A 72,089-nucleotide genomic window follows, 5' to 3' on the forward strand; every position below is an offset into this window, starting at 1 on the left:
AGCAAGAGAGAAAAATCACTACCAGAGCTGATTTCAATCCACAAGGATGAAAACCTACTAAGCATGGAATATAGTGCCAAATGCATGTCCCTGACCTCCAGAATTCATTCTATCTGGAATGAGAGGATAATTAAAAATCCAGGGGACCATATAAATGCTAAAGGCTGCAAGTTAGTCCACTGAAGGGAAGCCTGGTTAGTCAAGGTAGTTTTTCTGGGGAAGACGAGATATGAAATGGGCTTTTAAGGATAAGCAGAATTCTATGGAGTGGGGAGAAAGGAATGCCAATCTACATATGAGAAGCAGTGAGAGCCAAGTCACATGCTGGGGAGCTAAGAAGAGGTTGGAAAGTTAGAAGAGTAGTTGGAGTCCAATCTGGAAACCTTGAATGTGTCTGAGGAGTTAGGACAGAGATATGTGCTGGCTAAATCAACAGGCCAGATAAGTCCAAACAGAGTCATCATCTGCATCTCTGTAAAAAATTCTGTCCATGCACTGATAATTTGATAACATTTCCAGGGAAAGCTAAGTGGCTTCAGGGAACTATCAGGTTCCCTGGCCTTCAAGAGAACAAAGAAGTGCAGCCCCCAGAGTAACAGGCAACCCAGTCCTCTTCTTAAGGATTTCAGGAGAGATGGCATCTACTGTGTAAAGCAGGCAAGGAAATTGATAAATGTGTATTTATAGAAATAAGCTGGTATAAACTTATCTTTGAACCAAACGTAGAAAAAATGATCCTAAGAAAGGAGTGTGGGGGGGGGGGGGGGAAGTGAGACATGACATTCTGGGTGAAAGTCTCCCTGACAATGGGACATGAGTCCCAGAGTTGAGCCTGGCCCTGGTATCCTGGGATAAATAATACCTTCCAGACTAAAAGGAGGAAAAGAAGTATAACAAAATAGGGTTTCAGTGGCTAAGAGAGTTCAAATGGAGTTGAGAGGCTATTCTGGAGGCTACTCTTAGGCAAACTTCAGCTAGATAGTGCTAATTGTCATGGTTTACTAAACCCCAACTAACATCACCCCTGTCAACCCTAAAGAACATCTAGGGCTCCATCTGCAATTCTACAAAATTTTCATGTACTGGGTTTACTTTCCTGAAAACTATAACCTCCAGAGGGTTCCAAGGTTAGATAAATCCTGAAACCCAGAAGGGCCAGCCTCTCCAGCAATATCAATTAATTCCGTCTCCCTGTCCTATATTATTGAAATCCTTTTTCAACATGAAAAAGTTAGAGTGGGCACAGCCCAAAGAGCTCTATAGATTGAGAGTAGAATTAAACAAACAAGTATGATGCTGAATGACTACAATATTTCTTTTAGCTTTTAGTGTTTCGAAGCAGCTAGAAGGAAAAACCTAAAAATGTGTAATCATAACCCATACCAAACTTTGAACTCTGTTCTGTTAGTACTTGTTAATATGTACTTCGAAAATTATTGCTTTTTTTTCTTTTCTGGATATATGTTATATTTCATAATTTAAAATGTTTTTTTTTGAAAAAAAGGAACCCTGTGTCTATAAGAAATAAGACATTTCAGCAGACACCTATTGCTTAAAGACAAAAAAAGAAAACTATAACCACAATTGGATAAACACTGAAATAGACCAAAAGGGAAGTGCCATCATTTTCAAGAAATTAAGCATTAGAGGGTGAGGGAAAGTATAATTCAGTTTCTGTTTCATCCTCTTGGCTTTAGCTAGATTGTACCTGGCTATCTCCATCAGTGGATGAAAAAAATTAATGACAAATAAAATACTTTACTGCTTCCAGGCCCCTTGTAATCTGAGGCCTCTGAATAATACATAGAAGCCGGAGACCCTTCTGGCTCATTGAAATTCATGATACTTTATTGTGCTCATGATGTACTATAATATCATGGGAAAGGGCTATTATGCCTAAACTTAGCTCAAAGGAATATATGCAGCCAGCATTGATAGCTTATGTTCTTGCCCCACTTAACAATACCTTCGCCATTGTTCTTGATCCACATACTTCTTCCATCATAGCAACCTCCCTATCCCATAATAAACCATTAGAGACATTTTCCAAAGCTAGAAAGTGGACACAAAAGAAATTTTATTTCCTGACAGTTGTTTCATATAATGTTTACATCTTCTTACACCATTTTTTCAAACAGTCATCGTCTGCATTGGTCTCCAAATACCAGTCTGTTAGAGCAGTGCTGATGTGGCTTCAGAAGAATCACCCGAGGGGCTGATTAAATATGCAGACCCCTGGAAATTTAACTGAAAAGCCTGGAGTGGAACCTATAACCTTCAACAGCAAGATAAAATAGATGGAGCTTGAGCTCTGAAGCTTTGGAATCCCTCAGCATATCTCTGTGGAAGTTCTGCTCATGGAAAGATGGTTGGGAATGAGAAGTGGAGAAGTGAGCAAGGCAAATGTGTTCAACCTCCCAAACCATACTCTCTCCCTTCCTGAACCACCAGATGCTTATGGAGAGAGAGGAAGGTATATTCGGTCATGGATCCTGGGACCCAGTGCTGAGCCAAGAGAAAAACATAGAGCCAGGAGGGACACAGGCAACACCCGTGGATGGTCTCATAAGGGGGACCAAAGAGATGTGCTGATTTGAAACTATTATATACCCTGAAAGGTCTATGTTCTTTTAACCCAATCTTGTGGGGGCAGACCTATTGTTGGGTGGGAAATTTTGACTAGGTTATTTCATGGAGGTGAGACCCCACCCATTCAGAGGTGGGTCATAATCAAATCTTGCCAGGCCCTGATGAAACTCCATTGTCACACCCTGTGAACCTAAACCTTTAAAAGCCGCTCCCATGGTATGCTCTCCCTCTCTTGTGTGGAACACTGAGTTCCATTCCCAACCGGCCACCATCAGGAAGCCTCTTCTCCTGTTCCTAAGCCCTTAATTAAACTCATGGCTAACTTCATGCCAGGCGTGTTCTTTGGTCTTGGGACTAAGTTGGGTTGGAACAGAGACCCACAGATTGAAGAAACCATTACTCAAAAGGGCTAGGCAGAAAGGCAAAGCCAGGCTCCAGAAATAAAGAATGTCAAGGAAGAGCAAGCATATTCAAGAGTGTGGCAATGTATACTCCTAAAAGAATTCACAGGGAGCCCTGGGAAGTAGAGGCAGGCACCTTTCATAAGGTGGGAGAGAGGTTGTTAAATCACTGAGCCATTTTTGACGGTGTTGACCATTTTCAAGGAGCAGGAGGTGGTGCTAGGATGGAGCCCTGACACACTGGTAGTCAAACAGTCTCCTTTGATAATCCCACCTAAAGAAAATATGTTTGGGAAGAAAAGTGGGAATCAAAATGGAGGAAAATTTAGGGAAGAAATTTTCATCATTAAGGTTCTGATTATACCTAGATACACAGTTGGAATAATTGTTCTGTCATACTAACCACATTCTTAAAAGAAAACATATGTGTTTGAATGTCTATGTATCTGAGTCTCCCCTGAAATCTACTGCTATACATTGCTTGACACCTTCATTCCACTTTTTAAAATGTAGTTGATAAATATTTCATGTATTTATTCTGAACTTACTAAATGCCAATCAAATGGTTTTTGCCTGGAAAGCACATGGGATAGAGGGTACTTGAAAACTGGAAGTAATCACACAGTACTATTTTAGCCAAGAGTTTAACAACTGAAAATTAACATTTCACTCACCAGCTTAAAGAACCACTCTGAGCCCACGCTCTGAGCCTCCAAAAGACATGTTCTTTCCATATGCAAATACATTCATTCCATCACAATATGCCAAAAGCCTTAAATCCTTTCAGTAAGAATACTAAGTACAAAATCTCATTAAAATTGAGTATAGGTGTAGTCTGTCCTGGGGCGCAGTTCCCCTCTGGCTGTTAACCTATGAAACCGAGAGAATGAGTTATCTGCTTCCAATATACAAAGGATGAGCAGTCATAAGATATACCTACCCACTCCCACAGGGAGAAATTGGAAGGAAAATAGGAATCACAATTCCCAAACAATTCTGATACCCTGCAGGGCATACTCCATTAGATTTCAAGGTCTGAGAGTCATCTATGGAAAGATGTTTTGTCCTCTGGGCCTAATGAAGCAACAACCCCACCCTTTCCAAGGGCTTATGCAGTGACCATGCTCCCCCCAAACACTAAGAGAAAGCTCCAACATCTTTAAGCATTGGGATGATAGCAAAACTCTTGTCACCACCCTCATCAAACCCTGGGGCAGCAGGCAAATTCACTGCAATCCCCAGGCATCTGAGAACACTGGGGTAGTAATACCTTCCTGAACAGCTGAAAGCCTATTCACTTCGCGTGTTGGGGCATATGCACCATTTCCACACAAATGGGTGGGCTTGCCCTTTTGGTCCAAGAAGATGTATTTGGTCCAGACCTCAGCTTCCCTGGCCCTTCCCTTGAAGTAATTTTTCCTTCATTCTGTCCCTTTTGGGTCCCTTTTAGTCCAAACTGGCAGTGCTTCCATTCATACAGATCTCACAAAAAACTCAGTTTCACATATGGTGGGTACATAGGGGTCCAAACCAACAGACAAAAGATCTTTTCACAAATCCTTTCTGGATAGCTGCATTTCCGATCCTGACTTGCACTAAAATGGCTGACTACTTCCATGTTCAGTAAACCCTCACATGGAATACCATTCTCTGTGGACTCCTTTTCCAGAAGCTCAGATTTTCCCAAACCATCAGTTTCTGGTTTCTTTGTGCCCAAAGCTCAGTTCTCAGCTTTTCTCCTTCCTCTCACATTTTACTATGAACTGCAAGGAGAAAACAGGGAGCATTTTCCACATTTATTTTGGAAATCTCCTCAGCTACTTACATAAGCTGCTCACTTTTAATTTCTGCCTTCCATCTGACATCAGGACTCAATTTTGCCACTTTAAAACAAGGGTCACCTTTCTTCCCATTTGCAATGATACATTCATCATTTTTGCCTAAGTCTTCATCAGAAGTACCTTTAGCAACCATATTTCTACCAACTGTCTCTTCAGAGCAGTCTAGATCTTTTCTATTTAGTGCCTCACAATTTTTCCCACCTTTATTCATTACCCAATTACAACACCTTTCTAATATGTTGGTATTTGTAAAAGCAGCATACCACTTCTGGTACCAAAATTCTGTCTTAGTTTGTTAAGCTTCTCAAAACATACCATAAAAACGCATTGTCTTTAAGAATGGGAATTTATTAGCTTACAAACTTACAGTTTTTAGGCTGAGAAAAATGTCCAAATCAAGGCTTCAGCCAATGCTTTATTCCTAAAGACTGGCTGTTGGTGGTCCTTGACTCCTCTGTCATATAGCCAGGCATACAGCAGCATCTGCTGTTCTTTCTCTTCTCTTCTGAATTTCCTTGTTTTCAGCTTCTTACTTCCCTGGCATATTCTCTCCGCTCCCCCCCCCCCCCCCCCCCCCCCCCCGTGTGTCTCTCACTCTCTTTCTCTTCATCCTGATATAAAAGACTCTAGTAAGAGGACAACCTGCACCATGCCTTAACTGAAATAACCTAATCAAAAGGCCCTACTTACAATAGGTTTACATCCACAGGAATGGATTAGCTTTAAGAATATCATTTTCTGGAGTATGTACAGTTTCAAACCACACAGCCTCTCTCTAGAAGTGACCTGGCAGTGTTGGTTGGACAAACTGGAAGAAGAGAGAAACTGTAAGTGGTATATCACTGTTCTGATTTGAAAGTATTATGTAACCCAGAAAAGTCATGTTTTAGTCTTCATCCAATCTTGTACAAGCAGTCATTTTTTTTAATCCTGATTCAATACTGTAGGTTGGAAACTTTCAATTAGATTACCTCCAGGGAGATATAACTCCACCCATTCCAGGTGAGTTTTGATTAGATTACTGAACTCCTTTAAAAGAGGAAATGTTTTAGAGAGCTCCAGAAATGATAGAAGCCTCAGAGCCGATAGAAACTTCACAGCAGAGCTGAAACCAATGTGGACACATGGAGACAGAGTCATGGATGTTTAGAAGTGCCTGGAGCCCAGCAGACATTGCCATGAGATTTCAAGCAAGTCAGAGAAGAGCCAAGAGAAGCCAAGAGATGACAGCCAGTCCTGGAGAACTAAAAGTGAGGAACCCCGCAGGAACAGAGGCTGAAAGCAATGGAGCCCAGGAGTAAGGGACCAACAGATGCCAGTGACGTGACTTTCCAGATGACAGAGCTGTTCTAGATAAGTATTAGCTTTTCTTGAGTGAAGGTAACCTCTTGTTGGTGCCTTAATTTGCAAACTTTCACGTCCTTAAAACTGTAAACTTGTAACTTATTAAATTTCCCTTTGTAAAAACCATTCCAGTTCTGGTATATTGCATTCCAGCAGCTAGCAAATTAACCCAACCATTAAGATGTTTATGCTTCCTTCACTCCCTTTACAGCACTGACACAAAAGCAAGAAAAAGTCCATTTCAGGGAGTTTGGCAGATAAAATACCTTAAATGACACTCTCAAGGAAAACAACAGAAATTAATTTTAGAAACACATTACTAATCTGGAATGATATAAGAAAAAGAATGCAGGGATATAACAAGATATGTAAGCACCAAAGTCATCTTTTGTTCTTACTGTCTTTGCCAAACTATAGAGCCTTTGAGCTTCTGCTTTAAGGAACATGGAGGGCAGTAGGAATAGAATATAAAAACTTAGAGCCTATTTGAGGAAGTAGCTTAATGGGAGAGCTTGATAAAAGTCATATTTACAAAGGATTACATGCTGAGTGTAAAGGTGAAGGAGCAATTAACTTGCAATGCAAATACTTGGGAACAGCAAGGAAACTTGCCTGTCTTGAATCTAGCCCTATAGATAAGGGGGAAAAATTTCACTTGAGAATTTGTAAACAATGGTGTCAATGCCTTTCCATCCAAATTCGTGTTTTATATGTGAGTCAAAAACCTCTAGTGTAAACTATAATTTAAAGTTGTCCTGGGAGAGTCAGGAAAATGTCTGTGTCAGATGCAATTACTCTCCTGAGAAATGACCTTTAACTCCGGCCTCAAAAGTCATCCCAAGGTAAAATTCTAAGGAAAATAAATGTCTTCTAGTTAAAACAAACAAGGACATGTGACACTGGATAGAGATCCAGCAAAAAAAGAAAAAAGAAAAAAATAACCAATTGTATCAGACTAGTAAAAATGCCAGACTGGGATTACTAGACACAGAATATAAAACAATTGTATTTGATACATTTAAGGAAATTAGATGGTACTTTAAAAATATGAGCCACAAACAAAGACTGTGTAGAACAACCAGGGAGATTTGAAAAGGAACCAAAAATCACAAGAAATAGAATTATAATAGCATGTTACTAAATACCCAACAGATAGATTAATCTAAGATTATACACAGCTAAAGAAGGAATTGAAGAGCTGGGATGGAGATTAAAAAATAATGTATAAGAGAGAGAAAATAAGATGGAAAATATGGAGATACATAAAATATCGAGTGAAAAAGTCGGTCAAAAGTTCAACTGGATCTTACAAAGAAGCTAATTTAAAGGACGTGGTAAAAGGCAACATTCAAAGAGATAATGACCAGAATTATTCAAGGACGTGAATACTTAGATCCAGCAAGTCCAAATTTCCTTAACATTTTAAATCAGCATTTAAATATTTATAATACCAGAAAAGAAGATTTGTAAAAAAAATACCCAGAGAGAAAAGATATATTATCTCAAAACAGTGACAATTAGACTTATTAAAGTTCCCAACTGCAATAATAAGTAATAGCTTCAAAGTTCTGAAAGAAAATAACTACTAACCTAGATTTACATTCCCACAACGTTGATCTTCCAGGAATGAGTACAAAATTAAGTCATTTAGACATAGAAAAACAGAGACAATTTATAATTAATATACTCCCAATAAAATAAATGCAAAAGGATGTTTCTAGCAAAAAGAAAACTATCCTAGGCGGAAGGTATGTGATACAAGAAAGAATGATGAGTAAATGATTGGTAAATAAGTGGGAAATCTTAACAATTAATAATATCTAATCTGAAACTTGATAAAATAAGGGCAGAACTGAAATAGGAACAGTAAAAGCAAGTATGTTGAGAGGAAGTGATCATCATGAAAATGTCTTATTTCCCACAAGCAAGATACTGATTAACTTTAGACTTTAATTATGCATGTTAAAACAGCTAGAATTGACTACTAAAAGAAAAAAAAAACATAGAATGCCAAACTTCAAAATTAGGAAGGGGGAAAATATAATAAGAAAAAGAAACAAAACTCAATCAATCCAAAGGAAGGCAAAAAAGGAGAATGAAAGTAGGGGAGACAGAAAAAGTGGTATAAATAGAACCCATATAATAAGTTGATATATATATATATCCACACATACCAGTACTCATATTAATTGTAAAGGGACTAAGTTCTCAAGTTGTCAAAGACTGTTAGAATATATGAAAAATAAAAACAAATTCAACTATAAGAAACAAAAGCATAAGGACAGAAAAAATTTGAAAGTAAAGAATGGAAGAAGTTATATTATTGTAACCTTTAAAAAGCTGGAGATCTATTGTCTTTAAAATGAGAAACATTATCAGTGATATAATCAGTAACTTCAAAGCAAAAAAAAATACACCTCCCTTTCTGCAAATCAGGCCATTCCCAAAGCAAGATTTCCAGGCTAAAGATTATTGAATATCTCATAACTTAACTGAATCAATTACTTGGGTTTATGTTGGCATAAACTCTACAATTTTTCCAAAACTGAACTGACTGCTTTTACCAGAAATTTCCATATAATCTTAATGCAAATGGAAAAGTGCTATTCTATTAGACAAACCAAGCTTTACTTAATTTTCCCCACTAACCTTCTATCTTAAAGAAGCTAAAAACTGCTTTCAGACAAAAAGTATTTTACCCTTGGAGCTACTGCCTAATTGTGATACAACAGAATTAGCATTTCAAGCTGATATTTGCAGTCAGAAAATAAATGCATTGCATAGATATAAAATGTTATTAACAGTTCTGTGGATTTTTACAAGCAGATATGAAAAGATAAGACACCATCTAATTTACCAAACCCCAAGAGAAATATTAGATCAAGAGAAATCAATACAGTACAATTTTCTTTTCTACAGCTTCTTTCACACATACTACATTGCAAAGGGTTTTACCAAATTAAAATCTCCAAAATAGATGATGGTATTTGGTACAAATTACAAAAAACACTGATGTAATGGAAAGACATTTCATGATAACTAAATTAAACCAATCAATCACGGAGGTTGATAATAAAGACAGAGAGGCAGAGCAGGGAGGCAGATGGTCCAAAGGCAGTTCGAAGAGACCTGAAATGAAGGGTACTGCCAAGTAGCTCTGGCTGGAGAAAGTTTCAGAGGAGCAGGCCCATTCATCAGTGTCCTCAGGGCTTCCAGACAAGCTCCAGCATACACACATTACAGAATTTTCAGTGCAGCCTGGATTTGGCAGAATGGGATTATTTTCAACAGACATGATTCCTTAAACATATACCTAAACATGATTTCATTTTTACATCTTGGTGAGCCTTTTCATTAAAAAGAATAAAACATAAATCCAAAAAGTAAAATAAATGAGAGCTGGCAGACCACAGTATTCATATTTTATTTTGTAAAATACACCCATTTTAAATCATAGTGAACAGTACTGGTGACGCATTGGAAAATCTAGAACCTTGGGTCACATGCAATGTTACTGTAGAAATGCAACCACTGTTTCGTTGCTGCAGCACAGAAAGTGGAAGTTGCAAGATTCGGCCACATTTACTCTGATTCCCATCTGGATCATAAAAGGCACCTAAGAGTCAATCCTTTTTTTAAATAATTTCCTCCCTCCAAAAAGTATTAGTTTGAATACTTTAGAAGCGTAGTAGAATTTTAAAACTCTCACTGATAGGAGAGTCTCCTTAGGTTTAACCTAAATCCTTAACTCTCTAATAATGGTGGAAAGCACTGGGCTGAACAGACCCTGGTTTGCCAATCTCTAGCCAAAAGACCTGGACTACCCTAAGCCTGTTTTCTTCTAAGTTATAAAGAAGAATAATAGTATTTGCACAATGCAAGAGCTGCTAAGAGAACTGAAATGCAGCATGCATTTGAGATATCCAGCACCATTCCTAGAACACAATAATTACTTAATACCCGTCACCATTCTCACCACCTCGGCCCTGCAGCAGTGGTTCCCAGCTGGCTCCTGTCCTATACATCAAGCCCTCCAGCCTTACCAAGTTTCCCTCAGTCTTTTCTTCTGCAAACTGGATAATAACACCTCTCAACTGTTCTTGAAGACCTTAGCTTCTCTGTTTATTGTGTTGCACATACTTTTTAGAGATAAAAATAACAATAAAGTTTTCTTATTCTTAGCATCTAGCCAAAGCCAAGTTTTTGTCTTCCTTTAAGTTTTATTTCAAGGCCAACTTTGATCCATAATTCCAACTGAGTCATAAATAAAACATTTTGCATGGTTATATGCTTCATTTTAGATGATTTTAGATAATTTCCTACAAATATGTGTTCAAGTTATTTACTTTCCAAATAGTATCATATTTTCAGTATAATGAGAAAGGTGGTATTTAATGTAGCATAAGGTGAATTATTTGGAAAGTAAAGCTTTTATGTTCAATGTGATCATTCAATCCCTAATCTGTCTGTTTTAGAAAACTGAATTTTGCTTTTGTCATGTTTGCTTAAAGCATGATCACTCTGTAGATTCTGTAAGTTATTTATAGGTTATACACAGGTGATAAGGAAAAATAACTTTGAATATTTACCTCAATGCCTTTTTTATCCCTTCTTAAGTTGTGTGAATATATAGGTCTCTTATCTTTGACCAGTAGGCTTCTAGGAAGATGAACAAAACTGGTCTTTCAGATACTAAGCCTGCAATGGAAATTGGTTTAACAGATGATTCAAAAAGCTTAGGCTTTATCTCTGTTGATAAAAGCCAAGCTTTGAGAGCGAAGTACCTGAAACTGTTTAACCATGTTCCAGTGGCCTTGATTCTTGAGGATGATTGTATAACCAAATAACTTTTACAATGCGACCATATGATTGTGAAAACCTTGTGTCTAACGTTCCTTCTGTCCAAGGTATGGACAGATGAGTGAAAATATATAGATGAAAGAATAAATAAATAATAGGAGAGACAAAGTATAAAATAAATTGGGTAGATAAAAAATACTATTGGTCAATGAGTGGGAGGGGTAGGGTATATGGTATGTATGAGTTTTTGTTTTTTTTTTTTTTACTTTTTCTGGAATAATGTAAATGTAAAAATGATCATGAGCCACTATGTGAATGATATTGCAAGACATTGTATCACATGGTTGGTTTATATGTATGTGCAGATTTCTCAATAAAAATATTCAAAAAATAAATAAAAGTTGGGATAAACATTTAAAAAAAACCAAGCTTTGAGAGAATTCTATTTCAGTGTTTAAAACACATTTCTTGGTGAAGGCCAGTACTACAATTGTTTAAGAGTGTGATGATTATGCTATTTCCATCTGTTTTACAAAAACCTGCATAATTCATTCAAGTGGCCCTAACCCCACATATGTAACCATCAGTGCAATTGATTAGGGAAATGTATCCCAACCCTGTACTCTGGACACCATACACATAAAATGTATAACAGTGCTTGAAATCAATCAGTTTAATTACCTCCCAGATTATATGAGACAAAGACAAACTGGTTGAGATGATCTTCTACTCCTCAACACCAAAGTGTCAATATAAATAATTCAGGACTCAAGAGGAGGCTGCTCTGACCAGAGGTATCAGGACTTTGAGGGCATGTCAAATACAGCATCAGATTGGGAGTGTATGTGTTGGAGATAAAGGAAAGAAAGTCACTAGTTTAAATCATGGTAAGGTGGTGAGTAAGTTGAGGTGCAAAGTTCAGTAGTTCTACAGCCTCAAGAATGTACAACCTCCAACCAACAATGGAACCTACCTCACACTAATTTCTGATTCTGTGCCAAGCATTTTGTGAAGCATTGGGTCTGCATTATTTCTCACCTTAATCCTCACACCACCACCTCCAAGATAGGCACTATCATCTCCATGGCACAAAGTAGCAAAACAAGGCTCCGAAACTCTAGCTTGCCCAATCCCAGGCCAATCACCTCACCATGCTGCCCTTCCGAGGACACCTGGGCTTTCCTTAGCTGTGATATCTCCAGGGGCAGGAGAGCCATCCTGCTAATGAGCCTGGATAATTCCATTAAAATGTCATGTCTTAACTTCCCCAAGTTGAATTCTTGATATTCTCACAAGCAGTGTGGACAACCAAAGCTATAGGCTGAGCCCCCAGTCTTGGGGTTTGTTCATATGAAACTTAACCCCACAGGGGATAGGTCAAGTTTATTTAAAATTAGACCTAAGAGTCATCCCCAAGAGAACCTCTTTTGTTGCTCAGATGTGGCCTCTCTCTCCAGCCAACACAACAAGCAAACTCACCACCCTCCCCCTGTCTATGTGGGACATGACTCCCAGGGGTGTGGACCTTCCTGGCAGCGTGGGACAGAAATCCCAGAATGAGCTGAGATTCAACATCAAGGGATTGAGAAAAACTCTAGAATGAGCTGAGACCCAGCATCAAGGGATTGAGAAAACCTTCTTGACCAAAAGGCTTGACCAAAAGGGGGAAGAATGAAATGAGACAAAGTGTCAATGGCTGAGAGATTCCAAACAGAGTGGAGAGGCTATCCTGGAGGTTATTCTTATGCATTAAGTGGATATCACCTTGCTATCCAAGATGTAATGGAGAGGCTGGAGGAAACTGCCTGAAAATGTAGAGCTGTGTTCCAGTAGCCATGTTTCTTGATGATGATTGTATAATGATATAGCTTTCACAATGTGACTGTGTGATTGTGAAAACCTTGTGTTTGATGCTCCTTTTATCTACCTTGTCAACAGACAAAAGGAACATATGGAATAAAAATAAATAATAGGGGAAACAAATGTTAAAATAGATTTAGTTTGAAATGCTAGTGATCAATGAAAGGGATTAGTAAGGGGTATGACCTGTAAAATTTGTTTTTTCTGTTTGTCATATTTTTCTGTTGTCTTTTTATTTCTTTTTCTGAATTGGTGCTAATGTTCTGGGAAATGATCATGATGATGAATATGCAACTATGTGATGATATTGTGAATTGCTGAGTGTATGTGTTGGGAATGTTTGTATTTCTTGTAATTTTTTTTAATTAATAAAAAATTAAATTAAAAAAAAGAAAAAAAATGTCATGTCTTCATCTTTTCTTTTCCTGAGATGCTGTCTATGCAAGGGCAGGGACTTTGGGCTGTCATAGATACCACTGCAGTCCCAACTCCCAGAACATGCCCTGGGCATCAGCAGCCCTCCATACCAATGTGCTCAAAGAATGAATGATGCTCCATTACCTTTGGATGCCCCATGCTGAATATAAGGGGAGTAACTAAGTGTCTGTGGGAGGAGATTCCAGCCCTCTCAAGTGTCTGAGAAGGAGGCACAAGCCTGGGGTGGATGTGAATATGACACCCCACCCTCCATGATCCTAGAATCCCAGAAGTGACAGTGCTGGAGTTAGTGATTGTGGTGCTTTCACAACACAGTTTCCCAAGGCTGTGACTCAGGAAACTTTGAGTAAGCTGGCAGCTATCATGACCCTCCCTGCACTGCACTTAAATGGGACTTCCTCAGACCCTCAAATACTTTCAGAATACACATTCCTGGTTTCTAGTTTTCTAAGAATTTACAGTATAAGATAACATATGTTAGACATAAAAGACATAGAGATATATCATTTCAAACAGCTTTTTTATCGCCCTCTTCCTTGTCTCTCTTTGTGGAGATGGGAAAATAAATAAATAATAAACAAATAAGTAAACAAATAAATAAGTGCGCAAGTCAGCCTTATGGGAAACTGACTCACTAGAACTTATCATGGATATCAGTGGTAAGAAACAAGGCTTTCCTGGCTCAACTTTGGCTGTTCATGCAGCCATGCCTTTCATTTTTCTGGAATGACTTTACCACCCCTTTCACCTGCTGCCTCATCAACTAGTCAACTAGTCATTCATCTTTCAAGTAATCCTACAGGTCAAAGATAGATAATGCAGACACAATGCTTTGCAAAGTGCTTGGCACAGAATCAGAAATTAGTATGGGTTAGGGTCCATTATTAGGCTGATCTGAGGTTGCACATCCTTGAGACTGTGGAAATATTGACCTTTGCACCTCAACTTAGTCACCCCCTTACCATTATTTAAGCTAGTGACCTTCTCTCCTTTATCTCCTTACTCAGAGTCCTCCCTTTCTGAGCCAGCTACCCGAGTCTGTGTTCTTCCTCTGCCATCAACTGTGTCACGCTGCACTGGTGTCTTTGGTTTGCTCGTCTGTCTCGTTCCCTCATCTGTGAGATCCTACAGCGCAGCCCAGAGTCTTACTCATCTTTGTATCCATAGGTTCTATCACAGTCCCTGATACATAATCACACTCAATAATGTTGAACTGAACTGACCCTACATAGAATCGATGGAAAAGCTTTAAGCTCAAGGAGCCATGGGTATGTTTGGGCAGCCTGCAGTATATTAGGTAAGTACTTTCTGCTCCTCCCTTCCCCAAAGCAGGCCACTCCAAGATCCAAGTGCCCAGGCTAAGGACCTACCTTCCTCACTGGGCAGGCAAATCCAGTATATATCTTCCATGCACAAGCAGGATACGATTGAGAAGGTCAAGAGAAGGAATACGGACAATGAAAGATGTGCAAAGCCAACAGATCTTTTAATCCACTAAAAAAGAAATCTGAAAGGAGATTGGGAAATATGCAGGCACCCATGGAGTGCTGTGCTAGTTTTAGAAGTTCCCCAAAGAAGAAGCCATGAGCCATGAATCCATTTAAAGTGGGAGAGTGCGAAAATTAAGGGCTTGAGGAGAGAGTTGCCAGATTTAGCAAATAGAAATACAGCATGCTTAGTTAAATTGCTGTGTTAGATAAATGATGAATATTTTTTGAGTAAAATATGTCCCACTGGGCATAACTGGGTGTCCTGTATTTTATCTGGAAACTCTACTGGGAAGAGAACTTCTGGGGATGAGTCATTTATCCAGAATAAGTTAACAGTAAGGAGTTGGCCATCAATTCCAGGTCCCTTGTGAACGAGGAGATCAATATTGTTCTCCATATCTAAAGTTGAGTTGTGAACAAAGAGAAAGGGAATCAAATCAAAGCAGAGTCCATTTGGATATTTATTAAATACTTATGTTCCAGCACCGTTATAAAAATTATCTCTAGTACTCGCTAACATACCACAATGTACAAATCATTGAATCATTTAATGTTGAAGCAGCTGATGCTCAAAAAGTTAAGTAACCTGCCAAAGACTCTTCAGCTAAAAGATGGCTGAGGCAAGAATCTCAAGCTGTTTTGTCTGGTTCCAGAGCTATTCTTGGTCCACCATTAACCCATGCACTCCCCTCTGTCTTCACATCTCTATAAATTTCCAACAGACCGAGATCTGTGCTCTTGTTTAGAAGAACACTGAGCTTTTATTCAGAAGTAATTTGTTTCAGGGGAAAAGAAAAAGCCCTGAGATGTATTTTATAAAATGGTCCAACAGGGTTTGGTGTCAGGTAGGACTAGGAGGGGATTCCTATACCAACATGCTTCTTACTGCAACTAATAACATGCCTACTTAAAAGAAAAGAAAAATTGGGAATATTTTACACTTTCCTTATAGTTTCAAAATTACTTGAGAAAAATAAAATTTATGCTCCCATGAATAATTTAACATATTTCAAAGGGTGTAAATGAGGCCTACTAAGAAAGAAGTCGTCCACACGAGTGATTTTGTGCTTCCCGTGAGTTTTCTTCCTAATCTCCTGCTCACAAAAGTGCCTCCCCACCACCTCCAGAAGGAGAGGGAGCCTGGCTGACTTGTCTTTGAATTCCTGAAGTCCAGCACAGCTCCTGGCACACTGCTGATGTTCCCTAAATATTGGTGGAAATGAATTGTCTCAATGTCTAGATGCCAGAAATTCCATCCATTTTTTTGACTTTGGATTTTATGGAAAGAACAAAAATCACTTACATGTCGATCTGAATGCACTGTCGGCTCTTTTCCAGGAGGCAGAAAGCTGGGAGAACACTCATGCCCTGGGTCCTTTAAGAGTGAGGAGAGTGCCTTACAGATGCATGTGGCGGAGGGTTGAGGAGGGTGGGTTCAGGGGCCTGACTGTTGGGAGGACAGCCTCAGCCCACCATTTGTGAGGCCACATTTTCTTCACCTGTAAAAGGGCTCAGTTAATCATACTGCCCTACAGGCTGATTTTGAGAATTAAGTGACATCATCTTAGAACAGTTCTTGGCATGTAAGTTCTCAAATAAAGGCACTTACATTTTTTCTCAGAGGACAAATTGAAGCCATCTTCAAAAAGCATTCTCAATCTTGAATGAAGTCAACGTTTTGCTCTTCTAATGCCCCTTTAACCATTTAAAGGAGGGAGATGTTTGTGCCAGTACAGGGGGCCTCCCCATCCGTGGCGTCCCGAGATGGGCTTTTGCACCTGAATCCATCAGAGACTCATCATTAGACAGGGAGGATGGAGTCAGGGTTCTCACTCCTGCACTCTGCGGGCTTCTGAAGGCTTGACCCATTTTCTTTGTGTTTCCAGTGCTGGGGATGCAGCCACTAAATAGACTCAACAAGTATTTCATTTACTCATTCAGTCAACAATTTTTAAAGTGTTTTTATTGTGAAATATACATACAAAAAAGGCAATTTTCAAAGTACATGCCAACAAGCAGCTACAGGAAAAAATTCATAGTTTGGTATGGGTTACCATCCCACAGTTCCAGGCTTTTCCTTCTAGCTGCTTCAAAACACCAACAGTTAAGAGAAGTATCAATACAGTGATTCAGCAGTCACACTCGCTTGTTAAATCATGTCTTCTCTGTTATAACTCCTCCTCCTCTTTTGATCCTTCTCCCACTCTATAAGGATCTTTGGACTATGCCCTTTCTAACCTTCTCATGTTGAAAAAGGGTGTCAATAATATAGGAAAGGGGGATGGAATTGGTTGATATTCTTGGGGAGGCTGGCCCCTCTGGGTTTCAGGGCTTATCTAGCCTAGGAACCCTCTGGAGGTAATGGGTTTCGGTAAAGTAAACTTAGTGCATGAAACTTCCATGGAGTCTCCCTCAGAGCCCTAGGTGTTCTTCAGGGTTCACAGGCATGATGCTGGTTGGGGGTTGGCAATCCTTGGCAATTAGTAATACCTGGTGAAGCTTACATAAGCGCAGCCTCTAGAACAGCCTCTCAACTCTATTTGAACTCTCTTAGCCACTGATATCTCGTTTGTTACCTTCCTTTTCCCCCTGTTGATCTGGATGGCATTATCGACCCCACGGTTCCAGGACCAGACTCATCCCTGGGAGTCATGTCCCATGTCCTCAGGGAGACTTTCTTCTCTGAAGGTCACGTCTCATGATTTTCCCCACAGAGTTGGGCTTAGAGAGAACGAGGCCACATCTGAGCAACTAAAGAGGTTCCTGGAAGTAACTCTTAGGCATCACTCTAGGTAGTCTTAGCTTCTCCACTACAGAAATAAGTTTCGTGAGGGCAAGCCTCAAAATCAAGGGCTTGGCCTATTTTCTTGGGAGTGTCTAACGTTTGAGAAAGCACCAGGGATTTCCTGATAAAAAGTTCAAGAGTTTCATATCTTTTCTCCAGTCCCTTAAAGGAATCTACCAACTCATTCGATACTTTTTTAAACTTTACTTATTTTATTAGTATATGAAATACAAAATTTCCCATCTTAACCATTTTTGTTTGTTTTTTTAGATTTTTCTTGTATCAGAGCTGTTATAGGTTTACATAAATATCATGTAGAAAATATAGAGTTCCCATATCTACCCCCTCAGAGTTTTCCCTGTTAACATTTTCATTAATGAGCAACTTTACTACAAACAATGAGCCAATATGATGATTATTACATGAATTATATAGCCCATAGTTTGCATTAGGGTTCACTCTTTGTGTTATACAGTTTTTTTTTTTCATTTTTATTTATTAATTTAAAAAATTAACAACAAACAAATAAAAACATTAACATACCACTCCATTCTACATATATAATCAGTAATTCTTAATATCATCACATAGTTGCATATTCATCATTTCTTAGAACATTTGCATCGATTTAGAAAAAGAAATAAAAAGACAACAGAAAAAGAAATAAAACGGTAACAGAAAAAAAAAGATTGTACATACCATACCCCTTACCCCTTGCTTTCATTTATCACTAGCATTTCAAACTAAATTTATTTTAACATTTGTTCCCCCTATTATTTATTTTTATTCCATTTGTTCTACTCATCTGTTGATATGGTAGATAAAAGGAGCATCAGACACAAGGTTTTCACAATCACAGAGTCACAACTCTTTGTGTTATACAGTTTTATATTTTTTTATTTTTATTGTGCTAGCATACATACAACAAAAATTTCCCATTTTAACCAGTTTCGGTGGTGTTAGTTATATTCACAATGTTGTTCCACTATCATCACCATCCATTAGCAAAACATTTTCATCCCAAACAGAAACTTTATACCTATTAATAATTCTCCATTTCCCCCTTCCTCTGGCCCCTGGTTATTGCTAATCTACCCTGTCTGTTAATTTGCTCATACAACATAAACCAAGTGTCCATCAATCAATAAATGGATAAACAAATTGTGGCATATCCATACAATGGAATATTAGTCAGCCATAAAAGGATGAAGTTCTGGTATATGCTATAATATGATGAACCACGAAGTGAAATAAGCCAGGTGCAAAAGGACCAATATTGTATGTGTCTAAACATAAAAAAGCTAAACTATCCCACAGATGATGGATCAGGCCCCAGGCTCGGACCTGGGCATTAACTAATGAGCACCTGCACACAACTACACTCAGAAAAGGCACCTCAGAGGGCAGGAAGTAAAGGCAGAAGCCTTCCCTCCGCTTTCAGAGCTTGGGTATCATAGCATGCACACTGGCACCCAGGCCACCTTCCAGAACCTTCATTCCTTAATGCCAGGGGAAATAAGAATGCATATTGAGTGGATTTGTGTGTGCCTGGCTTTCCGACTGCACATATCTGGACAGTGTAAGACGGGTTTTGAGAGAGGCAGTTTAGAGTGCGTCCGCAGCACCTTCCTCCAGCGAAGCCGGGTGGGCCGCAGCCAGTAAACGCAGGTTCAACCCTGTCCCCGCGGCGCCTGGCACCAACCACGTGCTGAGGATCTCAGCGCTGAGGACGTGGGACACTGGCCTCACACGCCCGCCGCCGCGAGAGCGCAGGCACGGCCCCGGGAGCGCAGGCACGGCCCCGGGAGCGCACGCACGGCCCCGGGAGCGCACGCACGGCCGCCGGACGGGACATGGCAGCTGGAGCCGAGCGCTGTGCCCTCGCATCACTGCTGCAGCCGGTGCGGTTCTCCTGCAGGCAAGGAGATTCTGCAATCACCGGCCTCACGCCGCGCCAAGTCCCCGTGTAGCCCCTCTCCAAGAGGAATAGAACAATTCGGTAAAAGAATATGAGATAAAAGAAGATTCTAATTCCCTTTCACCCCTACATGTCCTTAAAGTTGTATGATTGCTTCTACCTAAGCAGTCAAGAGAACTTGATTTAGGAAGCATCTATTAACATCCAAAGTAAGAAAGTGGCAGTGCTTTATATACTATGAAGCGAGGGATCCTGATTATTGTTACAATTGGCCGTCCCCTCACCTGTTCCCACGCCCCATACAGCCCCCCTCTATGTCCTAAAAGCCATTTTCTTTTTTGTCTGGAAGAAGCCATATACCCTGAACTTCACAATCCTGTGACTCATTTCCCTCTTCAAAAACTCTCCCCTCTTCATCATCCTCTCAAGGGACCCAGTGAAGGAGAAGCGGAGCCTGGAGCTCGGGTTAAAGTTTCGGTTGTTAAAAAGACCTAGCCTCCATGGCGCTGTTGCCACTCTGCGCCTGCGCTGTCCTCCCGTCTCCAGACCGTGCTGTCACTACACGACGAATTCCATAACCTTATAAGGCAGAAAGTTAGCTTAAAAAACGGTTTCACATCCAGCTCCTTTTAAAGGCCTGCACAGGATGGAGCCTCCGAAATGTCCAGCGGCCTGGGGGATGGGAGGAGAAGAGAGGGTTCAAGGAAATGGGCGTCAGAACACTGCCCAAGCCCAGAGCTGCAAACTCTTTCTTCCCTGGAACTCTGTGACCTCTGGCTCCATGGGCAAGAGGGGCAGCCGTTGTTTCTCACTTTAGCCTTTGTGCCCTCAGTCAAGACAGAGAGAAAACCTAGGAGGAGGAGGCGGCTCAGGCCAGAGTGCCAGGCCATGCCCGCCCTCCCCCGCGTGGCAGGTACCTACCCAGAAAGAAGATCCCAATGACCTTTGGGCTGTCACACCATCCCTGGCTTGAACCACTTCCCCAGGGATTAAAACAACCACTCTGTTCCCTCTTCCCGGTGCCCAGGAGGGCATCCTTCTGCCTTCTACTCTATTTCCATTCCTAGGGATGAATATTCAACCCCAAAACTTCAAGGGTTTTGTGAATGGAAAGCCCCACAGGGTCCTCTGCTGAGCTCCCCCAGGCACGGCGGTTGGCATGTCCTGCTCAGCCCTGAGCCAGCAGCCCGCTGGGGTCTGGTCCCATCTGCAGCATCCCCGTCCATCCCCACCCTGGTCTGGCTGGCGCAAGTCCGGGTCACTGCTTGATCCATGTGATGTCCTCTACTCTCCATTGCCAATATTTTACCTAGGAGCTTAGGACCCTCCTCCTGAGCCGGAAACTCATTCCTTCATTGGAATTTTCCTCTGGAAGCCACCTGCCGAGGGATGTTTGGGCTGTGGTCGGAATTCAGAGTATCTAGGAACTTACCTTTGTGCCTTCAACAGAAGACACCTCCTTGTGTGTACTTAAAGTCTGATGCACTGGGGAGAGCCCTGGATTTGGAGTCAGGAAACCCATAGCCATTTGAATCCAGACGTGTAGTAAATGTTAATCGAACCAAAACCTTTCTCCTTGGTAAGCAACAGCCGCCCTCTGGAGTGTGCAGTTGGAGAATCTTCAGATTGGACAATGGAGCCTCTAATGATCTTGGCAAGCTCCCTACTATCACCAGTTTGCACACATTAGGCTTTGAGCAGGTTCATAAATTCCCTGGAACTTCATGTTCCAGTGTTTCTTCATTATTCTCCTTTATTGTACGTAATCTTACCTATTTAATGGAAAATGAGTTGATGTAAAATTTTATTAAATATATTTTATTGTGACCCAAATAAGAAACATCACATGTAGGAAGGAACAGTTTTATTGGAACCTTCATGATTTTAGTTTCAAACATTAATAACAGTCTTTTTACATGTTATTATGGGCACCTTTCCTTTACATAGAAAGATGTTCCCCGTGGTAATGGGTCTTTTCCTTGATTACCCATTTGCCTAACATATGCCCATGAATACAGACATATTTTCATCTCTGTGTTTACAATATGTCTGTGATCCTTTTGTTTGAGATAAAAGTTATGTCTTGCAAATGGTGAGAGCCTGACTGCCTTATGCAGTTGCCTCATAACACTCATGGGAAGAGAGAGGACTGCAGGCCTGTGCCCATTGCTCCAGGTGGCTCCCTCCTAAGCCTGCAGTCTGCAGTCTTCTGCTCAAACTGGGCTTAGGCTGCAGCATGGCATCCCCGAATTATCTGCACCCTCCACTTGGAGACTTAGCATTGGCCCTTTTGCTGCATGGTTACATTTGAAATCAATAAAATGCAATGGAAATGGCCTGGATGGCTAAACTGTGGGAGATGTCCAAGATCGCCAGGTGAGTTTGGCTGCTTTGGGTGAGGTGAGGATGAGGTGACCCTTGGAGTGGAGTTGGGGACTGTATTAGTTTGTTAAGCTGCTGGACTGCAACATACCAGAATTGGAATGGCTTTTATAAAGGGGATTAAATGTTATAAGTTTACAATTCTAAGCCTATGAAAATGTCCAAACTAAGGCAGCCAGGGAAAGATATCTTAATTTAAGAAAGTATAATGGGTCTGGAGCACCTCTGTCAGCTGGGAAGTCATGTGGCTGGCATCTGCTGGTCCCTTGCTCCTGAGCTCTGTTGCTTTCAGCCTCTGTTTCCTTTGGGGGTTCCTCGCTTTGCTTCTCTGAGACTGGCTTTCATCTCTTGGCTTTCTCCAGGTTCTGGCTTGCTTAACATCTCATGATAAGTCACACAGCAATGTCTGCTGGGTTCCAAGCATCTCCAAACATCTATGTCTCTGTTATCTGAAGCAACTATTCTCCAACTATCTACACTCCCTCTTTCAGCTCTCCTCTGTCAGCTCTGACCCCTCTCCAAAATGTTCCCCCTTTTAAAGGACTCCAGTAAACTAATAAAGACCCACCTGGAATGGGTGGAGTCACATCTCCATCAAATCAAAAGGTCACACCCACAATTGGATGTGTCACATCTCCATGAAGCTAATGTCATCAAAAGTTTCTGCCCTACAGTATTGAGTTACAATTAAAAGAAACAGCTGACCCCTACAAGATTGAATCAGGATTAAAACATGGCTTTTCTGGGGTACATAATACTTTCAAACCAGCACAGGGACCAGCTTCTGGGTTTCTCCCAATCCAGAGCCCTTGCAGGGAAGCCTTTTCACAGAGGAGGAGTTCAAGGTGGGATTTAAAATATCTGTAGGATTTTGAGGACCTGAAGGCAGCCAGTCGATACTGTAGATTAAGGTTTTGAAAATACTATGTGATAGTTCAGTGTTTAATGACTAGTTCATATGTTCAGCTTAACTGCCCAAGATCACGGCATAAAATTCTTAAGGACATAATCTGCCTCACCTGTCTTCTCTGCCCACTAAAACATCTACCTCAGTGCTGGACACACAGCAAGTTTCAAATAAACTTTACTAATTATTGCCCTGAATTTCACTGGGTAGGACTTATATGCAGCAGGTTGCTGGAATTTTGTGATTAGCCACAAAGAGTGTTTATTTGTTATGTAAAACAAATAATGTGAACACCACTGAAACATAAGCAGGCAAATTATGCCCTAAGCACTACCCATTCTCAAATGGAAAGCCAGCAAAAGAAGAGATAACTCATCTGAAATCCACAATCAAAGGGACAGTGTTTCTTCATTTTTAAAGCCCCATTGAGGAATTTTAGTCTAGAGTGGGTGTTATGGTTTGCTAAATCTGCCAAAATGCAATATAGCAGAAATGGGTTGGCTTTTTTGGGAGGGGTGGGGGGGTGGGGGTGGCTTTTACAATGGGGATTTATTAAATTACAATTTATAGTTCTGAGACCATGAAAATGTCCAACTCAAGGCATCAACAGGATAATACCTGGAACCTAGTGATAGGCTGCTAGCATCCAAGATACCTCAACCACATGGCAAGGCACATGGCACACCTGCTGGTCCTTCTCTCCTGGGTGTCACTGCTTCCAGCTTCTGGCTTCAGTGGCTTCCTCTCTCACCTTCTGTGGGTGTGTCCTTGTCTCTCAGCTTCTCTGAGCTCTCTGGGCTTTTTCAGTGTGTCCTTTGTCCTTTTCTAAAGGACTCCAGTAAGGGGATTAAGACTCACCTTGAATGGGTGGGTCACATCCCAGTTGAAATAACCTAATCAAAAGGTCCTACCCACAATAGGTCTACACCCACGGGAATGGATTAACTGAAGAACATACCTTTCCATAGTATGTTCATACAGAAAGCCTCCAAACCATCACAATGGGCAACATACTCAATCCCATCTGGCCAAAATTGGAGAACAGAGGCCACCAAAATTGAGACTGGTAAACTGTATCTTGAAGAGTCTTTCTGCTTTTTGTGGTGTTCCTGTCCTTAAGAATGGGGAGTCTTTCTATGGAAGTAAGGATATACCCAGACGACCTAATACCATCAGATTTCAGGCCTTCCCTGGAACACAACTTCCCTAGTCTCCTTACAAGGAATAAATTTTTAATACACCCTACAAATAAATAGCAATATCTAGCCTTCGTTGACTATTTCACTACGTGCCTATAGTGATCTTAAGCATTGTGTGTCATGGCAGGTAAGCTTGCCAACCAGGCCTCTGACACAGATGTGATTAGACCCAGTTTGCAGATCCAGGAACTGAGGCTTGAGAAGGTAGGTAATTTGCGCAGTTTGTCCCTGGACAGTCTGTCTCCATGGCCAGTGTATGCAACTGCTAAACTCACTGCTCTGCACTGACTGTGACATAGAAGGAAGCCTGAAGGAAATTCAGAAGTGACCTTAAAGTTTAATCTCCTTTCTTTCTCTAAAGCTTTCTTTTTCATGAGAATCCATTCAGGAAATAGCAGGGATTAAAGAATTAAACCTGAGTCTACACCCCCCACCCAAGAACAGTTAAACTGATCAGATACCTTTAAACTTTCCACGTTCTTTACAGGGAAAGGCCTAAGTAGCTATGGTCTAGCTCAGTGGTTCTCAAAGTGTGGTCCCCAGACCAGTACTGTCAGTAACATCTGGCGCTTGATACAAAGACATGCTTTCAGACCCTACCCCAGACCTACTGAATCTGAAACTCCAGGGGCTGAGCCCAGCAATCTGGATTTTTAAAGCCCTGCAGGTGATTCTGGTGCTCACCAAACATTGAGAACACCTGGTTTAGTGGCTTAAGCAGACCTAGAAAGGAATTAGCACCAAAGCCAGTGACAGGAGGCTGAAATTTCAAATCCAGTCTTTTCTAGTTCATATTTAGAATCACAACATCCCTACCCTTGAAAGTTGAAAGAAAATTTGGAGGTCAAACTTGAGCTACTCATTTCACACTTGGGAAAAGTAAAGAGGTAAAGCAAGTTGTTCCTTGTCGCATAGTGAGTTTGTGACAGGGTCTTACACCAGAAATCAGGCTTCATTGCTCCCAGTTCTAAGTCATCTCCTGCAATCCAACTTCCCTTCCAATTTCCAGATATACCCTCAACAACTCTGATTTCTCCTATGTCTGTACTTAGAGATTGTCTAAGAGTCAATGGGCGGAAAAAAATATTTCCATTCAAGAATCGACATCATTCTATTTTCAATCTTCAATGTGAATTTACAATTGTTCTAAAGAACCCAGAACTATGTCTCTTTATCTGTCTGGGAGAGAATCATCTCAGATTACTCTGATCACGGTGTACCCAGCACACCATCTGTCTGACTCTGCTGATCCCTGCGAAGCCATCTTTCTAAAACTGTTCCTCTTCTTAGCCAAATCTCCTTTTTCCCGCTCTCATAAAGAAAAACCAAATGGCCAAACAAAAATTTAGTCTAAGTTATTGACTTGTGGAAGTAGCTAGATAATTGGCATTCAAGGTAGCAGGTAGTTGTCCAAATATGTGAAATCCCATAAGTAGATTGTTTGCTGTGTTGTTTTTATTATACTTAATATTCTTATTTCTGTATTTCTTGCCAAACGTTTCATAAACCAGCCTGTTCAAAGGTAATCCCTCATTTAATGCCAAAGAAGCTCTGGTACATACACTGGGCACCTCCCTAGGCAGGTAGGAGGAGATGTCTTGGCTCCTCCTTCAGTAAAGTCATTCAAACTCTATCTTCACAGAAGCCACTAACTTTTATTTTCCACCTACTCCAAATTTTCTTCATTTTAATAAAGCAATTATGTATTTGCTATGATTTTTTAAGTGGAGTTCAGGAAATTAAAATGTTAAATAAAGTCATGAGTCCATGCTGTAGGAACTTGCAGTATAAAACTAACAGCAAGAATAGGGACATCAGTAGCATCAGGGAGAAGAAACTGGTGTGTAAAACAAGAAGGCATTGTGCTGTTTTGCAAAGCAGACAGTGGCCTGGTTCCTATCAAAGCAAATCACCCTTGCTTTAGAAAAATAACCTGACTGAGCACCTTTCAGGATGAAAAGGTCAGTCGCCCCCTAGACCATGAACTGGAAGAAGCAAGGAGGAGGAACGAAACTACTCTGCTTGAGACTATTTGGAGTTTCATGGTCATTTGTGCACAGCTGAAGACTTTTGGTGACATAGAAGACAGGTCTTGGAGATGGCAGGGGGGAAAGGGAGGCCCAAGTACATGGAGCACCAGCCAGAAATCCCCATTGCCCTGTCCTGTGATACTCGAGGGATAAAATGCAGTGTGGGGCAAAGAGGGGTAATAAAAGAGAATGGCCTCAAACGTTCTTTTACCAAAGCAAGGTTTCCACTCTTGTTCCTGGGCCCAGGGTGTTTTGTTTGTTTGGTTGTTCTTTTGAAATTTAATTCTCATGAATTCTCAGAGCAGGTAAGAACAGAGAAAAAATTCCTAGGAGCAGTTCGATTGATGTTATGATTAAAAACAATCTTATTCCTTCTGAAAGTCCTAAAATGATATGCCAGTGTAAAACGAGTGATTCTAAACCCTGTTTTTCCCAAGAAACCCTAGGGAACTTTTAAAAATACAAATTTCTGCACACTACCACACATGAACTTCCCTAGGCCAGGTCTGATAACAAGAATAGGTTTTATAGACATGCCACAAGAGATTCTCATGCTCATCCAGTGGTCTGTTTAACTAACTTGAAATATATATGCAAACTCTGGAAATAATTATTGAGGTACTGTGTCCAAAACAGTGGCAAATTCTGATATCCCCTGCCCGGTTGACTGTATCCTTCTCTATCCAGGCTTCTCAAACAGTTTCCATCTACTGATTAATTCAGAGGAAGAAAAGTACTGTGGTGCAACCTCCACACACTCTCCAAATTGTTGCTGAAAAAAGAAAAGAAAAATTATATCACCAGAATACAAGGAAAACTGCCCTTCATTTCAGTGAAGCACGAATGAAGGAGCCGGGTGAATTATTAACAGCCCACTTAGAAGACAAAACTCCACCTCATAAGGGGACCCTGCTGTGACCACCAGTGATTCCATGTTCCCCCCAAGAACACTGCCCCAGAGACCAAGCCATGAATCAAATCTATCCATGTACCTTACCAAACACACAGGGAATGTCAGAGCAAATGCGCCATCCATGCCTATTGCCGAAAAAGGGCCCTGTCTGCCCATTAGCCTGAGTCTGACTCATATCCCACATACTGGGTGGCTTGAGAATTGGGGTTTGAGAAGTGAGTCAACAGGCTCCAGATGTCCACATATTATTATCATTGTGAGATGGACACTCATCATTAGACCATCTGCTAAAGAGCTATGTTGACCAGTTGTTCATTGCAGTACATATGATCTAAATCACAATCATTTTTAGAAAGTGTATAAGCTGCCTATTAAAACGTCAACCTCCAAAGTCATAATAGATTTAAGACTTCCAGTGCCAAAGAGGTGCTCAGAAAATCTAACACAAAAGCAAATGAAATGGAAAAAAAAAATTTCGATTACCCTAGGCGTCTTTGATTCAAGTACTGCTTCAATATGACACTGAAAAGAGTGAGATTTCCTTTCTTCGAAGAAGACAACAGATGTCAGAAAGAGCAGGCAGAAGGAAAAAACAATCTCAGCAGGTCACAAAATTATTGGGCAAATTAATTATATACCATTGTCAGTGAAAATTGATTAAATAGTCACAGTTTGATAAGCACAGTATGAGGAACTGTTCGCTTTTATTTCTTAGCCCCTCTGTGACTGGGCCTGAGGTCCTTAACTGTTTATGTCTTTCTACTACCAAAGAAATGCTCTTTAAATGCAACTCTGGCCACCTCCCTCTAGCTCTAAGCCCCTCATTGACTCTCCCTTGCCAACTAAATTCTTTACCCTGTTATGTAAACTTCCTTTGTAACTGAGCACCACTTTGCTTCATTCACCCTAGTTCTAGCTTCCCTGAAATATTCACTTGCACAAACCCCAACATTTCCCCTTGACCCTTTGCTTATTCAGTTTCCTAAACCTAGAATCCCTCTTGACCCAGCCCCTACAAACTTTACCACTACTTTCTTCACTCCGTCTTTCTTTTCTCCCCACTCTTCCCACATGGTCTACACACTAAATATCCACGTTGTTCTTTGTCTTTGCGTGGGATGACACATCCTTTTCCAGTATATTATTTTTTTCCTGTTTTACTTGCTAGACAATGACCTTCATGGGGCTGGTTCTGTCGACTGATCTTTGTGCCTCAGTGTTTTCTCCAGTTCCTAGACCATAGTGGGTGTTCAATATACATTTGCAGCTAGAAAGAAGGGAAGAAGAAATGAAAGGAATAAGGGAAGAAAAGAAGGAAGCATGGTAAGATAGCATGAAGGGAGAAAAAGAAGGGGAAGGGAGAGGAAGGAATTCAGTTTGCCTTATTTGATTTGACTTTTGGTAATATGTTGAGATATGTGGGTATGTTCTTTTAGGAAAGTTTTGCATGTGTCTTGAATTTCCTACGTTTACTTTCTCACATCCTATTTACTCTTCATTCACTTGCATCTGAACTTTGCTCCTACCCCTCTATAAAATACACTTGCTAAGGTCATTTCCTAATTGTCAAATCTGGTACTACTACTTGCTCCATCTTACCTAACTAGCTTGCATCATTTAACACAACCCTTACTCTTTTCTTGAAAAGTGTTACATTTGATTTCCATAATACCTTCTTTCTCATTTTTCCTTATATCTTTCACTCTTGCACCCTTGTTCACTGCATTGCACCTATTTCCTCTGCCATCCTTTAAATATGGGTGATTTCAGCACTCTTCATCTTCTCTTTCTTCTTTTCAGGCTACACACTCTTTGGTTAAACATATCCATTCCCAAGGTTTCAAATTATATTTTGATGACTCCAATCTATACTTCCTGGCCTTCTCCACTCCTGAGCTCTGTCCAAAACTATGTGGCCAACCACGGACCAGATATCTCCACTCAGTAGCTACTTTTTCAGCCAACAAACTCGACATGTTTAAAACAGAACATTCCATGGTTCCCCAACAGGCTTACTCTACTTCCTGTATTTTTATGGCTATCAATGATAATCCATCCCTAACCAGCCCGCAAAGCTAGACACAAGAGGCCATTTCTAAATTTTCCCTTCCCCCTTCCACTTACCACATCCAATCAGCCACGAACGTTACCTCATATTTTCCCAATCTCCATAATACTTTCTTCCTTGGTGCAGAATATGATTACTTCATATCCAGGTTACCACAAAAGCTCCCCAAAGGTTTCCCTGTCTTTAATCTCTCACCTATGTCATCTACACTGCCAATAAAACTACCTTCCTACTTTCACACCCTCACAATCCTTGAACAGTACACCATTGTCTTCAGGATAAAACTGAAACTCTTTAGCATCTTGTATATAAGTCATTTATTCACTCTCTTCCCTGCTTGTCCATGCAGTGACCAATATCCATGGGGAGTCATACATAATCCACCTCCAGGGAGTGGGGTGAGGAGGCAATGATCCTCTTAGCCCGTCAGAACTCCTACACACAAAACCTGACTGGGTTCTTATTGTCTCTTTGCTGAGCATTTTTGGTTTTCTTGGTCTTTCTCAGATCGACTGCATGGAGGAATACAATGAAGGAAAATAAAGTGCTTTTATTAAAGGGTCAAGGAGTTTTCATGAGATGAATATAGAGTATAAAAAGCAGATATTGCATTTTCTTACTAGACCATACACTTTGCCATAAAAAAGAACAAGACGAAAAAGGCCAATGAGATTTAAGCACCCCAAAGGCTCTTCTTCTCTGCCGATCTTTCCTTCTCTCCCTATTCCCACCTCCTTTCCCTGACAACTCTTTTAAGTGACCCAACCCCATCTCTCTCTCAGGAAGCTTTATTACTCCCCAAAGGATGAACACATTTCAACCCTCAACCTCTCTTTTTGTGATCAAGGAATGGGACTTCAGCCTGTTGTGAACAGAGACTCTTCTGCACGGACACAGCACCTCCAGGGAGGGCGGGATGGGCCCAGTCGATGGTGTGGACATGGGGACTTCCTACCCTTCTTTGGCACCTCCACCAATGGGAATTAGGGTTGAGTACCTCATCACTTACCTGGGGACAAGCTATGCAGCATAAACTACTTAGAGTCATACTGAGAAAGAATATTCTTCCTGTGAGTATGAGTCTAAGACCACCCCTTCTTGTTTCTATTTCTTGGGTTTTTGGTGCAAAGATTTGAGCTCACTGTCTCCCCCAGTTTCTTCCCCCTATTAAACAGTAACTCCTGATATGTTGTTCTAGGGAGCTTGCAACTTTTCCTGAGCCTGACCTAAGTTACAAGAGTCGTCTCATCAGCTGTAAATGTCTCTTTCCGAGCCACCTAACCCCACATTGGTTCCCTGCAAAGTTCCCCTTTCAACTTCACATTAAACAGAGGGAAGGCTTTCATTCCCCTACTACAACTGTGCGTTTTCAGAATCCGGCATTCCTCTGGTTCTCTCGCCTCACATTGCACCACTCCGTGCTGTAAGCCCTGTGAATCAGAATACTACGTTACTTGCAGTTTTCCCAAAATATGGCCTGTTCTCTAACGCATCTATACATGTTATTTTCAGTTTGGAGACTCTTCTACACTTTTATCACTGCCGTTACTGCTCCCCTGTATCTCCGGGACTGATCTCCATCAATCCCCGCTCCCCTGATATCTCACACTCATTAACTAAAATCTTGGAATCTTTCACAGATTATATTCCTCTTTGGATTGGCTGAATATCACCTGAGTTGTCGTAACTGAACCCGTTCCCTCATAGCCCTCACACACTGCATTGCCTGTGTGATCGCTTGTCTATCTTATCCATAGGACAGTAAGTCTATTGATCCTGAGGATAATTTTTTGTGTTTCTTTGTAGCCCCAGGATTTTAGCAGGGTTCCCAATCCAGAGCATTACTCATCAGCCTTTCCTGATGAACGATGATAGCTAGACAGGTAGATAAATAGAGATAGCTAAATGGATAGATGAGAGAGTTACATGACGGGGATAACAGATAACTAATAGAGAGTGATAGAGAGACAGGTGATGATATAGGTGATAAATAGGTGGAAAAGGTCCATTAAAGAGACTTTCAATGGACACACTGAATTTTTTCACAGAGATTCTTATTGGAGAAGTTATAGGTTTACGGAAAACCCATGCAGAAAATCTAGAGTACCCACGTAATCCCCCTGTTTCATACATGCAGTTTCCCCTATTATTAACACTTTGCGTTAACATGGTAGCTTTGTAAAATTGATGAAAAATTATAATTATACTCTTAAACATGTCCATAGTTTATATTAGAGTTCAATTTGTTGTATAGTCCTATGATTTTTTTTTAATTTTTTAAAATTTTCTATCCTAGTATCATTTATACAACCTAAAATTTCCCCTTTCAACCACATTCAAATACATAATTCAGTAGCGTTCATTATATTCACAGTGTTGTGCTATCATTACCACCACGCACTACCGAAACATTTCCATCCCTGAAAACACAAACCCTGTACCCATTAAGCATTAAATCCCCATTCCCTAACTCCATCCAGTCCCTGGTAAATTGTATTCTTGTTTGTGACTCTATGAATTTGGCTTATTCTAGTTAGGTTATATCACTGCGATCACACAATATTTTCCTTTTATTTCTGACTTATTTCACTCCCCGTGATGGCTTCAGAGTTCATTTGTGTGGTCACATGTATCAGAACTTCATTCCTTTTTGAGTGTGAACAATATTCCATTCTATGTTTGTACCACCTTTTGTTCATCCATTCATAGCTGATGGGCAGTTGGGTTGCTTTCATTTTTTGGTAACTGTAAATAATCTCATTATAAACAACAGGGTACAAATACTGTTTGAGTTCCTGCTTTCAAGTCTTTTGGGTATACGTAGAAGTGAGATTGATAGGGTAAATGGTAGATTTATACCTAATTTTCTGAGGCACTACCAAACTGTTTTCCAGAGCAGCGGCATCATTTTACATTTCCACCAAGAACAAACCAGTGTTCTTATTTATCCACAATACTCTCCAGTACTTGATATTTTCTGTGTTTTTAATGGTAGCTATTCCAGTGGGTAGGAAATGGTATCTCACTTTGGTTTTGATTTGCATTTATTTCCCTGATGGCTAATGATGTTGAGCATCTTTTCATTTGCTTTGTGGTCATTTATATATCTTCTTTGAGGAAATATCTATTCAACTTCTTTGCCCATTTTTTAATTGGGTTGTAATTCTATTTGTCATCCAGTTGTAGGAATTCTTTATATATTCTTGGTATTAAACACTGATTGGATACATGGTTCCCAAATATTTTCTCCCTTTCAGTAGGTTGTCTTTTTTTTATTTTCATGATGAAGTCCTTTGATATGCAAATTTTTTTAGTTTTCATAAGGTCACATTTATCTCTTTTTCCTTTTGTTGCTTGAGCTTTTGGTTTAAAGTATAAGTGAACTAACACAAGGCCCTTAAGTTGTTTCTGTTTTCTTCTAGTATTTTATAGTTCTGGTTTTTATATTTTAAGTCTTTGATCCATGTTGAGTGATTTTAGGTGAGATTGTGGTCCACCTTCAATCTTTGCACATTAATATCCAGAATTCCCAGCATCATTTGTTGAAGAGACTATTCTCTTTCCAGTGAGTAGACTTGGCACCTTTATGAAAAAACATAGATGTGAGGTTTTATTTCTATACTCTTGGTTCAATTCCATTGGTCTATACCTCTGTCCTTTTTGCCAGGACCATTATGTTTGATTACTGTAGATTTGTAATAAATTTTGATATTGAGACATTGGAGTCCTCCAAATTTCTTTTTCTTTTCTGAGATGGTTTTAGCTATTCAGAGACCTTTTCTCTTTCAAGTATATTTGATGATTGACTTTTCCATTTCTGCAAAGGCTGTTGTAAGTTTGAATGGGATTACATTAACTTTTAAATTGCTTTGGGGATTAGGATCATGACATTGGCAAATAGGGAATTTTTACTTCTTCCTTTCCAATTGGGATGCCTTTCTTTTCCTTGCTTAGTTGTTGGATTAGAAATTCCAGTAAAATGTTGAATAACAGTGGTAATGCTGGGCATCCTTGTCTTGTTCCTGATGTTAGAGGGAATACTTACAGTCCTTAACCATCGTGTATGATGTTAGAAGTGGGTTTTTCATATATACTTTTTATGATGTTGAGGAAGTTTTATTCTATGCCTAGTTTACTAAGGGTTTTTACCAACAAGGCATTCTGGATTTTTTCAAATGCCTTTTCTGCATCAGTTGAGATGTTCATGTGGTTATCCTTCATTCTATTATTGTGGTGTATTACATTAATTTATTTTCTTATATCCAATCATCCTTGCATACTTGATATAAATCTCACTTGGTCATGGTATGTACTTCTTTCAGTGTGCTGTTGGATTCTGTTTGCTAATACTTCGTTGAAGATTTTTGCATCTATGTTCATAAAGGATATTGGTCTGTAATTTTCTTTTCTTATGGTATTTTTATCTGGCTTTGGTATGAGAATGATATTGACCTCATAGAATAAGTTACTGAGCCTTCCCTCTCTTCAGTTTTTTGCAAGAGTTTGAGCAGGGTCATGCTAATTTTTCTTGGAATGTTTTGTAAAATTCACTAATGAAGCCATCTGGTCTTAGTCTTTTTTCTGTTGGGAGGTTTTTGATTACTAATTCTATCCCTTTACAAGTAACTGGTCTGTTGAGATCATCTATTTCCTCAAATCAGTGTCAGTAGTTTTGTATGTTTCTAGAAATTTGTCCAATTTATTTAGGTTATCTAAATTTAGTTGTTCATGATATCCTCTTATAATCCTTTCTCTTTTCATGGGGTGAGTAGTAATGTCTGCACTTTTATTTTTATTTTAATTATTTATGTGTCTCCCTTTTATACTTTCTTAGTTTAACTAAAGGTATTTTCAATTTTATTGATCTCTACAAAGAACCAACTTTTGGTTTCGTTGATTCTGTCTATTGTGTTTTCATTCTCTATTTCTTTTATCTCTGCTCTATGTTTTTATTGCCTTCCTTTCTCTCATTTTGGGTTTAGTTTGCTCTTCTTTTCCTAGATCTTTTAGTCAAGAGGTTAAGTCTCCAATTTGAGATCTTTTTTCTTTTGCATTGAAAGCATTTAGAGCTATAAATTTCTCTTTCAGTGTTGCCTTTGCTACATCCCACATGTTTTGGTATTTTTTGTGCTTTCATTTTCATTTTCCCCAAGATAGTTCCTAACTGTCCTTAAGATTTCTTCTCTGATCCATCGGTTAAGAGTGCATTATTTAATTTCCACGTATTTGTGAAATTTCCAGTTCTGCTTCTGTTATTGATTTCTAGCTTTTAATCTATTGGAGCTGCGGGGGATACACTGCATGATTTTAATATTTTTTAATTTATTGGAACTTGTTTTGCAGCTCAACACATAGTTTACACTGGAGAATGATCATGAGCTCTAGAGAAGAATGTGTGTTCTGCTGTTGTTAGATGAAGTATGCTACAAAGATCTGTTAGGTCTAATTGTTTTTTTCTTTTTGCATGGGCAGGCACTGGGCATTGAACCTGGGTCTTCAGCATGGCAGGTGAGAATTCTGCCTGCTCAGCCACTGTGGCCCACCCTTATTATTTTTTTTGGTCTAATTGTTTTATAATATCATTCTAATCTTCTATTTTCTTAATTATCTTCTGTCTGGATGTTCTATCCATTATTGAAAATAGTGTATTTCAGTCTCTTAGTTTTAATATAGAACCATCTAATTGCCCCTTCAATTCTGTCAATATTTGCTTCATATGTTTTGGGTCTCTGCCATTAGGGGCATATATATTTATAATTGCTAATGTCTTCTTGTTGAACTGTCAGTACATAGGGACCTTCTTTAACCCTCATAATGTTTTTGACTTAAAATCTATTTCAGTTGATATTAACACCCAACTCTCCTTTGGTTACTATTTCCATTCTATATGTATTTTTATGTCCTTTCACTTTCAACCACTTTTGTCTCTGAATATAAAGGTGAGTCCTTTGTAAAAAGTATACAGTTGGGTCATGACCTTTTGCCCATACTGCAGATATCTGCCTTTTGACTGGATAATTCAATCCATTTACATTTAAAGTAACTATTGATAATGCAGGACTTTCTTTTGGTATTTTGCTATGTGGCCTGTGTTAAGTCTTATGCTTTTTTGTCTCTCAATTCTTTCATTAATGCCTACTTGATAAATATTATATTTTTGTATTACGCCAATTACAGTCACTTCTCATTTCTTTCTGTATATATTTTTCATATATTCTCTTTGTGGCTACCATGAGGCTTAAATTTAACACCTTAAATCTATACAAATTGCACTTGTTGTTAGACTACCTTAACTTCAATAGCATACACACATACTGCTCCTATTCCCTCCAACTTTTTGCTGTATTTGTTTCAAATTATTTATTTATCATTGTATAGACTTATCATTAAATCATATGAATTTGCATTTTAGAAACTGTTGAATGTGAGTTACTTAAAAATTATAATACAATAGTACTGGCATTTATAATGACTCACATCTTCACTGTTTCAGTTTGCTAAGGCTACCAGAATGCAGTATACCAGAAATGGATTGGGGATTTATAAATTACAAGTTACAATTCTAAGGCCATGAAAATGTCCAAATTAAGGCATCAACAAGAAGATAACTTTACTCAAGAAAGGCTGATCACATCTGGGGGTTCTCTGCCACACGGGTAGGCACATGGTGATGTTTGCTGGCCCTTTGTTCCCAGGTTTCATAGCTTTCACCTCCTGACTCCTGGGCCCTCCTTCTGGGCTTCTGCCTGTGTCCCAGTATCTGCTGTCTGGGTCAGCTCTCTAAGCATCAATGCTCTCTCTAAAATATCTCCTTCTTAAAGGACTCCAGTAGGTAGACTAAGACCCATCTTGAAGGGGTGGAGATGCATCTCCACAGAAACCACCTAATCAAGGTCCCACCCATGATCTCCATGGAAAACAACCTAATCAAAAGATCCTATCTATAACAAGCCTGCACTTACAAGATTGGATTGGAAGCTCATGGCTCTTCTGGGGTATGTTAACAGTTTCAAACCAGCACAGTTACCTTAATCAGAGGTCTTTATTTTGCTATGCTGCTTCACATCACTGTCTCATATCCTTTCGTTTCAATCTTAAGCACTCCCCTTAGCATCACTTCTAGGGCAGATGTAGTGGTAAATGAACTTCCTCAGCTTTTGTTTTTCTGGGGGGTGTTTTAATCTCTCCCTCATATTTGAAAGGCAGTCTTACCAGATATAAAGTTCTGATTTGGCAATTGTTTTCTTTCAGAACTTTAAATATTCCATCCCACTTCCTCTTGCCTACATGGTTTCTCATGAAAAATCAGAATTTAATCTTATTAGGACTCCCTTTACCTAACTCATTGCTTTTTTCTTGCAGCTTTCATAATGTGTCCTCGGCCTTTGACAGTTTAATTACTACATCTCTGGGCATAGTTTCCTTTGCATTTATCCTATTTGGGGCTTATAGGGTCTCTTGGATGTGCACATTTATATCTTTCATTAAATTTGGGAAATTTTCTGCCAGTATTTCTTTGAATATTCTTTCTGCCCTTTTCTCTCTCTTTCCTTTCCTGCTTGGACTCCCACAATGCTTATACTGGTACATTCGATGATACCCCACTTTTCTTTTAGATTTTGTTCATTTTTCTTCATTTGTTTTTTCTTTCTGTTTCTCAGCCTGGGTCATTTTAACTGCCTTATCTGTAAGTGTGTGTGTGTGTGTGTGTGTGTATGTGTGTGTGTGTGTGTGTATGTACCTGGAAAAGAAGTGGACAGAACACCTGGATGAAGTAGGCTTAAAAGCAAAGTATACGATGGATGAGAACTTATGTTGATAAAAGACCATCTTAACCAGCTAAACTAATTGATTTCTCAGATCAAAAAAAGCACAGTTGAATCAATTTGCTTAGTGCATTTATTATTGGGCCTCTCCTAGGAGGCAAGTCTGTACTTTACCATTTTCCATCTCAGAAAGTATTCAACCAAGCCCCTTGCTCAAAGTTCTGCAAGCAACATAGGTTTCTTTGAAGCAAAAAGTAAAGATCAAAAAGGAGTAGCAGATTGGCATCATGAGACATAAGTTCCAAGGACGAGCCTGGCCCTGGCATCATGGATTAACTGACCAAAAAGGGAAAAAGAAATAGAGTTTCAATGTCTAAGAGATTTCAATTCAAGTTGAGAGGTTATTCTGGAGGTTACTCTTATGCAAGTTTCAGCCAGATGTTACAAACTACCCTACATTGCAAACCCCAACCAACAATATTCTAGGAACCCTGAAAGATATCCTATGCTCTATAAAACTTTACTTATTAGATTTCATTTTCAGAGACATCAAGCCTCCAGATGTTCCAATGCCAGAGAAGCTCTAAATCCAGATATGTCAGACTCTCCAAAACAACAGCCAGTTTTATCGTATCATTTCTCTGCCCCTTAATGACAATGCCCAATTTCACTTTCGAAGCAGTTAGAGAGTTATCACTCAGATATCCCTCCCCATTTGGGGGCCCTGTCTCTTAAAACTCTTAACCAGCTTTATTCATAGAACCTTCCAAATGATGATGAATCAGGGTGTCATGATGAAAACATCAGTACTAGCCGCTGCCCTGTGATGAAACATAGGGACAGCTCTATGCCCCCCACAAACTGGAAACAGATACAGAAAACAGACCTTCGCCCTTCAGGCTTCCAAGAAAACTAGAAGGAAAAGGCTGGAATGTTAAGCAGACAGACCCCTTCCCCCATGATGTGACCAACCCCTAACAAATATTGTAAGAAGCTTCCCCCACCCGTGGTTTCCAGGAAACCCATGGAGCCCACCCCAGCCCATACCCTCGTGCCCTCCAGCAGCTGTAATCTTACGGTAAGCTCCCCATACAACATCCACCCTCCAGCAGTTGGAACCCTGTGTGACTACAGCAGCCTTTAAATTTTAAACCTCACCAGTGAAAGGCTGCCAACCCCCAACTTAACCCCTGCTTCCAAAACCAACCAATGTAAACCTGCCAACTTCCCACTCCCAAGCTAGACAATGAAAATCTACCTCCCTTTCCCTATTTCTGGCCAACCATTTTATGTAACCTGTACCCTTCCCCTGCTCAGTGCTGTTGCCATCTTAGGCTTTAGCCCACTTGTGAATAGCCTCCCAGTAAAGGAAGGGGAAAAAGGAGTGGCAGAGAACTTTGAGTTTCATTTAGATTCTCTGACTCCTTTTCTTTGGACCCACTATCTAACTTCTTTAGGAAGTCTAGCTCAAAACTAACAAATACTTAAAGTACTTTACAGATATGTAAATAAAACATCAGAACAATTGCATTGTGTCCATGTGCTGGAACTGAGCATACATACCCAATATACTAGAACAGTGACTCTCTGGAACACTTTATTTACACACACAGGTACAGCCAAACAGATTATCCCAATGTCTTGATGCATCTGTTTTAAACAGTATACTTCTGAAGAGGAAATGCTACAAACTTAGAAACCCCATCTTTGAAAGTTTACTTAAATTTGTGCTCAGTTCCAGCGCATGGATAGTTTTGTGAACTTTGAAGGATATATTTTTTATTTTTTATTTCTTTCAGTCAATGTTTGCAACTTCAAGCAGAGAGTCTGAAACAAAAAGTTAAATAAAGTTAAAATAAAATATTTTTTGAAAATACAATGGAAATTGAACTAAGACTTTTGGAACACCACGTATATCTTTAATACTTTAGTATTCTCTCTTAACTCTTTCTATTCCGTTCAATGACATTCTGTATTCGATTGTATAGTATTACATTGCAATGCATTAGTTTTCCAAATGCTGGCATCACCCCATCAAATTGATTTCATAGCCCACTAATGAAAAGCACAGTTTTAGATGACAAGAGTGGTATGATTGAGTGAAGGTAAAACTTGGCCACTGGTTCAAGAACTCAGTCATCCAGGGCTTGGTTAATACCACGTAAAGATAACATTCACTTTAAAGATAACACCTGAGCACCTGATGAGGGAAAGCCATTAAAGCAATGGTGCTCTGACATCTGTGGGGCTCTTTGGAGAAGAAAACAATCCCTGTCACTCCCCCATAGAGGTGACAGTCCCTCACAGCTATGTGTGTTACTGCAGGAAATCATTTTAACAACATTTTAATGCAATGCACTATTGGGATACAATGGTTCTGTGATGTAATGGAACATTTTCTAAACCCAAAGAACATCTGAAAACATTTTACTTATTAACAGGAAATCTTGTCCCTCTTCCATGCCCTCTGTTTTCCATTTCCCACCCTTGGTAACAGAATAACAACCTTAATGAAAAATACCCAGAGTGGAAATGTCAGGCTTTAAACAGCAGTCACCAAGTTGAAAAGTCTAGAACAAGGAAGAAATAAAAATTGCATCCTCTGTGATGTATTCTTTGGCAAAAGATGCCTTTTTTTTCATTACACTTATAACAACCATCCCCAGCATATACCATATGGCTTCTAATATTTTACCCTTACTTAATTATTTCCAACTTTTATTTCCTTAGCTTTTGTTGCATGTGCTTTACCTTCACGTGCTGTAAACTACAACTATTTCAGGAGCTCTACGTACTATCTCCTGTATGATTCACTGTTTATTAGCACATTTTCAGTTGGCAAGTAAGCAGAAAATTAAATAATAAATGTTTAAACATTAAGAATACTGTCATTATCTCAAAGAGCAGTGATAAATATCTCAGGATTAGTTAATTCAGTGACACGATGAGCTCATTGAAGATACAGATGTTTCCATTTTTCTACCCTGCCATCCTCAGTATACATTCTTTCATCATTGTGGAAATACAGAGCCTGGGATTTCCCTCCATATGAAGAGTAAGTTGCTGTGTGTATATGACCAGGACAGAAGTCAAAGGTCAACAGCCCACCTAAGGGAGGAAAGAATGTACAGATGGCATTATAAACCACTTATCTTGTAAAACATTAAAACTCCTCTCCCCTGATCACTGTTGATAACAAATCTCCAAACCCCAGTGCCATAAGACCTTGCTGAAACCCTGTTTTCATACTCTATGGAATGTCCTTGTCCTACACCCTTATGAGCTGCTTCTTATACTCCCACCTTTGTGGAGCAGTACCACTTTCCAGACGACGGCCTCTGGAGACCTTCTCCTGTTCATAAGTCTTAGTAAAACTCAGGTGTGACTCTGCGCCTAGCATGTTCTTTGTTCTTGGGGCTACACCAACCTGAGCCCTTCATGAGCTGGATGGAACAACTGGCACGTCAGCCAGGAGACCGAAGAGCTGCTGGCCATAGCAGGCATGAGTCCAGGAAAGGGAAAATCCATAGGGGAAATCCCAAATTGGATTATGTAGTCTATGTGGGGAGGGATGGCGGCTGCCCTCCTGGGTGAGTGAGGAATGCCGTGAGAGTATGGAGATGCCCTGAAAACTCAGGCAAAGTTGCTAAGTTTTTTGCAACAAGTAGCAGGACAACTAAATTGTAGCAAAAAGAAAAAAGAACACCAAGTAGCAGCAGCCACAGCCTGGCCCCTGTCGGGAAGCTTATGTATGCCCACAGAGGCAGAACAAGTGGCTAAAGCCACAGTCTGCCATCTAGAGGAAGAATCAAAATTAGAGAAGGACACATGATTCACTCAAGCAGACATGATGCCTTAACCGAGGGCTTGTGTTGCATGGATAATCAATTAGAAACATTGGCCTGTATATATGCTCGAGCATTAAACTCATTACCCTGAGTTTTTGGAGAGTAGTAACTGCTCTGGGATGGGACCTGAAAGCATGGGACCCCATAGACTCCTCCTCAGAAGAGAAAGGGAGAAGGAATTGATGGTGGAGGAGGACGAAGACCCCTAACAGATGTGCCCCTTAATACAACAGAAATGGAAGGTGTCACATGATTGACCCCCTGGGGTTCCGCCACTCCAACCTCCTGCACAGAAATTACATGTTACTATGAGAGACTATTCCACTGCTGAATTACAAGATTTAGGGCAGCAGTGAAGACAAAAAACTAGGGAGTCCCTTCCCAATTGACTTCTGAGGTTATAGGACACTGGAGCAGAGGAGGTAGTGGTTTCAGGAGTGGAGATGAGTAAACTGGTGTCTATTACAACCCACCATTTGCTATGACAATGCTTGTATGCTTCTTCAGTTAATGCAAAAACTGCCTCCTTCTTGTTAGGACTGATTGATGCATATAAGGCTGCATGGCCTAGTGAAAGGGATATACCGCACAATACTAGAAAAATTTGGTGGAGTTACAAGATGTTTTAAGGGAGCTGGAAATGAAACACATTTATGCTCTGGCTTTTGTAGATCCTGACACTGAAGCTTTTACTGCAGGAATGAAAGGCATGGCATTGCATAGGGACCCCAACCATTACTTTCAATCTCTGATGTCTGTCCTATGTCTGCCAGTAGGACAGCCTGTTTCCCTTGCTGCTCAGGCTACAGCCAACCTCACAGAGTCAGAATATCTCTGGAAAAACTGAGCAGAGAGGAAGGGAGATGGGAAAGGCTCCCTGAGGGCATGGATCGTGTATCCTGCAAAGGCCCTAATCGTGTATCCTGCAAGCAGATGTGGGCAAATCTCACTGCTGCAGACACAGAGGTAGAGGCTATAGATAGGCAATCTGATGCAGTCCAGGTAAACCATGGAGCAAACTGCCTAAAGACCAAAGATTTACTCAAGGGAGCCCCCAAGCTTCCAAGGGAGAAAGGAAGTCAGGAAAGGAACTACTGCACAAGAAACCAGAGCCCAAGCCCGGGGCCCTCCGCTCCCCCAGAAGTGGCATGGAAAGCCCCTTTCCCTGTCCCATAGTGGGGAGTTCTAGATCCCTGGGTGTGAACGATGGCTGGGGAACCCAGCAATCAGCCCCCACATGTAGAATTAACCATCTACTAACCAGCAAAAAGTGTTAGCACTGGTAGATACATGTACCTTAATCTATGGGAATGTAGCCCAGTTCTACAGGCCAGTACTGGCTATAGGGAGCTTTGGGGGGGGTGTGTGTGGAATGATCCAGACACAGCTAAACAGGTTAACTTTACAAGTTGGGAGGTTGTCCCCCCACTCCCCCAGTGTATGTGGTATATACTTCCCTTATTCTGGAATGCATTTTAGGAATTGATCCTCTACAGAATGCCACACTGCAGACCACCTCTATGGGGATTTCTGCCTCTGGTGTAGAGTAATTAAGGCAGTTCTGAGAGAACAAGCTAAATGGTTCCCTGTTAAAGTACCCCTGCCTCAGAGGGTCTTGGCTACAAAACAATATGAACTGAGGAAGGGCACCAAGAAATCTCAACCACTATCAAAGGGTTGGAGCAGGTAGATTAGTAATGCTCACCCATAGCCCTTGCAATAGTTCTGTACAGACAGTATGAAAGCCTAACGGAATGTGGTGCATGACAGTAGATTATTGGGAGTTAAAGTAACAACACCATTATATGCCACATTCCCTAATATCACTGGTTTATTATAAGTACCCAATGGAGCCAATACCATTTTATATTGGAACTTGCTAATGCTTTCTTTAGTATCTCCCTAGAAAAATCAAGCCAGCCTGTATTTGTCTTCACTTGGGGAGGCCAATAATGGACTTCTACTTCGCTTCCCCAAGGCTATGTTTGCAGCCCAACCATCTGCCACGGTCTTGTGGAAAAGAATTTGGCAAAGTGGAAAAGTCCCACAAGTGTGACTTGAACTCACTATACTGATGATATCACGTTAACCAGGAGCCCTCTGCCAGAGCTAAAAATCCTCAAGCTCATCGTCATCTCACCTTGAGAGTCAGGGATGGGGGGTCAATCAGCACAAGCTGCAAGGCGCTGGCTGTTCTATCAAATTCTTGGGCTTTGCATGGTCAGGTAAGACAAAACCTATACCTTCTGCTGTAATTGATAAGGTGCAGTGTCTCCCCATGCCACAAATGCCAAAACAACTAATGACTTTCTTGGGGTTGTTGGATATTGGAGACTTTTTGTTCCTCGCTTAGCCTAGATGTTAAGATCTTTGTATATTTTCATTAGAAAAAGTGATTCCTGGCAATGGGATGCATCACAACAGACTGCTTTTAAAGAAAGCAGAAAGGGCAACAGCACAGGCACAGATGGGCATGGGTCCAGACCTGCCCTGTGAACTGGATGTAACCAGCACTGATGTTGGCTTCGAGTGGGTCTTTGGCAGAGGCAACATTATAAGTGAAACACAGCCCCCTGGAAAAGCAATTGTTTGCTGCATATGATGCCTTATTGCAAGTGTAGGGGCTGATGCAAAGATACACAGTGACCTTGAAAATGGCCATCCCTATTCAGGGGTGGATAAGCGACACGGCTTCTAAGCCATAATCTGGCATTGCCCAACTGAGCACACTGAATAAAAGACAGGCTAGCTGCTACAGTACAGCTTATTCAATACCAGCCCCCTGAGTCATAAATGCATGAGATTCTGGGACCAGTGTCCTGTATAGAAGATTCAACAGCTAACGTCGCTGCACCTGAACTAGCTACTGAAATGCCCACAGTAGGAAGTATGTGTACCATTCCTGAGTCTGCATGGTCTATTGATGGATACGCTAGCGGGCAGCTGTGGCAGAAAACCCATTATTGACACTATATGGTGGGAGACTGGGTTATGCAAAGCAGCCATTGGGCTGAGCTGAGAGCAGTATGAATAGTTATAGTGCAAGAACCAGGAGACGCACTAACTATCTGTACCTTTGGTTAGAATACTCAGTTGCTGGGGAATAGGAGTAACCCATAATATTGTAATAAGACCTCAATTTATACAGGAAATGCCTGTCAAAATTTATTGCCAATCCGGGGCTTCCTATTCCCATGGGAACCTTATGTTTGACTATAGGGGCCCTTGTTATGTCCAGATTAACAATGGTAAAGACTCTCAAGATTTGCAGGGGGAGAATATCTGGTATTGAACCCCCCCCCCATAATATTTGTCTGCCTGGTATCTTATTATCAACCAATGGAGCTCCAGTATGTATATTACTAGATCAGCAGAAATTACCTCTTATTGCTCCCCATAAACATCCTTCTTTTCTCCCATAGAGCCCTAACAAAGACATTCTTACAGTGGGCTTCAGCTGTAACTCATGCTCACAACTGAACCCGATGTTGAGTTTGCATGAATTTGCCATCTTCTGGCACTACTGGCCTCCCTTGGACTGTGACTCTTGCAAATGGTACTGCATGGAATAGCTTACTGGGCTGGCAGAATTCAGCACATCAGAAACTCTGGAAAGAATCTTGTCATTTAAGACTGAAATCCAACTACCATCCTATAATGAGACCAGGGCTTACGTCTTCTCCCTTGTATGGGAACAGGTAAACAAGCCCCTACCTGTATTGGGTATGCTCTGTATAATGCTGTAAGGTAGCTGATGGCAGAAGCTGCAACAGTAGACCATGTGGTCCCTGTCTGTATGGAACAACTTGACAGAATTCATTATATGGGGTGGCTTCTCCCCACATTGTGTAATTTTACTGTTAAGCTGCAAAACAATTGTCTTCTCCACTGGCAAAATATCTCCAACCTACACGGGGCATATCCTTCCCTTAAGGGACGGCTATGGACCTCTGGGCAGCATGGTTGACCCTATTTACCCTACAACTGGAGAGGACTATGTCCCCACTACCTTGTATGACTCTTTATCCTATACTCCTAATAATTAGGAAATGGTTAAAGCTAAATAAAGAATAAAATGCACTCCCTAAAAAAATAAAAAAGGAACTCCCTGGTGGTATTATTATCCTTTAGACATTCTCACACCAAATGGAACTATAATAGTCACTGAAAAAGATGTGGCAGCTTTAACCAACTGCACTGCCCAAGCACCTAATGATTCCAAAATAGCTCTATCCTTGCTAAATGAAGAAACCACAAAGTTTAGAAACACAGTTTTAAAAAACAGAATGGTCTTATATATCCTCACTGCAGGGCAAGGCAGCACCTGTGCCTTAATTAATACGCAGGCTGCATATATGTTCCTGATCATTTGCACAATGCTCACAAGTCTTAAATCACATGCAAGAGCACATACATAATATGGATCAAATATCAGCAACCCCCCTGTCTAAATGGTTTAATTCCCTTTCTCAGCCATGGCGGCATCTCTTTATAGGGTTGTTATCTCTGTGGGGGGCACCTCTAGTGTTCTGTTCTCTTTTATACTATGTTGTGGAAAATAGACACAACATCTGTCCTACGGTCATGTCGCCTGCCGCACAGGGGTAGATTGTGGAGACCCAGGGCCTGGGCTCCTGTCCATATTGAGAGTAAGTTGCTGCACGTAGCGCTGACATGACCAGGGCAGAAGTTAACCATCCACAGACCTCCTAAGGAGTCTGTTGCCAATCACTGTTCATAAGAATGGGAGGGCATACAAAAGGATCAATACAAAACCATTCCCTAGACTGCAAAACCAATTGCAGCAACAGCTTCCTGAGGCTGGGTGACAAGGGCAGCCAGCGATTTTTTTTTTTTTTTTTTTTTTTTTTGGCATGGGCAGGCATCCGGAATCCAACCCAGGTCTCCAGCATGGCAGGCGAGAACTCTGCCTGGTGAGCCACCATAGCCCACCCCACCCACTGATTTTTTACTAATAATGCAGATATCCCCATTTCTGTTTCTATCTTTATTTCGCATGTAAGCACACTGGCAATGGGGAGATGTCTTGAGACCCCTGATATCACATCTCCAATCCATCCTGCAACTAACAATCAGTTTTCCATCAAGAACACTTCCATCACGAGATCCAATCAGCCAGATACTGAAAACTTACCCCACAAAAGACTCCAGTAAGAATGAAGTGGTAGGGTGGGAAAGGATAGAAATCATCTTTAAGATGTTCTGTGTGCTGGTCTTATAGCTGAGAACAGGAACCATTCATAATCCCATCTTTATGCTCCTTAAACCCTCCAAATCCTGACATACAGTAGGTGCATAAAGCATATAATCAAAGTATAAATGAGACTATGGGTTTCTTGAAGGCATAGCACATGTCGTATCAGGTATTAATTTTCCTTTAGTGTCTATTCTAGAAAAGAACTAAAATAGAAGAGAAGTGGGTAAGGCAAGACTCCTTATTGAAGACAACCTCAAAGAAAGGTGTCATGTACCCGGGTGGTTCAGTGGTAGAATGCTTGCCTTACATGCGGGAGAACCGTGTTAGATTCCCTGACCATGCACCCCCCCCAAAAATAGGTACCAAAAAATTTCTAGGCAATCCATTCATTTTACTTGTTCATTCAACAAACAATTACTGGCTGCTTACTAAATGCCCAGCACTGAGAGGCTGGAAAAAAATACAACCTTCCCTATGTAACAGCACTAACTTGTGTAAATTATAGGCATAACATCAGCCCACCTGATAAGTTCAAAGACCTGCTCTGCTTCCCTGCTGATGTCCTTGGAATATCACTTGGATTGATTATAGACAAGGCACTTAATCCTTGGATGATGAGGACTTACGTTCTTCCTAGCACGAACAAAACCATCTGAATTTACTGTCATTTACTGGTCACCAGGATCCTTGTGTGCTCTTTGACCCTTCTAAGGGTTTGTGTGAGCTTCTCATAGACCTTCTTCAACAGAGAAGAACCCTTCTGTGGTCAGGGTTCCATAATGTCTCCCCCTGCTCAGGCCCATTGTCGGGTTCACAGCTGCTGTGCTCCCTAGGAAAGGCTATGCTCTTTTAATCCACTCCTGTGGGTGCAGGCCTATTGTACGTGGAATTTTTGATTAGGTTATTTCAATCAAGATGTGATTGAAATATCAAACTGAAATATCAAACTGAAATCGAAAACCACCATTTTCAAGGACGGTCTTAATTCGCTTACTGGAATCTTTTATAAGAAGATAAAACACATTCAGAAGAAGAGAGATGGAATTAAGAGAAACTCAGAAAAAGCCACAGAAGAGCTGAGAGAGGAAGCCATTGAAGCCAGAGGCAGAAAGCAACGAGACCAGGAAGAAAAGGACGAGCAGATGCCGGCCATCTGCTTCCCCATGAGATATCCTAGATTCCTGCAGCCTATCTGCAGGGTACAGGTATCGTTCTATTGATGCCTTGAGTTGGACATTTTCATGCCTAAGAACTATAAATTATAAGCTCATAAATCCCCACTGTAAAAGCCAACCCATTTCTGGTGTATTACATTTTGTCAGCTTTACCAAATCAGAACAAAACAAACTCTCACAAGACTTTCCAGCATGACTTTGTCATCTTGTTTCCTTTGCTCATTAGTGACATGTCTCAGTCATTCAGCTGCTTAGAGTGAAGCTAAAGCTTACAATTATAGAATTTAAGGACAAAGTAGAACTTAGTAGCAATCTCTGTCTTTTTTCTTGGCTAGACTTACAATTGGGAGAATGAAAACATTTCGTTAGAGCAGAGAGGTCAGAGCTGATATACAACTGGGCAGGGCTGATACCAGAAAAGCCTTCCCAAAGTTTATAACTGCTTTGTTTGGAATTTCAAAGAGGCAAAATTGCTGTTGGGAAAAATATTACTCCTGCCAGGCTCACAGGTTTGTTTTCTTTTCCATGTCAAGGTAATGTACATGCAGAGAAAACATACACATTATCTGAGGATGAAAATCCAACCACTTTTTAAAAATGTTAAGTAAATGAATTATTTTATGTCTAATATTGTACTGTTGAACTTATTTTCACAAAATATGAAAAGTTATGTTTTTGTGGAATTGCAAGTCAAATTATATATCAAATGCTTCTAAAAATTTTTTCTGCATAAAACTAAGACCCCTTTTAATAGGTGAGCTGCCAGCCCCTCATTCACCTGGTATATGAGTTGGATTAATTTACCCAATGTTTTCAAACACATACCGAGGTCTCTGAATCAAATAACAAGCTACAGGTGAAAGTGCAGGAAACCACCAGCTTCATCGAAGTGACAACCTTCATGTCCTGAGCACGTGTCACAGATCGGGTACCCTGGCAAACAAACTCTAGGATGACATTTTTATTCTGATTATTTCTGTGCCAGTTTGAAAGGATGTGCGTACCCTACAAAAGCCATGTCTTAATCCTAATCCCATTTTGTAAAGGCAGCTGTTTCTTCTAATCCCTATTCAGTACTGTATGTTTGAAGCTGTGATTAGATCATCTCCCACCAAGAATGTTTGCTAAACTGGATTAGGTGGAGACGTGTCTCCACCCATTCATGTGGGTCTGGATTACTTTACTGGAATCCTATAAAAGAGGAAATATTTTAGAGAATAAGAGAGATTCTGAGAGAGCAGAATGACACAGTCACGAGAAGCACAGAGTCCACCAGCCAGTGACCTTTGGAGATGAAGAAGGAAAACGTCTCCCGGGGAGCTTTGGGAAAGGAAGCCAGAAGAGAAAGCTAGTGGGTGACGCTGTGTTCACCATGTGCCCTTCCAGATGAGAGGGAAACCCTGACACTGTTCGCCATGTGCCTCCTTACTTAAGAGAGAAACCCTGAGCTTCACAGCTTTTTGAACCAAGGTATCTTTCCCTGGATGCCTTTGATTGGACATTTCTATAGACTTGTTTTAATTGGGACATTTTCTTGGCCTTAGAATTGCAAACTAGCAACTAATTAAATTCCCCATTTTAAAAGCCATTCTGTTTCTGGTGTGTTGCATTCTGGTAGCTAGCAAACTAGAACAATTTCCTTTACAAAAAAGGAATAAACATAGGAAGCATTTATTGGGACAGGTACTGTGCTAAGCACTTAGTCCTCATTCCATAATTTATCCACATTAGGAATCTTATGAAGAATCCCTTTTTCCATTAAGAAAAGTGAGCATATCAAAAGTTTGTCCAGAGTCAGCTAGCAAATTCATCAGTTCATGAGATAAAATAGTATAAAGCTTTTGGGTGGGCCATGTTGGCTCAGCAGGCAGAGTTCTCACCTGCCATGCCAGAGACCCGGCTTCGATTCCCGGTGCCTGTACATGTAAAAAAAAAAAATAAAAAAAAAAGAAGTATAAAGGCTTTAAAAGCCTAGTTTTCAATCTTACAAAAACTGCCTGTGACACCCAGTTCAGCAACTCACTAGCTGTTTGACTAATATCACTTCCAATGGTGAAAGACTGGATGTTTAATTTTAAGTTCAGAAGTCAGGCAAATTTATGTGTTCTTACCAGTGGAATCAAGCATTGTACTTGAGATCCTAAACTGTAATAAGGCAAGAAGAAAGAAAAGATGTAAATATTGGAAAGAAGAAACAAAACACTTTTTATTTGCAGATAACATTATTGTCTAGTTAGGAAAACCCAACTAATCTATAAGAAACAGACTGTGCTCAAATATTGGCTGTGATTGTCTTACTTCCAGAATTGACTGAGATTTCTGGGAGTACTCAGTATTGTCTCAGTTATTATAAAGCACATAAAAAGCACTGGACCAGGCTCTAGAAAAATAAAAAGACAACCCTTGACCTGAATAAAATATAAATGCTAATTAGAAGAACATAAGAAAGGCCAGGAAAAATTCATAACACTTTGAGAGTGAGGTTATGTACAGTATGTTCTCCCACAAATTTTTTTAGAGAGGAGGATGAGCTGATATAGTGGGCATGATATTAGCTGATTTGTGTAGATGTTCCTTAACAGGTTGGAGAAGTTACATTCTATTTCTAGATTTTCATGAATTGATGTTTACTTTTGTCAAATGCTTTTCCATATCTGTTGAGATGATCATTTGGTTCTTCTTATCTAATATGTTGATATAGTCTATTGATTTACAGAGTTATGAATTTTGAACAAACTTTACATTCCCAGATAAATCTCACTTAGTCATATTATATTATCCTTTTCATACATTTCTAGATTTAACTTGTTATCATTATATTAAGGATTTCTTCAGCTATGTTTTCTTATAATATTTTTGTCTTGCTTTCAAGGCAGAAAAATATGGATCTCATGAAATCAACATGGAAATATCATTCCTCTTCAATTTTCTGGAAGAATTTGTGAAGAATTTTTATTATTTCCTTCTTAATTGTTTGATAGAATTCATCATTGAAGCTATCTTGGCCTGGTGGTTTCTTTATGAGAAATATTAAATACAAGTTCAATTTCTTTAACAGGTACAGGGCAACTCAGGTTACCTATTACCTCTTGACTGCACTTTGGTAATTTGTGTCTTTCAAGAAACTTGTCCATTTCTTCTAAGTTATAGAATTTGTGGGTGTAGGATTGTTCATAGTATTTCCTTAGTGTCCTTTTGATATCTATGGGATTAGTAGTGATATCTCCTCTTTCATTCCTGATTTGGGTAGTTTATGTCTTCAATTTTTTTCTGATACTTAGAGGTTTATCTTTTTTTTTAATCTTCTCACAAAACCAGGTGTTTACTTTATTGATGTTCTCTATTCTTTTCTGTTTTCAATTTCATTAATTCTTACTCTTCTCTTTAATTTTTCCTTCCTTCTGCTTATTTTGCTTTTCTTTTCCTAGTATCTTAAGATGAAGGCTTAGAAAATTGATTTGATACCTTTTTCTTTGGTTCTCTCATATTTCTACCTAGGCACTTTGTTAAGTGTATCCCACAAATTTTGATCTGTCACATTTTCATTTTAAAATATATTCTAATGAAATGTTCCAAGAAATTATCATGATGATGAGTATGCAACTATGTGATGATATTGTGAATTACTGATTGCATACGTAGAATAGAATGATCAAAATAGGAATGTTTGCGTATATTTGGTGTTTTTTGGTATTTAAAAAAAATTTTTTTTCAATGGAAAAATATATATTCTAATGTCCCTTGAAATTTATTCTTTACTCGATAGATTATTTAGATGTATAAACATTTGGCTTCTAAATATTTGATAATTGTCTAGATATCTTTTTGTTAGTGATTTCTACTTTGAGTCCATTGATGTCAGAGAATATTCTTTATATGTTTCCAATTCTTTCAAAATTGTTAAGATTTGTTTTATGGCCTAGAAAATTATTAATTATGGTAATTTTCTCATTGTAGCTGAAAACAATATATATTCAGAATTTTATTTTGGGGGTTGAGTGGAGTGTTCTATAAAGGTCAATTAGATTTACTTGGTTGATAGTATTGTTAACGATTTCTATATCTATTACAATATGCTATCTACTCCTATCTCTATTTCTGAGAGAGGAGTGCTGGGGATAGGTCTAAATCATCTCTTGGTTCTAGCACTTTCTCCCTTCATGCATTTTAAATGTCTGCTGTTAGATGCATACACATTTATGATCATTGTGTCTTCTTGATGAATTGACCTCTTTAGCATGATGAGATATCCCTCTTTATTCCTGCTAATATATCTTGTTGGGAAGTCTACTTTGGTATCAATATAGTTATGTCATTTTTTGTTGCTATTTAGTGTTTGCATGCCAAATCTCTTTCTAACACATATATTCCAACTTCAATAAGCTCACTGATAAAACACCTCATTAACCCTTAAGATAGTCAGATCCAGAATATTCTTAGGCACAAATAATATCATATAACCATTCATTCATGCTCAGACATTATAGAGGATCTATTTTGTATAAAAGTAAAAGAATAAGTCAGGGTCCAATGAGAAAAGACATATGAGAGTGTCTAGCCTTCAGGAATTCAGTCTGAGGGCCACAGCCAGGTCTGCTATGGGAAGTCAGAAATGGAATAAGGACACATGCACGTGGGCAAAGGGAGTGCAATGGTAGTAAGTAGACTTTTCCATGCTGATGGGATACCACCCCAACCCTTATGGAACAAAAGCTATCCAGCCTACAGCTCTATTTTCCTCTAACCTGGCAGACCCCTCGTCCTATACAAGCTTCATTGACCAACTCACTTCAGGCATGCCTCATCCACAATGAATTAAAGAGAAGCTGAAATACTTCATCTACTTGCTGGTATCATTATATAGTAATACATCATTTACATTACTTATTTGATGATTTGGCAGTAAAGTGAAATGAAAGCAACTTTGAATGGAGTCTGAGTCATTATTCATGCCAATCTCCAGAGGCAGCCCGCTTCTTTCATGTGGAGTTGGTCAGACAGGGAAAGATGTGTCCATACACACAAATACACACAGAATCCTTGGAGCTCTTCATTTCTCCACCCTTGTTACATCAGGGCCCCAAAGATTAGGTGTTTTCATTTGCTAATGCCGTCAGAATTTAATATACCAGAATGGAATGACTTTTATAAAGGGGATTTATTAAATTAATAGTTTACAGTTCTAAGGCCTTAAAAATGCCCAAATTAAAGCATCCAAAAATAGATACTTTGACTCTGAAGAAAGGTCAAATGGCATTCAGGATTTCTCTTCCAGCTGGGAATGCACATGCCTGGTGTCTGCTGGTCCATTTCCCAGTTCCATTGCTGCCTTTCCAAGCATCTTTGATCTTTCACTTAGTTTCCCTGTATCCATTTTTTCCAGGTTCTGGCTTGCTTAGTATCTCATGGGAAGGCACATGGTTTGTCTCATGGGCTCTCCAAATGTTTGAGCTTTCCTCAAAATGTTTCCCCTTTTAAAGGACTCCAGTAAACTAATTAAGACACACCTTAAATGGGAGGAGTCACATCTCCATCTAATCAAAAGGTCACACTCATAATTGCATGTGTCATATCTCCATGGAAATAACCTAATTAAAAGGTCCTACCGTACAATATTAAATCAGGATTAAAATAACATGGCTTCCCCCATAAGATTGGATTATGATTAAAAGACAATGGCCTTTCTGGGATGTAACAGTTTTAAACCAGCACACTAGGTGTGGAACTATCTCTCCCTTAGTTGAAGGCCCTCTACAGACCCAAACTTCTGACTACTGTACCCACTAAAGAAGTGAGAACTACCCTGAGCTCAGTGTTGGATAAGCTAAATCTGAACTCTTGAAAAAAATGAACTCTGATGCATCTTGACTTCTTCTATTACCACTGCTTTCCTAACAAGCCAGATGGCACTTCAAGAAAGCCAGATATGCATAAATTAAGAATAAGAGGAAGCACATTCATCAGTCATGGTGCTAAAGAGTATAATGTCTCTGCTGCCACAAATCACTGAATCTCAGAAACAGAAACAGAGACCCAATTTTCATCCTCTTGTCAAACATGTTTCTCACCCTGATGTATGTATATATAGATTTATGTATGTATATAAGGATGTTAGTAAGATAATTAGATAGATAGATAGACAGATAAGAATCCTCCCAAAACATAAATACCGTTCTCTTGACAATAATTCATTCCCCTAAAGTAATTTCCCTGAGCCTAATTATTAACAGCTTAAAACTTACGTAACATGTTCTTTTTTTCAAATTCTCTTTAGAGACCCTCCTGAAAGCTGTTATCCTCTGTAACCCCAGGTCATGGAATATAACCCAGCCTAATTTTCTGTGGTCTTTCCATCCCCTCTTTAGGATTCTGAACTGTGGCTGTGACCTCTGTGTTGATTGAGATCAGTAATCTGGACAAATGGAAGTTGTAAATAGTGCTGCTTTTCAGTCTAGTCAAATAAGAATTTATCACCTATGAGCCCAGCACCATGCTAGTTGTTATTTTGAGAGGAAACAGGAGAAAGAATTAAGTGAGTACTTGCTAGAAATATCAGATAAGGCTCCTCCAGTCGAACACACAGATAGTAGGGAAAACTCCGGGGTTTGTGAAAAGACCCTCCCACACCCAAATATAGTTAGAGAAAGATCGCTGCTCCTTTCTCCACCCAGAGTGCTCAGGACGAGTAACAGCCATGCCCTTGGGCTATATGAACTTCTCCAGCAGTGTTTGTCAAAGTGTGGTTTCTGGAACCCAGGTATGAAAATTAATTAAGGAGCATGGTAAATGCTGATTCTAAGGCTATACCTCAGACCTAGTATATTAGGATTTCTGGAGTATGAAGCTTTCTAGAGGAGCTTTTATGTTCATTATAGTTTATAAACACAGCACTGGAGATTCAAGTGAAAGACTCTAAATATCATCCATGCACTTCTTCTCTTTCTTTAAAGAGAGATGCTAAAGCCATTGAAACTGGTACCAGTCCAATCTTTTCCTCTTTGCTCCTACCACTACAGATTCATCCTTTCCCAGGTTCAGAGTTTATTCTGGCCATAGCCAGTTCAGGAGTACTATCTTGGGCTTCATTCTCATTCCCTGGACCTGGAAATTAGTGGCTCAGCTGGGATGTGTGACCCATCCCAAGTCAAGCAATCTGGTGTGGGAAGCACTGGGACCTGAGTTCTTGGCCATCTTACAGTCCCCTGGGTCTCGCCTACCATGTCCATTGCATTGGCCATGGAAGTGATTTCTCCCCAGGCTTCTCCTACTCTTTCTAGTATCCAATATAAATTCTAGCACTAAGATTTCTTGGCTGCTTAGGATGTTTCAAAAACTTTATTAAGCACTAGGGCACAAAGATAGATAAGACCATGTCTTTTCTACCCAGAAGTTCACATAAACAAATAATCGCAATATGGTATGATAACTGAGAGGAAGGTACAGAGGTGATATCAAGAAGAAAATGTTCAACTCCACCTAGAGAAGTCAAGAAAAACTTCCAAGTTATTTCAGTAGGGCCCTTTAGAATTAGTAAAAGTTTATCAGATGAACAAAGCAGAGAGTGCTCCAGGCATAAGGATTCCATGAGAGTCCTGGAACATGCTGAGACACTCAGGGGCCGGCAAGTCTGGCATGGCTGAAAGGTTGGACTTTTTGAGATGAGAGAGTGGAGAAGAGACTTCCTTAAAGCTGAATATAGCTCACCCTAATGCCTTCCTACTGACCACCTTCTCCTCTAATTCCAAGCATCATTTTCTGCTTGCATCCTTCTGGACTAAACCAGACATCCAGAAGCATCTTCTGGATACTGTCAGGGTCCACCTGGATTCTTTCCCCAGAGCCCATCTTTGAAGGCTGAGCTACAACTGATAAGCACATTTATACTTCTGTACTAATTTTCTTGCCCACCTTGCCCTCCATTCCTACCAGTTACATTTTGTTTAGCTTCCTGCACTTCTCCAAACAGTGCTAACCCAATCTTGACTTATAACAATTAGGATTCACCTCCATCTTATCAGTCTAGGCGGAATACAGTTGAGGCTGTGTATGTGACGCTCCTTCTTGCTGCTCACAGCCATTTTTCTTCTATATGAAATACAAGGTGTCATCGCTTCTCAGATCTAACTGTATTTCCCAGTAAGTCACTGACCTTCCCTGTAGCCTGCAGCAAGGCTTCGGTGCCTTCTTAGAAAATTCTCCTCTTCGGTTTCAACATCCGGTTTCTGTTCATGCTACACAACTGCCCAAACAATCTACACTGAAGCCATCCTATAAGCTCAAATTGCAGGGAGCACTTCTTCTTTTATCCTGGCAATATTGTTGGCTTCAAAGTCCCAGCTGCATATCCATTTCTGCCTTAGCCCAAGAGGCTTTCTGATGATTCATAACGATTGTGTAGTCAGACCTGCTTTCACAGTCAAGTTCCTATTAACTTTGAGCATAAAGGCACAGTTATGAGCATAAATCTACTGATGTGAATAAATTAGTACATCAAATTTTATCTGGTTTCCCACCAAAGGCAACCTGTCAAGCAATATAGCTTTATTCTAAAAGTTTTAATCAAGATAATAACTTAATGATGCATCTATTAAATTATAAGCTCCTTGAGGGCAGAAAAACAATATAACTTTTGTCATTGTATCCTTAGCTCATGGCTTACTTTCTGGCATATTCTGATGTACAAATGATATTACAGAGTTTAAGTAAATTGAAGCAGACTTTAAACTTTCCAAATCACAGAGGTAAGAAGTTCCACTTTGGGTAATGGCAAACTGAGTGATTTGAACTACCCATTCTTCTGAAACAACTATAGACAACATTTTAAAGATATTTGTTTGAAAGCATGTGAATTACAAATGCAGTATGAAATTATGGGAATGATATCTGGGAAAGGAAGGAAGACCAGAGAGCTAAGTCCTGCATTGTGTCCACTTTTACCCTGAGGTAAATCCACTTATGAAAGTATAGTTGAAAATCCCAAAAGATTCTTTGGGGGCAAATAGTAGAGCTCATATCCTGACAAAGAGGAGGATCTCTGATAAACCTACCAAGATTTGGGTTGAGACTGACAGGACTTCACTCAAGGGAAAAATGGTGACCCAGACATAGAGATGAACTTTATGGAAGATATTGGCACACAAGAAGTTTATTTGGGAGATTTCTCAGATCTATGTCCATGAGTGAAGGGACAGAAGCAGAACTGGGGAGAAGAAGTTAGGCTATGATATAACCTCAGTAAAAGTCTCTGTCACTCCCACAGAAGGCGCTGAAGCTGAGGTAACCCTACATATCTTTTCCAACTTGGGGGAAGGCAACCAGGTCTTTACATGCCTACATTAACCACTCAAATAATAGATGCAAGCTGCCCTTAAGAAGAAGGTGTGGACAACTCCTGGAGAGGGCTGACAGCTGAGGGTTGATTGCGAGCATCAGTTTTACCAGCTTGAGGAATAAGTCCTTCAGTCCTCCATGGAGATTTGGATAGAGTAGCACAGCAACCACCACAGGTACAACCCAACTTAGAATCATCTCAGCTCCTGATTGCATTAAGGTGATTGTGCAATCTAGTGCCTCTCAATCATTTGCCTGTCAGAGACAAATGTGAATCCTCCCCAGAGGACAATGACAGTGTCAAGAGACTAAAATTTTTCTCAACTTTTTATATACAATGACTGGCACATAATCAACAAATCCTAGGAGAGAAGTCCACGTGACTGAAAATGAAGGGAAACAGAAATACATAAAAACAAATCCACAGGGGCTCCAGATAAAAGTAGAATCAAACAGGAACCTTCAAATAACTGCATAAATATGTTCAAGAAATGAAAAAACAAGGATTTTAGCGTAAAACTGAGAAGAAAACTGAACCAAATGAAAACTCTAGAACTGAAAAAATAACTGTGATGATGAGTTAACAACAATTTAGACATAACTGAATAAAGACTAAAGCTTGGAAAGGAACAAAAAGATGGAAAATATAGACAGTGGAGAAAGAGGCACATGGAATACTAGGAAAATATATAATATATGCATAATTAGAATATTAGAGGGCAAAGAATGCAATAAAGTAATATTTGATGAGATAATGGTTGAGAATTTACCAAAATTGATGAAGTTCCTCAAACAAATTCAATACACACAATGAACACCAAGCATTGTGAAAACAAAAAAACGTACATAAGGCTCATAATAGCACAAGTACTGAATTACAAAGACGGAATAATCTTAAAGGCAGCCAAGGAAGAGGTATACTGCCTTCAAAGGGACAGCAGCAAGATTGGTAGCTGACTTATGATAGAAACTATGAAAGCCAAAAAACAATATAAGAATATCTTCAAAGTGCTGAAAGAAAATCAGTGCAACTGGAATTCTATATCCATCAAAAATATCCTCCAAATAAGAAGGTGAAAGAAAGACATTCACAGACAAAAACTGAAAGAATAAATTACCAGCAGAATTTCTCTATAGGAAATACAAAAAGGGTTCTTCAGGAAGAAGGGAAATAGTCCTAGCCAGAAGCTTGGAGATACAGAAAATAATAAAGAATAATGAAAATGGAAATTAGGTATGTTGATCTAAATAAATATTGGCTGTATAAATTATAGCGAAAAAGTCTGTGAGGTTTAAAATATAAAAAGAGCATTAAAATACATGATAACAAGAGCTTATAAATTTGGGGCAGAGGCATAAATGGAACCAAAATGTTCTAGGGACCTGGCATTGTTCAGGAAGTAGCAAAATTACTTATTTATACTGAGCCTTCATAAGTAAAGGATACATATTAAAAATGTATGACTAACCAGCTAGTTATTTCCCAGAGGACAAGGACAGAACCACTCCATATGTGTTAATTTTATGAAAGAAAGTACTTAACAGGAACTTTCTAGATTCATGAAAATGAAATCAAATATCCGGAGTTTGGAAACACAGAAGGCAAGCCAAGTGCCTTACAGGCAAAGAATGAATATTTTGTTTCTCGGTCGATGATATGTCTCTAACTTTATAATTTAATCTCTATACACTTAGAAAACACATAGAGTTTCTGAATTTCCTCATTTAGTGTATTCCATTACATAAAAGAGATTAGAGTATGCAGGAAGTGACGTTAGTTGAGTAAGGAACCATTTTTTTCCTTTCCGGGGGAAATAAACACCATAGTTGGTATTTTAAATCAGAAGAAACAACCTGTCTTAAAGAAAATAAAGTTACTTGGAAATCAAGGATCACTCTGTTTCTATCCCTTCTCACATGATTTCTCCCCACCCCTCTCTCATACTGGTAGAACCAATGCTCAGACACCACATTCCTCCAATCCTACCCCTACTTTGTCTCATCACATGCAGCTCTCGTGTGCTGTATATATACAGATTTTGCTGCCTTAAGCTACCCTACCTTCTCCAAAAACCCAAAATCAAATTTATTACTATTTATTAAGGAAAAGTTGGAAACTTTCATTAAAGGAAAAAAAAAGTGAAAGCAAAAAACAGACCAGCTAGGAGAAACATTCGTACTCCACCTTCCTGTTCAAGCCACTATCCATTCTTCTGCATCCATCTTTGCTACCAACATTTTTTAGCATATGCTTTCATTATATTAAAGTTTTTAAAAATTAAAATTGCTTTTTATTTCTTCTTAATTACAAAAACTAGACACATGTATTATAAAATGTTTGATCCATGCAAATCATTGAAGATAATAAAATGCAGTTCGCGCAATGCGCCTCCATCAGAGTTGGTACTCATTTTTCTGGACAGCTCTCTCCCTATGTGCACTATCCCATGACATAGGTCTATCATTTTATCTCCCTAATATCTTCAATTTGATGTCCCAATCCAACCAGCTCAATCTGAGTTTTGCCTTTGAAAGATAAGATAAAACTTATCTTTCAAAGACAAAATTATACCCTTCTGGGTATAATTATCGTACTCTACGGCAAGAAGCCTACACCCAAATGTGAAGGACACCGACACTTTCTCAGCCTCCACCCTCCCAGCAATCCTCCCTCACCACCCCAACGTACCATTCTGGAACCAGGCCTTGTTCCTCTGTCCCTCAGAGAAAACATTTGATCCTCAGTCCTCATGACTGTTCTATAAACAACTTCTTCCAATATCACTGAAAAGGCCTATGAAATAGCTTTGGAATGGGCCGCTGAGAAACCCCTGTTAAGTTGCACTGAATACCAGCATATATAGACACCGAGAGCCCCCTCATCATTAGGGAAGGCCTCTGTATCATCTAAACATGCATCAGCAAATAGAGAACTACCTCTTCTAGGGTTTATAGGTGCTCAGAGTTCAAGCCACAGGGTGGATAATCACCCACTTAATATCTAGCTCACAGGTACCCACACAGACAACATTATTCAAAGAGGTGCCAACATGGGAGAAGAACTCATCTGAAACTGGGTGGCATGTGACAGGGTGATAGGCTGCTCGGTGATATGACCCTAGTAAATGTTTCCTTTTAACTTCGGGTTGAGTGAGCTGGTTTCTATATTTATGATTATATATTAGAAAATGTGGTTGTTATTTTAATTCTTAGTTGGAATAAAGCTGGTTGGAACTTTACAAGCCAGGCAACTCACTGCTATCCCAAATTCAGAACACCATATATACACTAGTACTCTGCATGCAACGCGAATTCAAGTTTGCTGAATAATGGATACAGATCATTCCTATTTGAAACTGACCGAACACATTTTTCCTGAAAGTCTTCTATTTTTTTTTTTAGTATCATATTATAGAATTCTCAGAATCACCTGGAAAGGAAAGCAAAGCATAAGGAGATTTCTTGCAACTCACAGTTATTTAGAGACTGAGCAGGAATTCAAACTCCTGGGCCCTCTATCACCACACTTGTTACAATTATTTCTAATCAACAGAAAATAAAGAAGAGGCACATTCGCTATTGGACTTTACATTTCAGATACATTTAAGATGTCATATTCAAGAATTTTTACTTGATGGAGTCAAATGAGAATAATCTTATACAAAATGAATAAATAAGCTGTCTTCAGGAAAAAAATGACAGAATTAAAGATGCCATTACCTGGGGAATGGTAAAGGAGCTTGCAGATGATGGTGGCCCTGTGCTGCAGTGTTCTAGGATGTCATTGGGACATGGACTCTCCCACCTCCTGCACCCCATGTGCACCCTCATGGTTGCAGGTATGCTGAGCCTCTCCTTGATCCAATGTATGCTTGTGAGTATGTCCAACACAAATGTACACCCACCACAGCCTCCTGACGCAGATTCTGGGTTTTTTTAATCTGCAATTGTAGGAAAAATTCCCAAGCTCACCTAGGATTTTTACCCTCCTCTGAGTCTTTTTAAGAAAAGACTTTTACTTAAAAGAATGTCTACCCCAAAGGAAAATCCTCCTCTGAAAGAAAAAGAAGCCTCTTGCAATGTTTGTGCTGGGGTGTCTATACCCAAAGATTAACCAATATAAAGCTGCGGATGAGGGGGCTTGGCCTAAGGTTTCCTTTGGGGACAAAAATATTTAAAGCAAAAATGTTTCAAATTAAAAAAAAAAGAAGAGACTTCTATTTTAATGAAAGACTTCTACCCTCATAAAAACAACCTCCAGGGGCTTTGTTGAAAACTGTTAAGATAAAATATATTCCACGTCTTACTCTTCACAGAAAGGTTTATTACGTTCTTTCCCATTAGCTTTCTCCTCAGGGTATTTCTGATGTCTGAAAAACATATTATAGCCATTTCCTGCTGAATGGCTTTGCAGTGCTGTCACTGAATTAAATTCAAGAAACGACTGGAACTGTGAGCAAGCACTGGAGGCCTTAAATGAGGGCCCATTAAATAATAGATAAGAAGGAAATATAAATACCTTCCAGAGTCCATTCTAGGGCAGGCGCGGAGCGTGGTCGATCGAGGAGCCAGGGTCTCCACGAGAACTTCTCTGAGGGAACTCCTCACCCTGCCCACCGAATCCTAAACCTGCCATTCTCCTGCCGGATATCGCCATGTCTTTCATTCTCACCCATCCTTTCCCAATTGATCGAGCGTCTCCCTTTCTTTCTTCAGCGATCCTGAAAATCACTGCTCTCTTGAAAGCAAGTGCTCCAGGCAAGGGCCACAGCGGAGCCCATCAGACGACGAACACACAGTGTGTGGTTTGCACATGTCCTTCACTTCCCAGTGTGGCTGAGGGACAGTGGTCTGTGGCATGGCTGAGAAAATCAAGCCAGGACTATAGCTCTGTCTCCTTTCCACCCAGATGGCTGTCCTACCTGGTGTGGCCTCAACTACACGTCCTAAGGGTCAGTTCTTCCAAGCTGCCTGAAAACTCCTACTCAGGAAAAACCTGAGTCAAAAAGAGTGTCCTTGTAATCGGGGATGAAAACCAGGTTGTTTGATAGACCATAATTTAAAAAGCTTAAAAAAAAATAATGACCTATAAAGGTATTACAATCATACTTAAGAACATAAAAAAATTGGAAAGAAAAAATTATCAACATATTCTCACATTCTAGCAAAGCCATTGTTATTATCTAAGACTTTCTTCCTATAACTATGATTCCTTCCCTTAATTATATACAGAAGGCCTCAAAATAGAGTGATGGTAAAGGAAATTATAATGCAGATAACCAATCTCTTGATGGTAGAAGTCGAAGTTTGCTTTCCCAGCCAACCTGAAGCAATGCAGACATGTGATGTGGATTCTGCCAATCTGCTTGACAGAAACTATTCTATCCATTTATATGTATACAGCATGAACGATATGTTCTCATGTGATATTTTATCAGAAACACTTCCATATTGCCACATGGTGTATCGGTATGGTTCTTAGTTGCAAAAAAAAAGAACAAACACTATACTATTGAAACCAGGAAAGCAATCTACTTAAGGAAATTAGATAGCTAACAGCTCTCTGGGAGAGCAAAAAAAGTCAGGCTTGGAAAAGACCTCTGCTACAGCCTCATAATATATATTTTTCTGTCATGCCCCGACACCCTCATCATCAAAAAGGATGCCAGGTGGTTCCTCCCTTCTCAGTCACTCCATGATGAATCAAAGCTTTTTGGGGGTATGTCTAATTGGCCAAACTCATGCCATATGCCTGCAGCCTCACTGCAGGGAGGCCAAATAAGAAACTTTGGCTTCAAGCCCTGGAGAGATTCAATATCTATATTATATTACCATATCTTTACTGGGGGATATTAAGGTTTTCTGAATCATTACAAATACTATCATGAAAATATTTTTAAAGTAATAGACAAAATAATATTCATTTTCCATTTAACTCATGCTCTCATGCCACCTGCCAAGTTCACAAATGAAACATGAAGGATTAGATGAATCCTGCCTGGAACGAGAGCCCACTGAGGCACTTTGAGTCTCAAAGCTGATTTGACCCCTTTTAGAGAAAAAGGAGTTTTAAAAGCTAGGAGGGTAGCTATGAGAAATCTATTTTCTACATTTGTTTAGTTCCTATTAGCATGTCAAGAGCCAAACACGATGGAATATTCACAGATCATAAAAGTTTTACTATATATAAGGGCTAAAAATAAATCAGCATATGATATGATGCAAAGGAAGTGGAAGGTCCATCTCCCTTGATGGCTGGAAAAAGGCAAAAGGAGGAAGGGAAAAGAGGCTATGAGACATGTGGGCCATGACTTCTCACCAGAGAGGAGAGGGGGCACAACTGCGTATTAGAGGGAAAAGCTGAAAACAGGAGATACTTCAGCTTGGCTTCCCATTTGGTACTCTGGATGGTGCTTCTCCAAGCATCAAGGTCATAACCTGAGGCAGAAAAACAGCACAGAAGGCAGAGAAACAGCTTATGTTAGTACTTCCCTGTGAAGAGAAAAGGACAGGTGTTCTTTCATGCCCCAGAAGAGGAAATGAGTTCCTTGAGATTCATAATAGGCAGCTTCCAAACACTGACTTTCAGGGAAAGCTGCATGATCTTGAAGTGGAAGGCAAGCTGCTCACACCAAGGATTGAATGTGAGGTTGCCACCAGGGGTCAGAGATTCCAAGGCTCCAGTCAGAACCAAGGTGGAATGGAGTCCAAAGAGAGGACCACCAGTCCCCAGCTGAGCCAAGAGAACCCACCATTGAACTGTGGTATATACATACAATGGACTAGTGAGCAGCTGCAAGAAAGAATGAAGTTGTGAGGCATGCAACCAGGTGAATGAAACTTGAGGACATGATGTTCAGTGAAATAAGCCAGAAAAGAAAAGACAAATATTACCATACCTGACTAATATGGTCTAATTATAATGTGCAAAACCTGAGAATTGAATTCAAAAGCATAGGTTATAAGGTGAAGGCCTATTGTAAAGTTTCCTAGACTGTAAGCTCTTACAGCAGTCACATCTGTTCCAGAGAGGTCTCATTTCTAAATTCTGAGATGCTGAGCTCTTTGTGTATAACCTGATCATTCCCTGGAACTTTGGTATCTGTGTGACACATGAGACTCAGAGAGAGATTTCTGAAGCCATGTAAGTCAGCATTATCCTATACAGCAATCATTAGAAACATTAAAAAGTGACCAGATTTCAATTAGAGATATGAAGCTGATATGGTTAGAGCTAAGGTAAATCAGACTAAAGGGTAAAGGATGATACTGATTATATGTTAAAACTTCAAATTCTATGTGAGACCAAAAAAAGAGATGTTTATTTTGTGCAAAATTTATATTTTCATTAGCACACTATATAATTTAACTTGTATGATTAGCTTATTTGAACACCATAATATAAGGAAACTTGAACAGGAATGTGATCTTGTTGGTTTGTACAGGTTAGTGTGATGCCCGAAAACATTCCAGAGTAATCTAGGCAGAAGATTAAAAAGTACGTGTAAAGTATCTTTTTTTTATTATTATTAATTAACGGAAAAAAAGAAATAAACCCAACATTTAGAAATCATACCATTCTACATATGCAATCAGTAATTCTTAACATCATCACATAGATGCATGATCATCGTTTCTTAGTACATTTGCATCGGTTTAGAAGAACTAGCAACACAACCGAAAAAGATATAGAATGCTAATATAGAGAAAAAAAATAAAAGTAATAGTAAAAACAAAACAAAACAAAACAAAACAAAAACCTATAGCTCGGATGCAACTTCATTCAGTGTTTTAACATGATTACTTTACAATTAGGTATTATTGTGCTGTCCATTTTTGAGTTTTTGTATCTAGTCCTGTTGCACAGTCTGTATCCCATCAGCTCCAATTACCCATTATCTTACCCTGTTTCTAACTCCTGCTGGATTCTGTTACCAATGACATTCCAAGTTTATTCTCGAATGTCGATTCACATCATTGGGACCATAGAGTATTTGTCTTTTAGTTTTTGGCTAGACTCACTCAGCATAATGTTCTCTAGGTCCATCCATGTTATTACATGCTTCATAAGTTTATCCTGCCTTAAAGCTGCATAATATTCCCTCGTATGTATATACCACAGTTTGTTTAGCCACTCGTCTGTTGATGGACATTTTGGCTGTTTCCATCTCTTTGCAATTGTAAATAATGCTGCTATAAACATTGGTGTGCAAATGTCCGTTTGAGTTTTTGCCCTTAATTCCTTTGAGTAGATTCCCAGCAATGGTATTGCTGGGTCGTATGGCAATTCTATATTCAGCTTTTTGAGGAAGCGCCAAACTGCCTTCCACAGTGGTTGCACCCTTTGACATTCCCACCAACAGTGGATAAGCGTGCCTCTTTCACCGCATCCTCTCCAGCACTTGTCATTTTCTGTTTTGTTGAAAATGGCCATTCTGGTGGGTGTGAGATGATATCTCATTGTGGTTTTGATTTGCATTTCTCTAATGGCCAGGGACATTGAGCATCTCTTCATGTGCCTTTTGGCCATTTGTATTTCCTCTTCTGAGAGGTGTCTATTCAAGTCTTTTTCCCATTTTGTAATTGGGTTGGCTGTCTTTTTGTTGTTGAGTTGAACAATCTCTTTATAAATTCTGGATACTAGACCTTTATCTGATATATCATTTCCAAATATTGTCTCCCATTGTGTAGGCTGTCTTTCTACTTTCTTGATGAAGTTCTTTGATTCACAAAAGTGTTTAATTTTGAGGAGTTCCCATTTATTTATTTCCTTCTTCAGTGCTCTTGTTTTAGGTTTAAGGTCCATAAAACTGCCTCCAATTGTAAGATTCATAAGATATCTCCCTACATTTTCCTCTAACTGTTTTATGTTCTTAGACCTAATGTTTAGATCTTTGATCCATTTTGAGTTAACTTTTGTATAGGGTGTGAGATATGGGTCTTCTTTCATTCTTTTGCATATGGATATCCAGTTCTCTAGGCACCATTTATTGAAGAGACTGTTCTGTCCCAGGTGAGTTGGCTTGACTGCCTTATCAAAGATCAAATGTCCATAGATGAGAGGGTCTATATCTGAGCACTCTATTTGATTCCATTGGTCGATATATCTATCTTTATGCCAATACCATGCTGTTTTGACCACTGTGGCTTCATAATATGCCTTAAAGTCAGGCAGTGCAAGACCTCCAGATTAATTTTTTTTCCTCAAGATGTTTTTAGCAATTCGGGGCACCCTGCCCTTCGAGATAAATTTGCTTATTGGTTTTTCTATTTCTGAAAAATAAGTTGTTGGGATTTTGATTGGTATTGCATTGAATCTGTAGATCAATTTAGGTAGGATTGACATCTTAACTATATTTAGTCTTCCAATCCATGAACACCGTAAGCCCTTCCATCTATTTAGGTCTTCTGGGATTACTTTTAACAGTTTTTTGTAGTTTTCTTTATATAGGTTTTTTGTCTCTTTAGTTAAATTTATTCCTAGGTATTTTATTCTTTTAGTTGCAATTGTAAATGGGATTCATTTCTTGATTTCCCCCTCCGCTTGTTCACTGCTAGTGTATAGAAATGCTACAGATTTTTGAATGTTGATCTTGTAACCTGCTACTTTGCTGTACTCATTTATTAGCTCTAGTAGTTTTGTTGTGGATTTTTCCAGGTTTTCGACGTATAGTATCATATCGTCTGCAAACAGTGATAGTTTTACTTCTTCCTTTCCAATTTTGATGCCTTGTATTTCTTTTTCTTGTCTAATTGCTCTGGCTAGAACCTCCAACACAATGTTGAATAATAGTGGTGATAGTGGACATCCTTGTCTTGTTCTTGATCTCAGGGGGAAAGTTTTCAATTTTTCCCCATTGAGGATGATATTAGCTGTGGGTTTTTCATATATTCCCTCTATCATTTTAAGGAAGTTCCCTTGTATTCCTATCTTTTGAAGTGTTTTCAACAGGAAAGGATGTTGAATCTTGTCAAATGCCTTCTCTGCATCAATTGAGATGATCATGTGATTTTTCTGCTTTGATTTGTTGATATGGTGTATTACATTAATTGATTTTCTTATGTTGAACCATCCTTGCATACCTGGGATGAATCCTACTTGGTCATGAAGTATAATTCTTTTAATGTGCTGTTGGATACGATTTGCTAGAATTTTATTGAGGATTTTTGCATCGATATTCATTAGAGAGATTGGCCTGTAGTTTTCTTTTTTTGTAATATCTTTGCCTGGTTTTGGTATGAGGGTGATGTTGGCTTCATAGAATGAATTAGGTAGCTTTCCCTCCACTTCAATTTTTTTCAAGAATTTGAGGAGAGTTGGCACTAATTCTTTCTGGAATGTTTGATAGAATTCACATGTGAAGCCGTCTGGTCCTGGACTTTTCTTTTTAGGAAGCTTTTGAATGACTGATTCAATTTCTTTACTTGTGATTGGTTTGTTGAGGTCATCTATGTCTTCTTGAGTCAAAGTTGGTTGTTCATGTCTTTCCAGGAACCTGTCCATTGCATCTAAATTGTTGTATTTATTAGCGTACAGTTGTTCATAGTATCCTGTTATTACCTCCTTTATTTCTGTGAGGTCAGTGGTTATGTCTCCTCTTCCATTTCTGATCTTATTTATTTGCATCCTCTCTCTTCTTCTTTTTGTCAATCTTGCTAAGGGCCCATCAATCTTATTGATTTTCTCATAGAACCAACTTCTGGTCTTATTGATTTTCTCTATTGTTTTCATGTTCTCAATTTCATTTATTTGTGCTCTAATCTTTGTTATTTCTTTCCTTTTGCTTGCTTTGGGATTAGTTTGCTGTTCTTTCTCCAGTTCTTCCAAGTGGACAGTTAATTCCTACATTTTTACCTTTTCTTCTTTTCTGATATAGGCATTTAGGGCAATAAATTTCCCTCTTAGCACTGCCTTTGCTGCGTCCCATAAGTTTTGATATGCTGTGTTTTCATTTTCATTCACCTCGAGGTATTTGCTAATTTCTCTTGCAATTTCTTCTTTGACCCACTCATTGTTTAAGAGTGTGTTGTTGAGCCTCCATTATTTGTGAATTTTCTGGCACTCCGCCTATTATTGATTTCCAACTTCATTCCTTTATGATCCGAGAAAGTGTTGTGTATGATTTCAATCTTTTTAAATTTTTTAAGACTTGCTTTGTGACCCAGCATATGGTCTATCTTTGAGAATGATCCATGAGCACTTGAGAAAAAGGTGTATCCTGCTGTTGTGGGATGTAATGTCCTATAAATGTCTGTTAAGTCTAGCTCCTTTATAGTAATATTCAGATTCTCTATTTCTTTATTGATCCTCTGTCTAGATGTTCTGTCCATTGATGAGAGTGGTGAATTGAAGTCTCCAACTATTATGGTATATGAGTCTATTTCCCTTTTCAGTGTTTGCAGTGTATTCCTCACGTATTTTGGGGCATTCTGGTTCGGTGCATAAATATTTATGATTGTTATGTCTTCTTGTTTAATTGTTCCTTTTATTAGTATATAGTGTCCTTCTTTGTCTCTTTTAACTGTTTTACATTTGAAGTCTAATTTGTTGGATATTAGTATAGCCACTCCTGCTCTTTTCTGGTTATTATTTGCATGAAATATCTTTTCCCAACCTTTCACTTTCAACCTATGTTTATCTTTGGGTCTAAGATGTGTTTCCTGTAGACAGCATATAGAAGGATCCTGTTTTTTAATCCATTCTGCCAATCTATGTCTTTTGATTGGGGAATTCAGTCCATTAACATTTAGTGTTATTACTGTTTGGATAATATTTTCCTCTAACAATTTGCCTTTTGTATTATATATATCATATCTGATTTTCCTTCTTTCTACACTCTTCTCCATACCTCTCTCTTCTGTCTTTTTGTATCTGACTCTAGTGCTCCCTTTAGTATTTCTTGCAGAGCTGGTCTCTTGGTCACAAATTCTCTCAGTGACTTTTTGTCTATAAATGTTTTAATTTCTCCTTCATTTTTGAAGGACAATTTTGCTGGATATAGGAGTCTTGTTTGGCAGTTTTTCTCTTTTAGTAATTTAAATATATCATCCCACTGTCTTCTAGCTTCCCTGGTTTCTGCTGAAAAATCTACACATAGTCTTATTGGGTTTCCCTTGTATGTGATGGATTGTTTTTCTCTTGCTGCTTTCAAGATCCTCTCTTTCTCTTTAACCTCTGACATTCTAACTAGTAAGTGTCTTGGAGAACGCCTATTTGGGTCTAATCTCTTTGGGGTGTGCTGCACTTCTTGGATCTGTAATTTTAGGTCTTTCATAAAAGTTGGGAAATTTTCAGTTATAATTTCTTCCATTAGTTTTTCTCCTCCTTTTCCCTTCTCTTCTCCTTCTGGGGCACCCACAACACGTATATTTGTGCGGTTCACATTGTCCTTGAGTTCCCTGATACCCTGTTCAAATTTTTCCAGTCTTTTCCCGATAGTTTCTGTTTGTTTTTGGAATTCAGATATTCTATCCTCCAAATCACTAAGTCTATCTTCTGTCTCTTTAAATCTATCATTGTAGGTATCCATTGTTTTTTCCATCTTTTCTACTTTATCCTTCACTTCCATAAGTTCTGCGATTTGTTTTTCAGTTTTTCTATTTCTTCTTTTTGTTCAGTCCATGTCTTCTTCATGTCCTCCCTCAATTTATCGATTTCATTTTTGAAGAGGTTTTCCTTTTCTGTTCGTATATTCAGCATTAGTTGTCTCAGCTCCTGTATCTCATTTGAACTATTGGTTTGTTCCTTTGACTGGGCCATATTCTCAATCTTCTGAGCGTGGACAGTTATCTTCTGCTGCTGGTGTCTGGGCGTTTAGTCAGATTTCCCTGGGTGTTGGACCCAACAAGGTTGTAAGATTTTTCTGTGAAATCTCTGGGTTCTGTTTTTCTTATCCTGCCCAGTAGGTGGCGCTCGTGGCACACGTTTGTCTCACGTGTTTGGAAGGGATCCACCCAGTCACCGTTCTCTGCGGCCTGTGGATTTCCGATCCAATTCTCTCAGTTGGTCCGGGGGGCCGCGCGTGGTGGAGGCGTCAGCCGCTGCAGCTTGAGGGGACCCTGTGGCTCCTTTATTAATTCCCCTATTGGTGTTTGGTTGGACCCAGTCCCTGCCACTGTCGGAAATTCCCTCCTCTCCCTGGAGGGGTGTCTGTCGCCGGCCAAAGAGGCCCGGGGAATTCGCCACCGGACCAGGAAGCCGCCCGCGAGGGAGGGCCACCACGGCTTGGGTAGCCCTCTGATCCGAGACTTGCAGCCGGTCCAGGAAGCCGCCCGCAAAAGAGGGGCGCCAGCTGCCGCGGCTTGGGAAACCTGCCTCTCCGAGACTCTCAGCCGGCCCAGGAAGGAGGGAGGGAGGAGCTCCGGCCGCCAGCTGCCGCTGCTCGGGGAATCGCGCGCTGCTTGGGATCTCACCGCAGCCGAGTCTCGCAGTCAGACTAGCCAGTCCAGACTGGGGTACGCTGTGTGTCCATTCCCTGCCGTGGCCCCGGGAGCTGTTCTGCACTGTTTCTGTTCACCTAGTAGTTGCTCTGGAGGAGGAACTAAGACACACGTACCTTACTAAGCCGTCATCTTGGCCCCCTCCTGCAAATACTTCTTTATTCCCTGTTCAAATCACTCTGGGATTTATCGAGGCATCACTCTGGACAGACCTACAAAATCTCATGCCCTACTCAAGGTCCCACGTACTTATGTGATGCCCTCACTCCACCTTTACCCCTTCTCTCTGCTCTGTCTTTCCTTCTCCCGTGTAAAGTATCTTGAGGGACTGGGGGGAAAGGTGGGAATATTGAACCTCCACACCTGGGAAACACCTGACATTCGCGCAAGCATTGACGACTCTCAGTTTGTTGGACCAGACTCTCGATCTTGGGGTTTGCCCTTATCAAACTTATTCCTGCAGAGGAGAAACTAAGCCCACTTATGATTATGTCCGAGTCACCCGCCGAGAACCTCTTTGGTTGCTCAGATGTGGCCTCTCTAAGTCAGCTCTGCAGGTGAACTCACTGCCCTTCCCCTGTGTGGGACATGACTCCCAGGGTATAAATCTCCCTGGCAACATGGGACAGGACTCCCAGGGATGAGCCTGGGCCTGACATCATGGGATTGAGAAAGCCATCTTGACCAAAAGGGAGAAGAGAAATGAAATGAAATAGTTTCAGGGGCTGAGAGATTTCAAATAGAGTCAAGAAGTCTTTCTGGAGGTTATTCTTATGTATTATATAGATATCCCATTTTAGTGCATGAGAATAGCTAGAAGGAAATACCTGAAATTGTTTAACTACAATCCAGTAGCCTTGATTCTTGAAGATGATTGTATGACTACAGAGCTTTTAAAGTGTGACTGTGTGATTGTGAAAACCTTGTGACTGATTCTCTCTTTACCCAGTGTACAGACAGAAGAAGAAAATAAAGACAAAACATAAACAAGTAACGGGGGTGGGAGATAAGGGGTATGAGATGTTCTGGGTGTTCTTTTTTATTTTTATTTTAAATTCTTATTTTTATTTTTTTTTTTCGGTGTAATGAAAATGTTCAAAAATAGATTGTGATGATGACTGTACAGCAATAGGATGATACCGTGAACCACTGATTGCACACTTCGGATGATTATATAGTATGTGAATATATGATATATCTCAATAAAAAGAAAAAAAGAGAAGGAAGAAAAGAGAGCCTACCATCTATTAACCAAACCAAACTTCAGACGTAGGTGATAGCAGAACATCCAGGGGAAAAGGTCATCCCTGCAAAGGCCAGGGGAGGGAGAGGCCAGAAGAAAGACCTGTGCGTGTGTTTGTTCCAAGGCCCTAGCTTCTTCCCACCATGGGGTTATATCTGCACACTCCAACACACAACCAGGTACAATCGTGGTGAAGGACAGAAGGGAGCAGTGGGTGTGTTGGTTTGAAATGATGTATGGACCCTAGAAGCACCATGTTTTAATACTAATCTCATTTTGTAGAGGCAGTCATTTCTTCTAATCCCTATTCAGTATTGTATGTTTGAATCTGTAATTAGATCATCTCCCTGGATGGTGTGATTTAATCAAAAGTGGTTGTTAAATATTTAGGTGACGACATGGCTCCACCCATTTGGGTGGGTCTTGATAAGTTCCTGGAGATGTATAAAAGAGGAAACATTTTGGAGAACGAAAGAGATTCGGAGAGAGCAGAGAATGCTGCAGCACCACAAAGCAGAGAGTCCACGAGCCAGTAACCTTTGGAGAGGAAGAAGGAAAATGCGTCCCGGGGAGCTTCATGAGACAGGAAGCCAGGAGAGGAAGCTAGCGGATGACACTGTGTTCACCATGTGCTCGTTTGGCTGAGTGAGAAACTCTGACTGTGTTCACCTTGTGCCTTCTCACTTGAGAGAGAAACCCTGAACTTCATCGGCCTTCTTGAACCAAGGTATCTTTCTCTTGATGCCTTAGATTGGACATTTCTATAGACTTGTTGCAATTGGGACATTTTCTCAGCCTTAGAACTGTGAACTAGCACCTTATTCAATTCCCCTTTTAGAAGCCATTCCGTGTCTGGTATGTTGCATTCCGGCAGCGGGCACACTAGAACAGTGGGTGTGGGAACAATGGCGAATGTACCCAACAGCAGCTGAGTTACACTAACCAGGTAAGACTGTATTCAGATTTCCAGGGCGGGGGATTGTGGGGGTGACAGAATGGGTACAACATGAGGACTATTAGGTTAGTTATAGAGAAAAATAAGTTAAAGCCTGCATTTCCCTCACAGATCGGAATATAGTGTAAAGGAATTCGCCACCTCTCTGC

Source organism: Tamandua tetradactyla, chromosome 4 (genome assembly GCF_023851605.1).
Source record: "Tamandua tetradactyla isolate mTamTet1 chromosome 4, mTamTet1.pri, whole genome shotgun sequence".
In the NCBI taxonomy this organism is placed as follows: Eukaryota; Metazoa; Chordata; class Mammalia; order Pilosa; family Myrmecophagidae; genus Tamandua; species Tamandua tetradactyla.